The following is a 72,089-nucleotide window of genomic DNA, read 5'->3' as shown; positions in this document are numbered from 1 at the left end:
CAAGGTCTCACTTGAGCATAAATCTTTATCATTTGTGAGTGCATTGGTTATATTGTGGTACATATTTGCTTATTGGAGAAGTACTTATATTGTTCACAAAATCTATATATTTTGATTGTATTCCAAGCTTGGCCTGAGGAGGTGGCAACCTAGCCTGTAAGGATCAGTTGTAAAGGTTGGGCTTAGCCCTATGTAATTTGAGTTGGGGTTTCTCTCGCCCAATAAGGAGAGGGTATTGTAAATGGTGTCGCTCCACCCGTTAAGTGAGCATTAGTGGAATCCTCGAGCTGGTTATCTAGAAGCGGGGACGTAAGCACATTTTCCAAACCTCGATAACATATCGAGTGTCACTGCTCTTTTATTTCTCTTTACATTCCTGTGTTTACTTGCTCTTTGATATTTACTAGATTCATTGCACTAATATTTTGATATGTATTTGTGTTTGCTTGAGAAATACTGAAACTGCTTTATCTATCTAGCTTATTCTAATCATCCTTGTATATGTTGAATTGGAATTGTCTATAAAAAACCTTAGGTTGAGTTATACTAGTTGCGGACAAAATTAGAATAGAAGTGACCTAAATTTTTAAATATCCAATTCACCCCCCTCTTGGAATTACACCAATTACATCAATTGGTATCAAAGCCTCGTTGCATAGATTTAAACTTTTTTGCAAAAGATCGCAATGGCTCATGTTGGTGCTACCCTATTTGCAGAGGGACACTCTCCCACGCGACCTCCTATTTTTTGTTGTGTTAATTACACCTACTAGAAACAAAGAATGCATATTTTTCTTCAAAATGCTAATTGGAGGGTGTGAAGAGTTGTTTCCAAAGGGGATTTTGGCCCTATGAAATCTGTAGAAAAAGTAAATGTACCTGAGACTAAAGAAGAATATACAGACGATGACATGAAAGCAACTCAAGTAAATGCTACTGCCATGAATCATTTATACTGTGCTCTTGGTGTTAATGAATTCAACAGGGTCATGGCATGCACATTAGCTAAAAAAATATGGGATAAATTGGAAGTCACATATGAGGGCACTAGAGATGTAAAGGATAGTAGAATTGACATGTAAACTAGTGAATATGAGACATTTACGATGAACTCTGATGAATCTATTCAAAGCATGTACACTCAATTCATACACATCACTAACTCATTATATGCACTTGGAAAAACTTACCCCACTTATGAAATGAATAGTAAAATACTTAAGGGTCTTCCACCAATTTGGGAAGTGAAGGCCATAGCCATAGTCGAGGGTAGAAATCTCAAGGCAATGACATTAGATGAACTTATAGGATCACTCATCATGTATGAAATGACCATAAATGAAAGGGCGAGTGAGCATAACAGAGCTAAAAAGGTGACAACTTTGAAAGCATCTACTAGTGGCTCTAGTATAGATAGTGACAAGGAGCCAGATGAAGACATGGCTATACTAACAAAAAAAATTAGCACGTTTTTCAAAAAGAATGGGAGGTCCTCTAGAAAATCCAGGAACTCAAAACCAAAAAAGGGTGAGTCAAGCAGGAAAAAGGAAAAATCAAATCCTCCCATCTACTTCAACTATAACAAAGTCGATCACATTAAACCAAACTGCCCACTACTCAAAAAGGAATCGAAAAAGAAGAAAAGGGTGACCAAACTCGGTGCTTCATTGGACAAACACAATACCAGTGGTTCAGACACTAAGTCCAGCAACACTAAAGTCACCAACTTGTGTCTATTGGCATATAGTGACCACAAAGTATTATCATCTTATTCCTTATCATCTTATTACTATAGTGATGATTCTAATGATGATAGCATGCCTACATATAAAGAACTCCAACTTGAGTATATTCGTGGTTGTAAATCGCTTGAAAAAATGACTAAGAAAAATAATGATTTGGAAAATAAATGCAAAAATTGGTCAAAACTCTTTGAAATAGGAAAGTTCGTTCAGTTTACTTGGCAAAAAGAAAAGAATTTGAAAATGGCTGCTCTTGAAAGAAATTTGGAGGATAGCTCTAAAATTATCTATAAATTTACAGAGGGCCAGAACAACTTTGAAAAACTTCTTGTGGCCTAAAGAAACTCACTTGGTAAATAAGCGCTTGGCTTGAATGGAAAAGAAAATAGGAGACAAAAACATCTTTATATGGGATATTTGGTGAAATTCAAAATCATTTATCCCATCCAAAGACTCCTATAGGGATGTCACATGTTTCAAATGCAAAAGAAAAGGCCATATTCAATTTGACTGTCCATTTAAAAATAGAGATATGAAAATAAAGAAAGTTTGGAGAGTCAAAGGTGAGTCATATACTATTTACGCGCTTAAATTGCGTAATTAGGTGCTTTAATTCATGCATTACGAATTATATTTTTAATTAAATGTCTTTACTCTCAATATTTTAACATTGTATCCTATTTATAATATTTGGGTTTTATTGAGTAATTTATGAATTTTTAGTATTTTTTTTATTACAGAGCAACTATTGGAAGCTAAAAACCGATGGTACTTCGTAATCTATGCGTAACTCTCTCATCCGACCTCCGATTCAGATGATTCAGGATGCTATAGAAAGATAAGAAAACACTTCAAAATTTTCATGTTTTGCATTTTAAGAAATATTATTGACCTTATAGGTCACACCTGGTTTTAATAATGACAAATACTCTAGTATTTGATAGCTTTCAAGTTTGTGTGCAGGTTTATAGTAGCAAATCAATTGATGGCACACGAAGTAAAGCCTGAAGACCCTGAAGATTATTTCTTGTTGTAATTTATATTATTTGGGTCTGTAATAATCTCGACATGTCATGCATAGAGGTTTTGTAAGCTCAACATGACCATAGGGCACCCTTCGGTCTACCGACGCCGAATTTTTTTGGGACTATCTCAAAACGGCCCTTGAAATGACCTTAGGTCCCTACACATAGGCACAAAAAAGTCCCCATCATCATTTATAATCTAGGGAGTAAATTGAATTGAATTGAACAATATTAGGGTAAAATAAGAGACCCCGGGCGACCGAACCCCAGGTGAACAACTCATCTCGGGCGCCCGAACTGTTGAGAAGTCAATAGTTTGACCATGCTTCGGGTGACCAAACACATTTTGACCCTATCTCTCCCGTGCGCCCGAACCCTTTGAAAAAGACAGTTCACCAATTCAGGCTGCCGAGCATTTTAGTTCAAATCATGCCCCGAGCGACCGAACTCTTGTGTTCGGGCTACTGACCCCAGACTTGGGCACCCGAACCTTGAAGCAAATGTCTCTGACTTGTTCGGACTACCGAACCAAGACTCGGGCTACCGAACCATTTAAAATGCTTTTCAAAGCTCAGTCTATTCGGGTGACCGAACCTTGGTTCAGCCACTCGAACCTTCTTGGGTTAATTAAATTTTTACCGAGTTTAAATTGATTAAATAGGGATAATATTTCCTTAGTGCTTTTAAACTTTTCTAAGAATTCCCCATGCATCCTAAACGGTTATAATTTCACCTTGGTCTATAAATATGGGTTCATTTGTGAGGATTATGATCTGATTAGCAAAAATCATCTCTATTTTCAAAATCTCATTTTGCCCAAATACTCTCATTTCTTTATTCTCTTGATACATCTTAGCATTGTGAGAGCTTATTGAGTGTGCTAGTGCTTATTAGAGGTTGCTTATACTCTCATTGTTTTTCTTGATTGATTGTTATTGTTTTTGGGGAGTTAAGCAAGAGTTTTCCCACAAATTTTTATTTGATAAATTTAGTGTTGGGAAAAACTCATTAGCTTAAGGATCTTTGCATTGTCATTGCAAAGATTCCTGTAGCTCGATTTTGTTGTGCAAATTATTTTTTTTGAACAAGCTATTATTTTTTCAAACAACTCTTGAGCCTACTTCCTTGAAGAAAATATTTTGAGTTGTTCTGAATATTTGCAGCATCTTTGAAACCCTGATTTATTATTGAGATTTAACATATACTGTTTCAAAGAAATAGCTTGATTAGAATACTCTTGAGCATATTAGTGATAATACTTTGTTGAGTGTTGCTTGCACAAAATCACATCACTGAGTGATGCTTACATTTCCTAAATTGTTGATGTGTATTTGATTGATTATCATTGGTACAAATCTGCTTGTATTAGAAGCATTTTTCATTGTACAAAAAAGTTTTATCTGTTTGTTTTTTCAGGCGTGGCCTGAGGGGGTTTGATCTAGCCCGGAAGAATCAGGTTGGGGTCAGCCCTGTGAATTTGACCTAGGGCCTTCTTCACCCCGCAAGGAGAATTTGTAAAGGTTGAGGTCAACCCTGTGTTAATTGACCTTGTTGTTATCAGTGCCGCTCCACCAGTTAAGTGAGCTTTAGTGGAATCCTCAGACTTGCGAGCTGGAGGCGGGGATGTAGGCACAGTTGGCCGAACCCTAATAACATATCGTGCGTGTTCTTTATATTTTCACAAATTTATTTTTTGCACTTTTATTTTCAGCATATGTATGTGGTATGCTTGATTCATTAAATGTAGTACTTGTGTTGATTGGGTTTATAATTAAATAGAAAGACCTAGGTTTATGTAATGTTGCTGTTATATTGGTTGACCTAGGGATAAATAAAATACCCAATTCACCCCCCTCTTGGGAATACACCAAAGCTAACAAACACTGGCTGCATCAAGGTCGAAATTGGACGTGAAGTTACTATACGCTATTTTATGGACTATTTCGACATTATTTCGTAATCTGGGCGTAACTTTCTTCTCCGAGCTCTGATCAAGACAATTCAAAATTTTGGAGAAAGCTAAGAAAGAGCTCTACAACTTTTATGTTTTAAGCTTTAAGAGATACGGACATTTACTCAGTCAAAATCAACCTTAAAAGTTCAGAACCGATTTTGTGTTAACAAAAGAAAGAAAGAAGAAAAAAATAATAAAAAAAGTTGATTTGACCCGGCATTATTCCTTAAAGCGCTGGGCATTAGGAGACGGAAAAAGGGCAGTAATATGTTTCATATATATAAATATATATAGAAAGATGTTAAAAAGTCAAAAAGCAGGGAAGTAGGGTTGTAGGCTTTTGGGTAATGTTTTTTTTTCTTTTGTATTTTTTTTCTTTTGTATTTTTTTTCTTCTTGCAATAGGCGGGGCAGCAGCAGGGGCTCCTCTTCTCCATTCTTCATCATACACACAGATTGGCTCTCTCTCTCTCTCTCTCTCTCATTGTTGAATTTTTAATTAGTTGTTGGATTAAATTTATTAAAGTTTAGTTTGCTTTTCTTTTAAAATCTTTAAATCTTCTTAGTTTAATTTATTTCTCTCTTTCATTCTCTCTTTTCTTTTTAATGGTTGCTTAAGTTACTAGTGTTTATTGGAATTGTATTTTAATTAAAGTTTGGAATTTTTAATTTATTTTTTGTTATTATTAAAGTTCAGTTTTTAGTTTGCGTTTTGTTAAGTTCTTGAATTTTTAAAGTTTAGTTTTGTTTGAGTTCATGTTTGATTGATGATTTTAGGATTGCATGTTTCAGTTACGTGATAAAATTTTCGTTTTTAGGCTATTGTCCGATATTTCAAACGTAGGTTTTATTCCCTGTCTGAATGGTTAGATGTAGGATTATTTTTCCGCAGTTAATTTTGTTACCACCTATTTTGATTTGCTTATTTCCTATCTCTTATCAATAATTTAGTGCATGTTAGGTTCATAAATTAAATTTCATGTTGTTTTAATTTCGTCACAACATCTTAAAAATCTCAGGAAATTGAATCTGAACTACATTCAATAAATTTTTCTTTTCTTAATTTCTTTTGGAATTACATGAGTTTGGAATTAAAATGCATTCCCTGAGGAGACAATCTAACTCTTGGGGTAAATATTACACGACAGAACTTCTATACTTGGGATAACTTCTAAGTTGTTCATTTTTAGAGTGAGTCAAGTTTTTGGCACCGTTTCCGGGAATGTCAGTTTTAATTTCAAACTAGTGTTTTTTCGATATTTTTATTTTTCTCATGAAAAAAAAATAAAAAAAAAAAAAGGGAAAAAAGAAAAAAAAAAATGTAGGTTTTGAAATATATATATATATGGCTGCACCTGCACCACGCGTGCTTATGAATTTTTTGCAGTTCACACGAACTACACCACTATCTTGCATCATATTGCTTGAGAATGTATAGAACTTTAACATTAAACCTGAAATGATATATGTGATACCTCAATTTTATAGGATGGAGTGTGAAAATCCGTATCAGCATCTAACTGATTTTGAGCTTGCATGTGTTACATTCATAGATGGGACTGCTACTAATCAGGAAATTAGATTGCGTCTATTTCCTTTTTCATTGAAAGACAAGGATAAAATGTGATTTAATTCTCTTAGGCTTAATTCTATCTCTAGTTGGGCTAATATGCAAAACAAATTTTTGCATAAATTTTTTCCCTTACAAAGAACTCAATTTTTGCAGGAACAGATTAGTCGATTCATGCAAGGAGTTGATGAGACATTTCATGAAAGTTGGGAGGGATTTAGAGGTCTGGTTAATATGTGTCCCCACTATGGATTTGAATCATGGCGCTTGGTCAACTATTTCTACAATGCGTTGACTCCTAAATCAAAGCAGTTTGTTCATACTATATGTTCAGGATATTTCTTCGACAAGGAGCCTAATGAGGCATTTGATTTTCTGGATCATTTAGCTGACTATGCTCAGCAATGGAACACGAGGATTGACAGAAGACCGATTGCAGCTCAACCATTGAGTGCAAAACATGATGGAGAGTGGAATAAACAGAAAGATGATTTTTGTGTTGAAGCACGTCTAGCTGAACTCACAAAAAGAGTGGAGGCTATGGAGATGGAAAAGGAGAATAGTACAGAGCAACTTTGGAATCAACTTTCCCAGTCTTATGCACCCCCTTATCAGTCGTCATGTCATCAGGCTGCCTTTTCAATTGTAATCTACATTATATTACTTGGGTCTGTAATAATCATATGGTCTGTAATAATTGCATCTCATACATGGTAAGGATTGACTACTCAAACACGAAAGACCATAGGCTGACCATTAGGTTCCAAAACCCTTAAAATCAAAATGTTACATCTTACACACAAAGGGTCGACAAGTGCTTGAACCAAAAACAGGGCCAAAATCATGTTTTTATCTGACCTCGGTCGACTGAACCTTTAGTGTTCAAATAACCTCAGTCAACCGAACTTATGAATATATTTTAAATTCTTAATGGTCAGTCAACCAGTCCTTTTGTACACTTAAAATACTCCGCCGCCTAACCTTATCTGGCCTGGCATTTAAGCCTCGGTCGACCGGCCTCTAAGCTTTAAAATTGGCTAAACAAACCGGCCCTGCATCTCAGCTAACCGGCCACTTCCCTCACGCAATCGAACCTATGAAGGTTCAGCAAATCACCCTAGCCAGCCGATCAATACTATCCTCAGTCGACTGAACCCTTCTTTAAAATCAAATTTCATGTGACAGGACAGCCGACCAGCCCTAGCATCGGGCGACCAAACCTCTCGGGTTCTCAAGTTTTTACCGCGATAATTAAGGGTCAAATTTTAACTAAACTTTTTATAAAATTCCCTCCGTGTCCCTAATAGTCAAAAAACTTGGGAATTCTATATATACCCTTTCATTTGTCCTGATTGGTAAGAAGATTCATCATTTTAATTAGCAAAATTCTCTCTGAACTTTTTACTCTCATTGCTCACATACTTCCAATTTTCAAAGCATATTATACATTCTCTTGTCAATTCATTCTTGCAAAAATCTTTTTAAAAGAGAAGAGCATCATCTTCATACTCCTCATTTGCAAATCAATTGCAACTTGAAGAGAGTTTGCTTTTATTATTGTTTGGCATATTCATATATCATATCTTTTGGCGTATACTCTCATATAACCATACACATTTAAAAATTCTTCTTGAGAGTTTGCTATTGTGATTGTTCCCATATTATTTCATATAGATAAATATTGATTGGTAAAATCTCCTCTTTGCTTCTGAGTCTTGGCATTCTCATTGCAAGACTTGATAGCTTGCATATAATCTATGATAAAAGTTTTTGCAAGCTTAAACCCTAAATATCAGTTGTGCTTAATATTTGAAAAATATTTTTGAGATATTTTCTTGGGGTTTTAAAGTTCTTTGATTATTCATTTATTGAATATACTATCTTGAATCAAAGGTCTCACTCACTCTCTCTCTCTCTCTCTCTCTCTCTCTCTCTCTCTCTCTCACACACACACACACACACACACATATATATATACACACACATTCTTGAGAGTTGACATACAGAGTTACATGGTCTGACATGAGCATAAATCTTTATCATTTGTGAGTGCATTGGTTATATTGTCGTACATATTTGCTTTTTGGAAAAAGCAATTGTATTGTACACAAAATCTATATTTGTTGATTGTATTCTAGGCGTGGCTTGAGGAGGTGGTGATCTAGCCTTAAGGATCAGTTGTAAAGGTTGGGCTCAGCCCTGTGCAATTTGAGTTGTGGTTTCCCTCGCCCAATAAGAAGAGGGTATTATAAATGGTGTCACTCCACCAATTAAGTGAGCATTAGTGGAATCATCGAGCTAATTAGCTAGAGGCGTAGACATAGGCACAGTTGTCGAACCTCGATAACATATTGGGTTTCGATGCTCTTTTCTTTCTCTTTACATTCCTGTGCTTACTTGCTCTTTGATATTTACTAGATTCATTGCACTAAAATTTTGATACGTATTTGTGTTTTCTTGAGAAATACTAAAACTACTTTATCAGTCTAGCTTATTTTAATCATCTTTGTATCTATTGAATTGGAATTGTCTAGAAAAGACCTTAGGTTGAGTTATACAGGTTGTGGACAGAATTAGAATAGAAGTGACCTAAATTTTTAAATATTCAATTCACACCCCCCCCCTCCCTCTTGGGATTACACCAATTACATCAAAAAATAATATAAATACTAGAAAACAAGAATGAAGAGGGAGGGAGGTGTTTCCTTTCATTTTCACAGAGAGAGAGAGAGAGAGAGAGAGAGAGAGAGAGAGAGAGAGAGAGAGAGAGAGAGAGGGGGGGGGGCTTACTTAAAACCAATATTTAAAGAAAGAAAGAGGTAGGAAAAAAAAAATGAGAGACTATAAAAATTGTGACCTTAGAGATGTTCGCCCCAATACCATAGGATTCACATTTACTTGTGACAACTACTCTCCTTCAAATTTGACATTGATATTACCAAGGGGCTGGCAATGACAATGAGGACATTATAGGATTAAGGAATTAGGAGGGAGTCGAGCAATCAAGGGAGAGATAGAGAGAGCACATCGTGAGAGGGAAGGGATCAAGTGATAGGGTTCTGCGATGGGGATATTAATTTCTTAAAATCCCTAATAGATTATTAGTGACAAAATCTAACCATCACTAATTCTTCTACCATGGAGATATTAGTTCCCTAAAATCCCTAAAAATTTATTAGCGGTGAAAACAAATTGTTGCTAATAAGTCTCTTAGTGAAAGTGTCACTTATACTTGTTTTTAAATTATACTTTTAAAGTGGGGCCTTCTACAAAAGACTACTAATGATGGATGGCAAATTGTTGCTAATAGTGTGACGTTAATGACTAATTTGAAATTCATTACTAAGAAATTGTTTTAGTGATTGTTTCCAAATCTATCCCTAATTATACTAACATTGCGATTTCTAGGTGACGAATTCAAAATTGTCTCTAAGATGTAGGATTATCACTAATATGAAACTATTAATGATGGTTCCATTCATCATTGATAATTGCTCAGCTCTTACTACATAAACACTCAATAGTGGTGACTTTTGAAGGGTCACTAATAATTTTACACATGATTTATTGGCGATGAATGAGCCTTCGCCACTATTAATTAAAAAATTATGGTTACTAAAAATTTGGCACAATAGTTCCTACGAAAAACCTGAGTATTAGTGATAAAGTTATTAGTGACCTAGGAATCACTAATACCTCACTATTAACGATGGAATTGAAATCCACTTAACTAATAGTGAGTTATTAGTAACACTTTTCTAGGAGGTCGCTAAGGATTTTTTCATTAATATGTAGTTTATTTTTTGTTGTTTTATTCTTCAAGACAATGTTTCGTTATGAGCCTTGGTAAAATATCGACTAGTTTTAGTAAAGTGATGCAAATATTCTCTATGATTCAATACGTGAATAATCTATGTCTCCTCAAAAATAGCATCCTTTTTTAAGGGCTTGTTGGTTGTCATGGAGACCAAAAATATGGAAAGTCGTCTACTTTACTTAAAAAAAAATTGTTTGTGGCATTTTGACTTTTTTATGTTCTTAGAGAGAAAAAAAAATGACTCTTTTGTAAGAAGATAATAAGCAAAGAAAAAGCAAACATCTTGAAACTCGTATATCTAATAGTGAATGTTCATACAAAACACCAAGGTGTATTTGATTTCATAAGAATTATACATTATGCTTTTGATTATCGAATGGGAATTTTAGGGCACACTTATTTCCCTCCCCATTCTTTATCAAGATTCCATCACCATACTTCTCCAAAATGAATGCAAAGCTTTTATTCATGTTCTAGTCGTGCACTATTTAGTATGTCAACATCATTTCCTCCCCATATATCCCAAGTGTGATGCATAGAGCACGCTTTGAGTGCCAAGTGAACTAGAATCGAGAGTTCCATATTTGAGTATTATATACTATAAAAAATTAGGTCAATGCAAGAGCTATAAACTAGAGCATGATGATTAGAACCTTATACACTTAGCTAGTTGAATCAAGGTGTTAAAGTTTGATTTGACTAGAATCAAGGCTTTAGAAGCAAAGCCTTTGTGTTGGATGACACAGGAGTGTGCATGATGCTTTCAAGTGAATTTGGGCTACTAGAAGATGACCTAATGATACAAAAAAATTTAGTTGTGGAAGTTGTGGACCAATATGTTTTGGCATAATATTGAGCCCATTTTTTGTAAATGTTCTAAGCCTTAAAGTGTGCATGTAAATTATAGGATTAAGGCTGAAGAAGTGCTCTTTTCAATTGGATTTGTTTGCTAGAGATTATGTTAGTTTGAATTTTGATGTATAATCGACCAATTTAAGCTTTTTATGTGCATGTTTTCTTCTTTATGTGAGCAAATGTGTTAAACTCTACTTTTGAGTCTCTATTTTGTCAAAATCAATTATATTTAGCTGGAAAGTGTGAAGCGGCATTTTCCAAATTTTGGTGCATTGTTCCACGTCTATAAAATCATCTGAAGTCAAGTACTATAAAATTAGAACCTTTGCCTTATTTCTCTTCAATTATGTATCTCCTTTGTGAGTGGTGAAGGTTATCTTTAAACTATGTATCTCTAAAGTGATGACTTATTAGTATCATTAAAGTGGTGAATTTTCTTGCTTTTTTATCTCTTTGATGCAATTCGTTCAGTGGTGAATAGACCTACCTGTTGTGTGCGCGTGTATGTGTATGTGATTTTCTAGGTTGTCATTTCTAGCAACCTAGCATTAGTTGGGGTATTAAAGCACAATTTGAATGGCTTATGGCCATTATATGCATGAACAACATGATAGGGATATTTGTGATCTTGAATCAATGAGAATAGAAGGAAAATCCATGAACTCTAGCATCGAGTTTAATGTCATGAAAATCATGGTGGTGATGAAAATAGTTCTAAATTGGTTTAGGCAATGGTGACGATGATGTTAATCCTTACCATCATGTTCCAGATCATGTCTCAAGTGATGATTCTTCTTATCATTGTCGTAGAAGAAACAATCAAAAGTTTTCTAAATATTCTAATGTTTAAGTGAATATCCTAGAAATTGAAGGAAGAATGGAACCTGACAATTTCATTGATTTGCTTCAAACTATTGACAAGGCCTTCGAGTTCAATAACTACACAGATGAACGCAAAATGAAGTTAGTTTCTACAAAACTCAAAAAAAAAAAATTATGCTTCTTTATGGTTGGACACTCTTAAGAAACATAGATCTTATAAAGGAAGAAGCAAGATCAAGTCATGGGAGAAAACGAAAAGGAAGCTAAAGGGGAGATTCTCGCCAGAACATTATAGCAAGAATTTTTTCTAACTTTTCATAGAGGTAAGGAGATGTATCTATAAAGGAGTGCATAATGGAATTTGAACAGCTAATGTTGAAGTGTTACATAGTTGAACTCAAAGAATAAAAAACAACTCACTAGTTGGATGGGTTGAAAAAGGATATCAGTGAGATGGTTAGTTTACAAACTTATTGGAGTTTTAACAACGTGAAGAAACTTGCATTAAAACTAGAAAAATCACAAACTATATCTTGGAGTGCTTTTAGATATAGAATTAGGGAGAACTCTTTGAATCAGGGGAGTGCATCCATGAAGAAGCCTAATAAAGCAACCAAACCCTTTTTTCTAAGGCACCAGAAAGGGGTACTGTTGGCTATCCCTAAGTCAACTAATTCATCAAATACTAGCTCAAAAAAAAGTTTTAAGTAGTAGGGGCATGGACATATTACTTCTTATTGTCTAAACTGTAAAATTTTCTCTCTTATAAAGGAAGAAATAGAAGATGCAAATGGCTCATGTAACGCCCTAGAAAATGATATATTTAGGAAGGTAAATAAAATAAAATAATAAATAAATTATTTAAGATTTAAAATTAAATTAAATAATAAATTAATTAATAAAATAATAAGAATTATGAAATAAGTAATAATATATATATATATATATATATATAAATATAGGTTAAAAGTTATGATTATTATTATATTATTTAAATGTATATATGTTTACCTGAAGAAGCTTTTGGATTTCAGAATTTTGAAGAAGATGAACGCCCCCCTGGCTTCTCACGCTCTCTCCTTTCGTCTCCTTCATTCTCTCTCCCATTCTCCTCAATTTCTCGGCAAATAGTCACCTTATCAAAAATCAGAAAATACCGCTGGACTCCATTCTCCGCCACCGAAATTTTACCGAAGCGTATTTGTCATAGAAGCAACGTAGGCATATCTCCTAAGGTAAGCTCAATTCTCACTTTTACCTCAATTTCTCGTAAATATTAAGTCTAATTGACGATCAAACGCCACCACGAGAATCTAGAGATGATTCTCTACAAATCTAGCGCAACAGATTTCTCGTGGGGTCGTCGTAGGCATGACCCCAAAATTAGACTAAGGGGGTTATTAAGTGGTTAATTATTATTTAATTATTGTAGATTTAGAAATGTTAAATATTGAGCATTCTTAGGTTGAATTAGGATCATTGAATTCAGGACTCGGGTAAGCGCCACGGGTGAAATTTCGGGACCCTGCGGGCATAGTTCATGAAAACCAAGGTAATTTGATTATTTTGGAGTTAAACAATTTATTTAGGTTATTGGGAGCCTAGGAAATGTTTTATGGAATTATGTTGTAATTCTGTTGAATGTTCTAGGGAAATGAAAATTGTAGATTTTGTGCTAGAAATGCCATGGGCTCAGGATTGAACTGTGGGGGCATCTCAGTAAGTCGGGTAAGGGGATAAACTAATTCAGTATTTTCATAAAATTATTCATTATTTTATAGCATTTGATTTCAAGAAAATATGTATATTACATAGATTATGTTTGGGAAATATTGTTGTGAACGGGAATATGATTTAAATTTCTTTTATCAGGAAATATGATTTTAGAATAAATTTTACACTAGAATGTTATTCATCTTATGTGGCATGAGTATTATTTACCATAAAAATTATGCTTATGGAATATTATGTTATTTCAGAATAAACATGTATTTTCAATTTTCAGGAAAATTATAAAACAGTGCAGAAACTATGATTTCATGAATGTTATGTAAACAGTGCAAGAAATTCATGTTCAGTATATTACGATTTGCCGGCACAAATGCCGAGATTACATGCTATGTTATACCAGCGCAGATGTCATGATTCATATTGGTGCAGATGCCATATTCATGTATGATATTACAGAATTCATGAAATATTATCATGTCAGATATTATTATGAAATATGAAACAGTTATGTTCAGTATATGAAACATTTTATATGTTATAAGAACCTGGATGGTATGGTATAGTTCAGTTTTCAAGAGCACAGTACCGTAGCTATATGTTCATAATTATGATAGTGCTACCACACGACCAGTAGTGTGGGAGATGGCAGTCGATGTGGCTTCAGTGTAGAGTGGTGATGTTCCCTTGGCAATCCGGGACCTATCGTACTTACATACTTATGTTTGATCTAACATGGTTGGCCAGCCATTGCTAGGTCCCACCTTCGGGCTACACAACCCAATCATGTGGGGGTAAGACATAACAGCAGCTAGTTATCCATCTTGGGTATTATTTCAGTATAGTACAATTATATAAGATGTTTTCCATGTACATTATGCTGTACATTATATTATGAATTAACAAATCATGTTTTACTCAGTTTAGTACAATCAGACATTTCCAATTATGTTTTATGTATTATTTATATATACAACATAAAAATACTCATGTTGCCACACACTGATACTAGTTTATTTCTCTTACTAAGAGTTGTCTCACCCCAGCATTAAAACATTTTAGGAAATTCGAGTAGAGGAGCAGATAGAGTTCCACGACAGTAGAGTTGGATCGTGCTATCCTATCAGAAGGGTGAGTTGTTGTGCTAGGGTTAGATTTACTTTGGGAATTAGCCCTAAGATACTTTTCAGTCTTTTGGTGGATGATTGTATATATATAATTAGCGGATTTAATAGAACTCTGGTATTGTGATTGATTGGATGGTTGTATGTAAATTACGTTTCTTGCTGCTTAGGTGTCAAAGTTGATTGACAGGTATGTCCCCAGTACCCACAGGCTGGATGGACCATGTTTATATCAGTATAATAGGGAAACAGGGTAATTATGAATGATGTTATGTTTACATGTTAAAGAAAAAAAAATATATGGTAGAATAGGCGAGTCATTACAGTTTGGTAAGAAAGTCTAGGTTGTTAGGTTCTGTAGACTTTAGAGTGCAGCGGAAACAATACCAAAGTATAGGAATGGATTTTGAGGAAAATAGGAGATGGGTAAGTTGAAATGTGAGTCAGTCATTGTAAATGATGAGATGAGAATTTAGGGTTCTATCTTTCGGCCTAGAGACAAGAGTACAGGAGTTGTTTCTGTGTTTTTCCTGGGGTGACGATTTCAAGAAAACCATGGATCCTATCACTGGGTCTTGTTTTTGAGTGGTAGGACTGAATCTCAAATGGGGATTGAGGATGTGGAGATAAAAGGACATAAAAGAGTAATTTACGAGTTATAGCAGTGTTTTGGTTGTGTGATAATAATTGTATACTGAGACTAGTTGTTCCCCTTTTCAGGATAGACCCCGGGAATAACAACGTAAATACTGAAAGTAGTGGTAACGAGAGGGCTTCCAGCATAGGTGGTAGTGACCTTGAATAGGTGTTGTGTAGTGCAGGCCAACAGGTCATGGTTGGGATTTTGTGGAACTATGGGGGACAAAACTGCCTACTGGCTGACCCAGGCTACACTGTCAAGCAATTTATCCACATGAATCCTGTTGACCTTATAGGTGATACCTAGTTTTAATTATAAAAAATACACTTGGTACAAATGGTTGTACTGAGAATTGCATACAGGATCATCTTGTGCTCGCTTCAGAACTAAAAGACGTATCATGATGGCATGCGGTATTCGTCCCAAAGAATGAAGATCTATGTGTTGTAATTTATATTCACTTGTTTAGTTCTTCATTCTGGGTTGTAATTTATTATGAACTGTGCACGTGTATGGCTTGTAATAATTTGCATCATGCATGGTAGGTAGGTATGCTCAAAACGTCTTTAGTTGGACCTTAGGTACCTACCCTAAGGACACAAAGTTCCCAACATCACTTATCCTAATCAAGGGAATCAAAATAGGGTTAAAATGAACTTAATGAGAAAGTTGAGAGGGTTCGGGCGACTAAACCTACACCATGTAAAGTGGCTCGGGTGACCGAACCAGTCAACATGTTGACTTGGTCTTTGGGCACCCGAACCTCTTTTGAACATACTTTCCTCTAGCACCCGAAAGCTTGTCAGGGCACTTTTCAACTACTAGAGCGACCGAACATTTACGTTCAAATAGAGGCTTAGGCAACCAAACTGCCTGGTTCGGTTAACAGAACTATGAGTCAGGCACCTAAATTGTCGAACATGTGCTACTAACTTTGTTTCAGTCGACCAACTCATCATTCAGGCACCCGAATTGCTAAAAGTTGTACTTTTGGCTGTGTCTATTCGGGCACTCAAACATTTGGTTAGACACCCGAACCTCACGGGTTAAAATATTTTTACCAAATTTTTAAATAGTGTAAAAAGGGTTAATATTCTTAATGGTCTTTTAAACAAATCTAATAATACCCATTATATCCCCAACGGTCAAAAATTCCTCCTTGCCTATATATACTCACTCATTTGTCTAAAATAGTAGGGGATTAGCAAACTTGATTAGGGCGAAAATTCTCTCATCTTTCAAAACCCTTTATTAGAAAAATAATACTTCTGAACACTCACATACTCCTCATTCTTGATTTCTCCAAGCATTGTGAGTATTTTCCAAGGCTGTTGTGTTTAACATCCATTGCTTAAGCTCTCACTTGTATTATTCTTTGATCAATTTTCTGAGAGAGTTTAGCATTAAGGTTCTTCCACCAATTTCATTTGATAAATTTGGTGTGGAACAACCTTAAGGGTTGTGGTTCTTGCATTGTTGTTACAAGGTACCTAAGCCTAGATTTTGAATGCAAAAATCCTTCTCAAAAGCTTGTGCCTCAAACAACTCTTATATGCTTTGAATATTAGAATACACTATTGAGTTTGCTTGTTTAAACTTGCTTAGCATATTCTGAAACCCTGATCTGATATTGTATTATTCTTATAGTGTGTTTCAAATATTGCTTGGGTTTACACTCTAGATCTGAATTGAAATCTTATACGTGATTGAGTGTTTAAGCACACATTAGAGCACCAAGCATATTTACATATCATTTGTGCTTGCATTATTGATTAAGTTATACTGGTGCACACATTTGCTTGTCTAGAAGCGAATTTTCGTGTACAAACATTTTATACACATTGGTTGTATTCCAAGCACAAGCCTAAAGAAGGAGACTAGTCTTGTGGAATAGTCCCAGATTGGCTTAAACCCAATCAGGAAAGCTAGGTGCGTCATCCTATTAAGGCATGTCGGTTGAGGTCAGCCCCTTGAATTGACCTGATTGTATTAGATGCCGCTCCACCTATTTAAGTGAGCATTATAGTGATAATCCTTGTGCTGATGTGGGCAAGGCGGGGACGTAGGCACAATTGGCCGAACCCCAATAACATATCGTGCTTGTTCTTTACATTTCTTCTATTTACCCTTGCTGCACATGTATGTTGTCTGTGGATTGTGTAGACTCATCCTAGGTTGTACTGAACTGCTGATAAAACCTGTTACCTAGGCAATAAATTTTGAATACCCAATTCACCTCCCCTCTTGGGGTTACACCAAAGCTAACAATTGGTATCAGAGCCTCGTAACTTAAACTTAAACGTCACTTAGTAAAAGAGTATGATGGCTAGTATTAGTGGGTCCCCTTCATGTGAGGGAAGACTGGTCACACACCCACCTGTATTCTGTGGTAATGATTATGCTATATGGAAATTTAGAATGACTGTGTATGTGAAAGCTTTGAATTGGAAACTTTGGAAAGTCATTGATCAGGGTGATTGTGTGCCTATGAAATCTATTGGGTGTACTGATGTTCCTAAATCTGAGTGTGAAATGAATGGTTATGATAAGAACTTAGTATAGGTAAATTTTGATGTCATGAATACCTTACTGCATGCTTTAGATTCTAATGTTTTATTTGAGGTTATTTCTTGTAGTAGTGCTAAACAGATCTAGGATGAACTTAAGTGGAGATATGGTGCATCCACGCACAAAGAAGTCATCTCTCTGTGTGACCCAGGCTCCACTGATCTCAAGGGAGGTAACAATTGCTGTGTGACTTTAACTAATGATAAGGTTATCTCAATCCCTTCTATCTTAGTAGATAAATATGAACATGGTTCGTGTTCTGAATTGAATGTTGTATCTGATTATGAATCATATGATAGTAGTGATAGTGAAAGCATGTCTTCTTATGAGGAATTGCAAATTGTATACATGAGGACTCATAAGTTACCTGTAAAATCAAATAAGAAATACTCTGTGCTGAAAAATAAGTATGATGCATGCATTAAGGAATGTGACTCAAAATTTTTTGTTGAAAGAAAAAATAATTTGAAAATTAAAAGACTAGAGAGCAAGAATAAATCATTAGAAAAGAAATTGGCTTGCTTGAAATCTAAAGCTTCTAATGATAATGAAAAGAACCACTTGATTGCAGATCTTGAAAATAAAGCAAACAATTTGTCTAAAGAACTTTTAAAAATTCAAAATGCTTACAAACATTTGGAAAACTCAAAAATTCAAGATCTAGAGAAGAAAGTAGAAGAACAATCTAAGATCATCTACACGATCACTAAAGATAAGGAAAACTTTGAAAATTTGCTAGGTACACGAAAGATGACCTTAGATAAAGAAGGTATAGGTTATAGTGGAATTGAAAATAAGAAAAGAAAAAACTTATACACAGGGTACTTTGTTAAAGAATCAAAATATTATGCTAGTACCTCATCTGCACCATATATTCACACCATATACATTTTATGTAAAAAGAAGGGGCACACAAAATTTGATTGCCCCGTTTAAAAGAAAAGGTGTGAAGCCCAAACAAGTTTGGAAAATTAAGGAATCTCAAACACCTAACCCATCGAAAATAAAAGGAAGAAAAATGGTAGGGTTGTTAAGAAGGAAAACCCCTTGAAAGTCAAGGAAGAACTTGCTCACACAGGAATTACATGATCACATAGCTCTTTCTTGGTAAGCTAGGATTAACTGTAGTGGTAGGATTCTCTAAGGAGTTAGGAAGTGGCTTGCGGCTGATAAATGTAAGATCTTTGTATACCCACCATTCAAAATATTGCAGACTAAGTATTTTGAAGAAACAAGTCAATCTGTGAGTTCTATTACAAAACCAATATGGACTAAATGAATATGCTTGTTGATTAGAATATAAATCATTGGTTGTATGAATAGAAAACCACTTTCAAATGGACACGACATGATTGCCTTGCATTTAAAGTTCAAAGTACTTAACTCTCGCTTAAATATGAACATCTAGCGTTAAGCATACTCTGTCCGTCGCACAACTGTGAGATTTAGAAATTAAAGTCAAAAATCTTGTCCTAAGCTCATCTTGAAGACCTATCAATGCCCTAAAATGTCATAGATAAACCATAGGGTCTTTGGCTTTGAGAATCCAGCCAAATAAAAACAAGTGGACCAAGATCGGGCGATCGAACAAAACAGTGCATTTGCACTTCGACCGACCGAACTTGAAGTTTGACCAAGTCGTTGACCACACTTCGGGCGGCTGAACTTTCAAGTTAAAATAATATCGGGCTGCTGAACTTCTTCAGGTCCTCGAACTTATGATCGGGCAACCGAATAAAGAACTTTGGGCGACCGGTTCAGATAGTTCAAACTTAATTCAGGCGGCCGACCCTCTAAAACACAAAATGGTGCCTGAAATTCAGCCGACCAAACCTATCTTCGGGCTGCAGAAAATACTCAATGGGATCTCATAATTAAAGCTATTAGGGCGACCAAACCAATGCTCAGGTGCCTGAACCGCGTTGATATACATAGTTCTCCGCGAAAAATGGTTCATTTCTTCCAAAAATTTGAGAGCCTTCTTAGCTTTTCCTTTCACGTCCTTGCCCAGTATTCTGTGAGATTTGTTTCCATGGCCAGAGATCAGAGACGTGTTGCCACGGGTGTTCCATTAAAACTGCGATTTTCCACACCCAATCGGCGAATAAAATATGAGAAAGTCTTTCGTCTCAAAGATCCCATTCTGGGAAAAATCCTCGATATTGAGTTCATGCAAACCTACTTCAACAACATTCTTGATATGTTTCAATATCAAGGATGGTATGAGTTTATAACCTTTCAGCCCAGAGGGATGTACCCGCTGCTTATCTGACTCTTTTATGCTAATCTTGCTCAAAATGGGTAGGGCTACTACTCTAGAGTTCTCGAGACGGATCTCCACTTTGACGATGCCTACCTGGCAGAGACCTTTGAGATCCAACGTGGTGACTTCATCTGCCCCGACTCTTCCTCCACTTGGATAACCGAGCAGGACTTCACTGTGAGTACGTTTGTTAATTTAGTCATGACAAATCTAGTGGCTGATCTGTCCCACACTCCTAACTACAAATCCTTGCCCTTATAGGCAAAGGTGGTACACCACCTAATTTCCTACAATATATTGTCTAAGTCAGGTTCGAGGGACCACGTATCCTATTTGGATTGCTTCATGATGTGGTGCTTCTTCACCAAAAAGAAGCTAGACCTTCCTAGATTGATCCTATGGTGGTTGTTCATAAAAACCATTAAAAAGAGGATCATTCTACCCTACAATGGGATTCTGTCTAGGATATTTGTTAGGGAAAGGCTAAATAGGTCACCACAACCCACCATCAAGAAGGTCCGGCCCTCCAACATCTTCAACTCCACCACTTTGAAGTTGATAGGTTACGAGCTCGCCGACAACATGTGGTTGCCCACTGCACACGAGAGAGACCCAGGAGCCCAGGAGGCCCCACAGGAGCTGCCTTACGTACCATCTAGTGTCGAGATCATGGTTGCTATCATCGATCTCTCTTCCTCGTTTTAGGAGTTCTGAGTCTTTATGACTGATCAGGCGTCTTCTTCACAGGCTAGACTTAACTCCCTTTACAACGATTTGACCGAGTTCCAGTATGAGGTACGGGCTAACTTCCATATCCTCGGTGAGCGGCTGCGAAAGATGAATGACGAGGACATTGGGGAGGACGACCAGATGGAGGTGAGTAGTGAGGAGGAGGATGATGATCATGACAACGGGTAGACCTAGGGGTGCTTCATGAGGATCCATTTCATCATGCTCCAGTTCCTTATTTGATCTTCTGTTGTGTTTTATTCAAATAAACTTTTATTTGGTCTGTATGTATTTTGAAATAGCTTCCAAATTTGTCTCTTTTGATGATCACATTCACCACACACATGTAGATACTATGATATGATGATTGTGCTTTTGATTATGATATATATATCTGCAGTACTTTGTTTTGCATGTGTTTGTGCTCAAATTTCTATTCTATTGAAATGCATGCTTAGCATAGAAAGCCTCCTACATGGCGGATGCAGTTGATGAGAATAGTCTGCTGATAGATTATAGGTTCTCGCATGCCTTACTCTTGAAATACTGCTTGTTTGAGAATCGTTATTATGCAGGTAAAATTTTGGGAAATTTCTTATTTACAGCCAGCATGCTGCTGAATTTTATGTAGACATTTGTCCAAATGGTTGAAACGGTCCTTGAATACCTTGTGTGCAAATATAATTTGATCTTAGACTTTACACTTAGCTCATTTGTGTTGAAATTCTAAATTCCTTGGAAATGGTTATGTGTACATATTTGAAGTACTTAGATATTGATAGGTTATTATGGATTGATCATTTTTTCACATAAATTGCTGCCGGATTTTTTTAAATTATCACACACAACCATATATCATTTTCTAAATGCTAAAATTCTTAAAACTTGAGTTTGTTTCTAGAATAACATTTGAATTTTACTCAAGTTGATTTATTAGGAAAATGCATATTCTTAGGGGGAGTCATTCAATATTAAAATCATTAGGCCCTAAGAAATAGAAGTGTATTGTTCTTTCATTCTATACATCATTTGACAAATACATTAACTAGGTAATATCAATGTGCATGTCTTGACAACATCTATATTAGATATCATACTCATGTCAAAATATCATGCTTTTGCAAATATTAGTATTTTTATTAGTTAGCATGATTACAGTTGGTAGGCTCACTATCACAAAAATAAAACACTTGGTATCTTGCCGACACGTTTTCATTTACCCTTGTGGAAATTCGAGTTTTTTTTTTTTTTTTTTTTTTTGACAAACAAAAGATGATTATGATAAAATTTACGTGAAAATATTTTTGAAAGGATGAGTGAAACCCAAATGCAAATTTATTCTTCATCCTTGCATAATCATCCGATGGGAGAGTATAGCACATCAAAATTAACAATTGGTATCATATTCTAAATATTTCTCCTACTTCCTTTATGAACATTCTGTTTGGATTACTTAATTGAAATTTTCTATATACTGTGTATGGGAACTCCAAACAAGTCACTTAGGTAAAGGATTATGATTGGGAATGGTCTATAATCAAATGACATGTTGCCGAATTTTTTTTCCTCCCAACATACCTTCTGTATCTGAATGACATTCCTTTCCTTCGTGTTTTATTTGCTTAACCCTTTTTGTTGTTTCCAAAAGGGGGAGAAGAGGCAAAAGTGGGGTAAGAGTGTGCTTAATTATGCTTAATCCTTTGTTACCCACTACTTTAATTATCTTTATGCATAAAGTCAGGGGGAGCCTTTCTTGGCTGAACCCAATTTTGCATAAAGTAATTGTCATCATCAAAAAGGGGGAGATTGTTGACCTTATAGGTCACACCCAGTTTTGATTATGACAAATACTCTTGGTACTAATGGTTGTACTGAGAATTGCATGCAGGATCACCTTGTGCACACTTCAGGACTAAAAGACATATTATGATGGCATGCGGTATTCATGCCAATGAATGAAGATCTATGTGTTGTAATTTATATTCACTTGTTTAGTTCTTCATTCTGGGTTGTAATTTATTATGAACTATGCATGCGTATGGCTTGTAATAATTTGCATCATGCATGGTAGGTAAGTATGCTCAAAACGAACTTAGTTGGACCTTAGGTACCTACATTAAGGACACAAAGTCCCCTACATCACTTATCCTAATTAGGGGAATCAAAATAGGGTTAAAATGAACTTAATGCGAAAAGTTGAGAGGTTTCAGGCGACCGAACCTACGCCATGTAAAGTGGCTCGGCCAACCGAACCAGTCAACATGTTGACTTGGTCTTCGGGCACTCGAACCTCTTTTGAACGTACCTTCCTCGCGCACCCGAAAGCCTGTCAGGGCACCTTTCAACTACTAGGGGGACCGAACATTTAGGTTCAAATAGAGGCTCGAGTGATCGAACTGCTTGGTTTGCTTAACCGAACTATGAATCAGGCACCCGAATTGTTGAACATTTGCTACTGACTTTGTTTCATCCAATCAACTCATCATTCAGGCACCCAAACTGCTAAAAGTTGTATTTTTTACTGTGTCTGTTCGGGCACCCGAACATTTGGTCAAACACCCGAACCTCACAGGTTAAAATATTTTTATCGAATTTTTAAACGGGGTAAAAAGGGTTAATATTCTTAATGATCTTTTAAACAAATTTAATAATACCCACTATATCCCCAACGGTCAAAAATTCCTCCTTGCCTATATATACTCATTCATTTATCTTAATTAGCAGGGGATTAGCAAGCTTGATTAAGGCAAAAATTCTCTCATCTTTCAAAATCCTTTATTATAAAAATAGTACTTCCAAAAACTCACATACTCCTCATTCTTGATTTCTCCAAGCATTGTGAGTATTTTCCAAGGCTATTGTGTTTAACATCCATTGCTTAAACTCTCACTTGTATTATTCTTTTATCGATTTTCTAAGAGAGTTTAACATTAAGGTTCTTCCACCAATTTCATTTGATAAATTTGGTGTGGAACAACCTTGAGGGTTGTGGTTCTTGCATTGTTGTTGCAAGGTACCTAAACCTATATTTTTTTGTGCAAAAATCCTTCTCAAAAGCTAGTGCCTCAAACAACTCTTATATGCTTTGAATATTAGAATACATTATTGAGTTTGCTAGTTTGAACTTGCTTAGCATATTCTGAAACCCTGATTTGATATTGTATTATTCTTATAGCGTGTTTCAAATATTGCTTGGGTTTACACTCTAGATCTGAATTGAAATCTTATATGTGATTGAGTGTTTAAGCACACATCAGAGCACTAAGCATATTTACATATCATTTGTGCTAGCATTATTGATTGAGCTATACTGGTGCACACATCTGCTTGTCTAGAAGCGAATTTCTGTGTACAAACATTTTATACACATTGGTTGTATTCCAAGCACAGGCCTAAAAAGGGAGACTAGCCCTGTGGAAGAGTCCTGGATTGGCTTAGACCCGATTAGGAAAGTTAGGTGTGTCATCCTGTTAAGGTGTGTCAGTTGAGGTCAAACCCTTGAATTGACCTAGTTGTATTAGGTTCCGCTCCACCCGTTTAAGTGAGCATTATAGTGGTAATCCTTGTGCTGATATGGCCAAGGCGAGGACGTAGGCACAGTTGTCCGAACCCCGATAACATTTCTTGTTCTTTACATTTCTGCTCTTTACCCTTGCTGCACGTGTATATTGTCTGTGGATTGTGTAGACTCATCCTAGGTCGTATTGAACTGCTGATAAAACCTGTTACCTAGGCAATAAATTTTGAATACCCAATTCACCCCCCCTCTTGGGGTTGCACCAAAGCTAACAAATCCCCCGACTTTTATGGGGAGAGCCGATCAAATCATTGCGAAGGAATGGATCCAAGAGATGGAAGATATATTAGCAAGTATCTGCTATGCAGATGAGCAAAAAGTTTTGTATGTTGTTTTGAAAATGACTGGGGGGGCCAAGCGTTGGTGGATGTCAGTAAAGCTACGTGAAGAACAAAGGCTAGAACTAGCAACCCTGACATGGAACTGTTTTAAAGAAATTTTTTATGATCAATACATTCACTCTTCTACTAGAGATGCCCAAGCAGAAGAGTTTATGAACCTAAACCAGAGGAAGAGATCTATGCTTTCTGAATTTCAGGCAGGTAGCAGTTAGGGGACTTGGAGAAGACATGGTGGCAGTATAGGACAGAGCTAGGAAATAGGCTCATGCCTCCCAATTTTAAGGCAGGGTTCAGTCGAGTGTCGTGGAGGAGATATGGTAGCAGAGGGGGACGACAACAAGAAGGAGGAGAATGAGTAGCACAGGGTAGCAGATGCTTCCTCCTTGTGCTAGATGTTATAGGAGACACCCGGGAGAGTGCCGAGTGAGGGAGGTTGTCTGTTATCGGTGCTATCAGCCTGAACATATTGTGAGAAACTATCAGGCACCTCCAGCGATTCCAACCGCTCCTCGACCATATAAAGGTGGCAATCAGGCTCCTTGAGGTGGACAACAGATGAATACTGCTCCAACACAAGTTTATGCACTGACACTAGGAGATACTGAGGCGGCAGGAGACATGGTGACAGGTAGTAAAGTTATAATTTCAGTTAAAGTTATTGTTTTATGTAATTTAGAAGCAATGTGTTCGTTTATTTCTTGGGAATATATCAGACTATGCAAGATAGAAACTTAATTGTTAGACATCAAATTATTTGTAGCCACATCAACAGGAACAATGGTAAAATGTAGAAGGGTGTTTAAGGATTGTCCAGCGGATATTCAGGGAAAAATATTGTCTGCTGGTCTTGTAGTGCTTTATAAGCACTAGTTTATTTTGATCTTGGCAATAGACAGGCTAGCTGTTAGTTAGGTTAGTATTATCTATTATCAAAAAGAGGTAGTGTTCGAACCTCCAAGAGGACAGGAGTACAGATTCGTGAGATCATGTGTGCGTACCCTGCCTCAGTTACTATCCACCATTCAAGCAAGGAGATTGTTGCTAGAAAGCTGTCAGGGATTCTTGGCCTATGTGAAGGCAGTATCAGAAAATGAGCCGAGGGTAGAGGATATCCCAGTGGTGAGGGATTTTCCTTATGTATTCCCCGAGGATTTGCCGGGACTACCTCCTGATCGTGAGGTAGATTTTGTTATTGATATGATTCCGGGGACAGCGCCAATTTCGAAGGTGTCGTACAGAATGGCACCAGCAGAACTGAATGAATTGAAGGAACAGTTGCAGGAACTGTTAGATAAAGGGTTTATCGAGCCCAACGTGTCACCCTAGGAAGCATCGGCATTGTTTGGGGAAAAAGAAAGGTGGGTCGATGAGAATGTGCATCGACTACATATTTTCATATTTCCATAAGTTAGCCAAAATAGTGGGGACAATTTAGTACTGAAATTAAGATATCCATACAAATGTAAGATACTAAATGGGCAACAATTTGACTTCTATGTTCTATGGAAATTCTTTATTCCCTGGGAAGTGATGTTATCATCATAAGCTGAAAACAAACCTGAGAATAAGATGTCATAGGCATCACATTGCCAAGTAACCTGAAGGATCCTGTGAATCAAATAACACCTAATAGAATCATTTTTATCAACTTACTTAGAAGAAAAATCATAATGATACTTGGACCTTTAGCAATATGCTATCCAGAAAGAAACCGTACATGCTAGGACCCGGAGCTTTATATTTTTGCTCTATCCTATGCGAATCTTACTTGGCAATGGAATATCAATTTAACCGCTTAGGCATCAGCTCGATTGGGATTTGATTTGTATACAGCCTAATGTGGAGTCTTTTGTTGTTGTTTATAATTGATTGTGGCTTTTGAGGCCATCCTCGGAATCTGATTTTTCTACCATTAGCAACTCTTTGGTACAAATAAACGTCACCCTTTCCTTCCTAGTCCATTCCACACAAGATTTGTGTTGCCTGACAATATTCGATCACTAATCATAGCTAACTAAACAACTTCATTAGTATTGTTATCTGTACCAAAAACCAAGACACGTGTTTATTACATATTTGGCCAATCACCGAAGCAAGATCAAGATTGGCTTGAGTCAGTATACCAGGATTTAGACTTGCCATAATTGCAATCCTTGTTTTTCATTGAGGATATGTCCAACTATATTTTGATATTCAATGTGTGTCACCATAGGTTAGAAGTTGAGTCTTAAAAACTATTTGAAGTAAGGAAAAAAAATCTAAGAACAAATTTGGTAGGAAAATTATATCTTATCTTGATTTAAAAGTGTAAGTTTGTGCATTAGTTTGGTAATAAAAAGGAATTAAGTGATTAGAATTCCAAGGAATGTTTGGAAGTTCATATAATTTTTACTCAAAAGAATTACAAAGTCATGATGAGAGTTTTGAAGTGCTTTTATACATTTGATCTGATAAACAAATGATTATACATCCTAATCTTAGATGTCCCAGCAGGTATGATCCTTAATGAGTATGAGTTATCATTGCAAGTTCTCTTGAGGCTAACCATTGGTAGTTATCTATTAATCATACACCTAGTTGTTTGTTTCTAATAAAAAAATAGTATTCAGAAATCCAAATAGAGTGAGGGTTTTCTTTCTAACTAAAAAGTTGTCATACTTGACATCTTGAGTGCTTGGGAAAGGATAGAATTTAGGCATATGTTTGGGGTTGTAGCAGTGATGGAAGAAACATATGAGTTAATGAATCCCAAACTTCTTTACCCATAAGTGATGAATTTTTAGATATTCTTCCCAGATGATTTATCGGGGCTACCTCCAAGAGGAGATTGAAGTTAATATTGATTTGATGTTAGGAACGGAGCCTATGTCGATTGCTTCCTATAGAATGACATCAATTGAACTAAGGCAACTTAAGGTGCAACTAGAAGATTTCCTTAACAAGGAATATGTTCGACCTAATATATCATTATAGGTTGCACCTATGTTATTCACTAAGAGTTCAAGTTATGCATTAATCATTGGAAGTTGAATCACATTACAGTAGAAATTAGTATTGCTGAATTAGGTGTAATCCCAAGAGAGGGGTGAATTGGGTATTTTAAAAATTCTTTAAAACTTATTTACCAATCAATCCCTATTTTTGTGTCTAACTAATTAATAGCTGGAATTTGATGCTGATTTGAATTACTAAATCAATGAATTCCTTTTTACCCAATTTAGTGCATGTAAAGTTATTCAACATACACAAGCAATGCAAATAATATAATGTAGTGTGGAAAGTAAAGAGTTAAGGGAAGAGAGAAGACAAATGCAATTTTTACGAGGTTCAGCCAACTCAGCCTACATCCTCACCTTGAGCAAACCACTCAAGGATTTCACTAAAATCCCTGCTCCTTAAATTGGGACGGAGCTTCCCTTACAATCCACTGCTTACAAGAGGTACAGTTCTCTCCTACTCCACTGCTTACAAGAGATACAACTCCCTCCTAATCCGCTGCTTACAAGAGGTACGATTTCCTCCTAATTCGCTGCTTACAAGGGGTACAGCTTCCTCCTCAAACCCGGTTCACAACCCGAATCGTGAATATAATTTAGGCTCAAATCTGCAAACACTCAATGTTGCTTCTAACAAAAGCTGGTGAGTACAATTCAAATTCCTAATACATTAACATATGATATAACTTGAAGTTCAGAATGTATGGAAACGATACAATCATTTATGAATGATAAGCTTCAATACACAATTTCCCTCTTTAACCAAAAACTCCCAAGTAATGATATATTTAAACGCTTTGGAGAATATTAGGGTTCTAGTTCACTTCACGAAAATGCACAATTATATCTTATGTGAACTCATTCAAAAACTTTATCTTGAATATTAGATCAATAAAGATCAAAACACTTTCTTTCAAATATTCAATCATAACACGATCTTTGTAATATGCAAATATATGTGTGATATGTATACCAAAGATCAAAGCCCTAATGTAATATATTTCAGAGAATATCCTTCAATAATATATCGTTATGAACACCTAGAATATTCAAATAAGTAGATTTGTAATATTAAAAATATCAAGTTTTTGAATGAAAACTCACTTGAACCAAAAGTATTTAATCAACAAATAGAGCTCTTCTCAAGTGGTAAATTTCTCAAAAATGATTTACTATATGCACACTCAAGATCAACTTCTTAACAAATATTCCAAAGTAGATTTTGCAATGATAAGCTCTATGAAAAAAATATATATATATATACTCTTGAATCAAAAAACTAGTCAACTAATAACTAAAACTTTCTCAAGTAATGATCTTGTCAAAAGCAATCTTTATATGTATATGCACACTCAAGATCAATCTTTATAGAAATAAAATATTCACAATTGATCAAGGTTATTCACAAGTTATGGAAACAAAATATCAGCATGTTCATTCAAAAATTATGGAAATAAAATATTCACAATTAATAAAGGTTATTCACAAATTATGAAAACAACATATTCACAATTAATTAAGGTTATTTACAAATTATGGAAACAAAATATTCACAATTAATTAAGGTTCTTTGCAAATTAAGGAAATAAAATATTCACAATTAATCAAGGTTATTCACGAATTATGGAAACAAAATATTAACAATTAATATGTTTATTCAAAAATAATTCACAACTAATCAACGTTATTCACAAATTATGTGAAAAATATTCACAATTAACGTGATTATTCAAAAATTATGGAAAGAAAATATTCACAATTAAAATATTCACCAAATAAGGAGTAATTAAAAGATTTATTAAATTTGAATTCGGGATAATTCCTAATTAATTATTGGCTCAACTCTCTATAATCCCCAGCGGAGTCGCCCAATGTAGCGATGTCCTGGGCGGAACGAGGTGAATGAAAAATATAAATGTTTAATTTTCAAGAAAAATGGTGTAATGGAGTCGCCACTAACCTTTTAGTGTGGTTAGAATACTTGATTACTACCCAATTAAGAATAGAATTAGTCTGCGTTATCAAAGTCGTGATCAGGAGTTCGGTTACGCAAGGGAAAGGTATGAGCACCCCCTATGCTTCCATTCTTACAAACGGTATCTAATTAATTATAAAATTATTCCAAAGTAAATTCGAAAAACCTTTTATGTTACTCCTTTTTGTGAATTTACAAAATGCAAATGCACATAAATGCATCACACAAATATTTACATAATATATATATTTCCTCATAATCAGGCCGATACACGAAGCTTGAAAAGCTCGTACCCTTTTATTGCAATCATAGGGATATACACACGAAAGACATAATAATATAATACAAAAATACTTAAAGAAAATAAATGCAGCAATTTATAATATAAAGTATAAACATATAGTACAATCAAATACTGAAAGTACCAAACGGTACCGTAATGAGCTATAGCATGCTAAAATATTAAAAATGTGTAATAGTAATAAATATCTTAATATATGTACATAATAATAGCACATACCGTGATAATAATAGTAACGACACACAACTTACTATATATATAATAATAAGACGTAACTTTTATAATAATAATACTTACCTTGATACACACACATATATATATATATAGTAGTAACTCTTACTATAATTATAATAATTCACATATCATAGTAATATACTATAATTAAAACAATAATATACTTACTATAATAATATAGCACATACATTAATAATACTCTACAATAATAATAGTAAGAATGATAATACTATACATGCATAATAATTATACCCTATCTACAAATACTATGATAAGTAACAAAATACCATAATACTATATATACTAAGATACTAAAAATACTATAACAAGTAATACCATATATAAACATAATGAAATACCATAATACTATATGTATAATATAATAGCATAATACTAAAATACCAATGATATTAACTAAAATACTAAACTTACCATAATAAATATTACCGTGTATATTAACATACTAAAAGTATCATAATAATAATAAATATACAATATGATAATTAACATAAATACCATAATAATATGACAATAACATAACAAAAATACTTACTTCAACATAATAATAAACATAAACAATACAATATAAATATCATAATAACACAACAAGAAATCATAATAATAATATCAACATGATGATAAACATATACCTAAAAATATAATAAATAAAAACATGATAATATAAACATTAGAATAAATATAAACACAAAATCATAATAACATAACAAAAAATATAAAAGAAAACAAACAAAATACAATACACACTCGGGAGACAGCACATACCTGATAAAAGACATGTGAACATAATACTTACAAAAATTTCAGCTTTATCGGAAAAGTAATTGTCATCCAATCATCTACATCACACGGACTGTGCAGGCGCAGATAAACCTGCCACTATTGTGGTGAGTCGGCTGTCCAAGAAATCAAAATAAATCTATAAAGCTCAAAAAATTAATCCGACCATTAAAAATTAAGAAAAAAGGGTTAGAAACAACCTAGTAAAATTTTAGCTCAATCGGATAAGGAATCATTGTTCAATTGACTTCATCAAGTCGGCCGCGCAGCATCGGCGAACCTGCTGCTGCCGCAGTAAGTCGGCTGTCCAAGAAATAAAAATAAAAGTTTCAAAACTCTAAATAAAAATCCAACCGGTGAAAATTAAAATCAGTGAGTCAAGAACAACCTGGTAAAATTTCAATTCGGGCGGATAAGAAGCCACTGTTCGATTGGCCCCATTAAACTGATTGCGTAGGCGGTGATAATGCTGTGTTGCGGCTGCTGCTCTTCTTATTCTTCTTCTTTTTCTTCCTCTTCTTCTTCCTCTTCTTATGGCCGTGTCCCCTTGCTGTGTTCAGCCTCTAACTCACTTTTATAACACTTCAAAACCCCTACAGCTGCTGCATTGGCTGTTCACGGTTGGTCTTGCAGGCTGTGCCGCATGTGTGCCTTCTTTGCTGTCAGCTGCTTGTGCCTTGGTTGCTGCTCACAGCCATGAGGTTGCTATGGTGAAGAGCACGACCTTGAGGATGGTTCCTGTGTGGTTGAATATGTGCGTGAAGGTTTGAAAAAGGGTGAGAGAGAGTTGTTGCTGGTGTTGGTGGTGAGGTGGCCATGAGGGATGGCTGTTGCCGGAGCAAGGGGCTGCTGTGTGTGAACGTGGGTGTGTTTGCAATGTGAGGTTGGAGGGCTTGAGTCTTCGGATGGAGAGGAAAAGAAGCTACTGTGGGCGTGAAGAGAAGAAGGAAGAAGAGAGTGAACAGTGAGTGTGTGCGTGAGAGTGGAGGCCCCCTCTGCGGCTGATGTGTGTGGCCGTGACTGAATGATCACGGCCTGAGATGCTGGTGATAGTGAATGGTGCACCCGTGGTCATGAGAGAAGAGAGGGGGAGAGATGAGGGAGAATGGAGATGCAGCAGCAGCGTTGCATGGGTTAGAGAGAAAGGAGGAGATTTGCACGTGGGTCGTGGATGTGCCCAACGGCTGTGGATCGCACTCCAAGAGAGAGCCCCCTCCCCTTTTTATAAAAATTTTGAAAACCCTAAAGGAGTGCGGAGTAGCCGCCCCCCTTCTTGCATGACTCATGGGCTTTTCTTTTTTTTTTCTTTCTTCTTTTTATCCTTTTATATAATAATAATAATAATAACAACAACAACAACAACAACAACAATAATAATAATAATAATAATAGCTCATGTGTTATATTTGCCCCGGACAAAATAGGGTATCTACATGGTCAAGCCAACAAGTAGTAAAAATTTGTTGAATTTAAAGAAAGTGACATGGTTTGGGTTCACCTTGGAAAAAGGAGATTCCCTAGAGGAAAATTTTGAAAGCTCTAATCAAGGGTAGATAGTGCATTCAAATTTCTAATTGGTTAAAATGCCTAGAAAATTGAACTTCCAACTAATTAAAATTGAACTTCAAGCTGATAACAATATTTCTAACACTTTCAACGTTATTGATTTATCTCCTTATTATGTGAAGATGGAACATATGACTCTAGGATGAGTTTTTTTCAACTAGGGGAATCATGACATAGCAGTGTGCACAACGAGTTCAAGTGAATTTGGGTTGGTACAAGGTGACTTAAAGATGTAAAACATTTTAGTTTTAGAAGTTATGGACCAACAAGTTTTGGCCCAATTTTTTAGCCCATTTTCATAAAGCAGTTCTAAAGCTTAAAAATATGTAAGGTTCTAGAGCTTTGAGTTTTAGTGTACAATCTACGAGTTTAACTTTTTATACGTTTGTTTGCATTCTTTGTGTGAGAAAAAGTGTTAAGCTCTTTTTTTGAGTCTTTATTTTGTCAAAATCAATTATATTTAGCTAGAAATGTGAAGTAACATTTTCCTAAGCTTGGAGGGTTGTTCCAAGTCTATAAAAGCATCTAAGAACATGTACTAGCATATTAGAGAGTGTAATTTTGAATCAAAATCGGAGGTTTTGGCATTTGTGTTGTTTCTCTTCAGAACTATACCTCCTTCTTGATTGGTGAATTATCTTTTGAACTTTGTATCTCTAAAGTGGTAAGTTATATGTATATGAGTTATCTGTATCTTTAAAGTGGTGAGTTTTATTGTTTCTGTATCTCTTTGATGGATTCTACTAAGCGATGAGCAAACCTGTATGTCAGGTGTGTGTGTGTGTGTGTGTGTGTGTGTGTGTGTGAGAGAGAGAGAGAGAGAGAGAGAGAGAGAGAGAGATCTTCCGGTCTGTCATGTCTAGCTACCCAACATCATTAAAGACCAAAGCTTGTGTTACAACAATCACCTCTTTAGAAATCATTAATCCACAAGGGTTTGTTTGGATCAATGATTTTGTTTAGAGAAATGAAAGAAAAGTAAAAAGAAAACTTATTTTCCATCATATTTTTCTCTATAAAAAATATATTTAAAATGAAATTTTTTTCTTCTATGATTTAACAATAAAGATAAACACATGTAATGAGATGTAAAACCAATTCTTTAAGTCTTTGATTTGGCATATTATTATTTTCTTTTTCACTTTCTTTGATAACCAAATATGAAAAAGTAGATTCTTTCATATTTTCCTTCCATTTCCTTAATGTTTTTCAAGCAACAAAAATGCCTTAAGGAATGTAAAAGAGGAAAAACGAAAGGAAAAAAAGCATTTCAAGGAAGCACATCAAGAATAAAATCATAAATGGTTGAAGATTCAAGCTAAAGTAGGGATCACACATATTTGGCTCTTTTCACCCCAACATTCTAGCTTGAAATTAGCACTTTCATCTAGCATTTTTATCTGCATCAAGTTCAATGTAACATTTTCATGTCATCCTCATAAAATCCAATGAAATCAAAAGGGGAAAATGTCATTTCTTTCACGTCTAGCCGTGGATTGCATCCAATTCAATCTAAGACTTGTATTTCATTTGCACCTAGTTTAGCTTAAGAATGGCATTTGCATCTAAAATTTCATTCTCATTAAGCCCACTCAAAGTTGGCACCCTATTGCATCAAGTCTAAAGAAAATTGACAAGTCATTTACAAATCTAAGATTTCATTCATACTAAGTATAATTAAAAGTTGACACTTCATCGATTTCAACCATTATTTTCATTATTTTAACATCAGCACAATAGGTTTCACCTTTACCGACTGTTCTTATGCCTTTCTCTATTGTTGCTAAGTTCTATCAAGCATGTAGATCCTTTACCTTAACCATGGTGTAGTCAATTCAGTCTTTACAAGTTGTCTTTTCCTTACCCTAGTGTAGTGGTTAGCTAGTGGTTTTGTTCTCAACCATAATGTTTTTAACTCAATCTTCACTAGTGACATTTATTTTATTGCTACCCTAATATAGTCAAATCAGTCCCAGACTAGTGGTTTTTATCCCCAATCCTAGCATTATTGGCTCAATATTTACTAGTAGCTTTTATCCTCAATTTTAGTGTTGCCAATAGAGTTCTTACCAGTAGTCTTTATCGTTTCTTTTTTTACCTTGGTGCAGTCAATCCAATTCTCCAATTCCTAATAGTTATACTAACCTTAGTTAATTCAATTCAATCCATACTAATGGCCTTTATCATCAACCCTTGTTAATTCAATTGAACTCTTACCAACATTACTTATCCTTATCACCAACACTAGCATAAGAGGTCTTTATACTCAACCCTAGTTAAGTTGGCTCAATCCCTACCAGCAATCTTTATCCTTAACTCTGGTTAACTCGACTTAATGCTACCAACACTTATCCTCAACCATGGTGAAGTTCGTTTAGTCCCTACCAACGTTCCTTATCTTTAATCCTAGTTAATTTTTTCAATCCCTACCAATAGTCCTTATGTGGTTAAGTCAATTGAGTACCAATGATCTTGTCCTCAACCCTAGTTGAGCCAATTCACTAAGTGCATAATTAATGCTTGCTGCTATCTCATTACATCTTTTCATACTTCATATCTTTCTTTTGCTCCTAATTTAGAATGTTTTAGGTACACATCACATGTATTTATGTTTAGAATTAGTTTTAAAATTTGCTATTTTTGTTTAGTATTAGCTAAATCACTAAACTCGTGGATGAAATTGGTGTAGTACACTTTTAACCCATATGGTTCTTTGGATAACAAGGTACCAAGTATTCAATGAGTTGAATATATGGTGCATAAGGGCACCCCTAAATTCATTTTGTATCCCTAGTTAATGGAATGGTAGGTACATGATCAAGATATCAAATACAACATTGAAGTTGATCTATAGGCTTAAGAAAGTTATCATCAACTGAAAAATCATAGGCTTATTACATTGTTTTTCTGTACTAGTTATGATTTGACATACTTATATTCAACAGCACCAATCTTTAACTAATTACATTTAAGGAGCTTGCATATGAAAAACTATGTAGAAAGGGAACAAACAATTAGTTGTTAATAACATATGATTGCCACATTGCCTAAATTCGCATGAACAATGGAATCTCATGAAGATTAAAAATGAGTCAAGCCATAAAAGACTTTTTAGGCATATTTTGAATGGTGTATTTGATCTCAAGTAGAATAAAAAATGTCATTAACAAAACTTTACACAAAAAGAGCAAATTACTTCTTGTTGTTGTAATGCTTTAGTTTTGGATACACAAACATATGTTCAATATATTACTTTATCTTTCAATCTAGACCTCTATAATGAGTTATGTTAAAGAAAATGATTCGATCTTACCCAATGTTTGGTACGTAAGAATAGAATGGTAATGAAATAGTCCTAATAATTTTACATATTCACTATATAATTTTTCATTCCACTTCATTCTCAACCCATTCCATTTAGAAGTACCAAACTAATCATAAGTTTAATATTGTGAATCCTACCTAATTATTTCATGTAATTGGTGAACTCTAATTGTTCTATTAAATCTCACACAACATAATTGCTTCATTAAATCTATTAACAAAATCATTTGGTAATATCTTATAACCTAGTTCATGCTACTAATCGAAACCTTAACAATGAGAGGTAGAAGAAAGAGAAGGCACGATGACGATAATGATGAATTATCCATGCCTACAATTAAAGCAAAGGGAGATTTAACCTTGTGCTTCAACTTCAAAAATTGAGATAGGATACAAAGCTTTAAGTACGGAGATGCACAAGAGGAGCCTACAGGAGGTTCAATTTCAATTGATCAATTGAGCTTTTGTAGAAAGATAAGAGGTCATGGGGGGTTTTGTGAGGGATTTGTAATCAAATTCATGGGTTGATAGGAGACTTCAAATCCATGTATTCTGCAGTTTTAAAAAACATTGTGCATTTGACCCAAATTCAAATTCAAACTATAAAAATAAAGGCTGGACAGTGTATTTGTATTTGAGCTCTCTAAATACAAACACAAGCTCAAGTTCATGCTCCCAAACAGACAATGAACAAATAAATCGTTGGAGAAAAAAATTCTATCATGTATCAAACCAAGCAAAAACAATTCATTAAGATATAATTGAAATTATAGAGCGGCTTCCATCAAAATTACAATGATAAATGTCACAGCTAATTTTATATGCACACCCAGAAAATAGAAAGAGAAATTATACATCTGAGTGAAATTCCGGTGCAGCTTCTATCAACTATAGTTCAACTATAATTAAAAAGGCAAGCTCCAAGCTCCTTGCTTCAACAAAGCTCAAGCACGTTATGATTTTGCCAGCATGTTGAAATGTTCTGCTTGTCAATGGATCGCACTGAAATCAATGCCAAACTGTACAGGCAAGGAGCCTCTATAAGCATCTGGTATAGCACCAGCAGTTTCTGATAGATCGCAATTCATCCCCGAAATTTTTGTTGCCATGTATTCTTTGTATTTTGAGACTGAATCAACCAAAGCAAAGAGCTCATATGCACAATTCTGAATCTCTTCTTCACTCTGTTTAATAGTTTCCTCCAGCCTCAATTTGGAGGTCTGCCAAAAGATAACAAGGTTATGACAATCTACTGTAATTATATAGTGCCAGGAATTTAAAATTATCCAAGGGAGGAAATCACTTCTCATGGCGCTATTATCTTCACAAAAACATAATACAACCCTGGAAAGTCTATTTGGCCTTGGATTATCAAAATCCTCCTTAATATCATCAGCACTCTTAAGTTGACAGTTCAAAAAAGGCATATAAACAAGCCATACCTTCAAAATCTCTGCCGCTTCTCTTTCAACAACATCCAAGTTATAGGCCTCTGCCTCAATATTATCTTTTACCTTTCTAGCTTCCATTCCACATCTGGATGTGTTATCCTCTATCTCTTTCTTCAACAAGTTCAACTGAGCTTCCACCTGACAAATTTATTATTAATGTGAAAACTCAACCATCAGTCACCTACCAAATACAAATACAGTGCATCCCATATAAAAACTAATCCAGGTAGAATATATAAAACAAAAAGTAAAGCATGCATGTGAATCAACAATATATGTGAAAATCCTAGGGCATAAAGAGCTGACAATTTTCATTGAAGAGCATATTCAGATACAGCTCAACAGAAACTGGAAACAGAGGGGATTATGGGCGATTGAGATTCAAACGCTGAACATAAGAAAGTAGAAAGTGTGTAAGTGCGAGGATTTGAAACAGGGGACAATGGGTGATTGAGATTAAAATGGTGGACATAAGAAAGTGCAAGGATATGAAAGGCAATCAGCTACCAAGGAAGCAAGGAAAAGGGTTTTGAGGTAAAGATGGAGCTTTGCAAAAGGGCAAGAAGGTGCTGGAGGGGTTTTCTGAGTCTTGATTACAATATTATATTATTTGTTATATATAATAGTATCACAATATTATATGATACTAGAATCAATATTCTCATATTTTACAGTAAGAATATCACATTATTAATTTATTACAACATTATGTAATATTACTTAATGTTATGGTAATCTATTATTGATATATCATGAGTGTGTGCTGATAATATATAGTATAAGATAAATTACACTAGTATATTGCTTTATGAATATATAAATATAGTAACAAAAAAATATGTAATTAATAATACAATATATTATAATATAATTTAATATTATATTTTTATAAAATAATAATGTTATTACTTTCACGTTTTATTGCTTACTAGTTTTAATATTATGATAGTTTATTATTATAATAAACATGGGTAATAATACTATATTATAGGGGCTATTGATGCCCAACCAGCCAAAATAGTGGGGACAATTTAGCCCCAAAAAAGGATGCCCATGGGAATGGGATTCAACATTTGATCCCCACAGGTAAGAAAGGGAATGGGACTCCCACTTTTTGTCAATATCCTTCATTCCCAAAGAATTTGAGGTCATAAGCATCCACGGGTTCCTCGGCTGGGGGGGGAGGGGGTATTGTGATAATTTGGGACACCAGATTTGCAAGCAAATTGGATGTTCTCATTGGTTCTTTTCCCGCTTCTGTTCATTTAGATGTCAAAGGTAAGCGCCAATGGTGGTTTACCTCAATCTATGGACCGAATAACCCTCGTTTGAGGGACATCTCATGGGATGAATTAGCTGCAATTTTTGGAATGTGTTCCCTGCACTCGTGTTTGGGGGGAGGTGATTTTAATGCTATTAGGTCCACTGATGAGAATATGGGAGGTTCCAAAATCACCTCAAGCATGAGGGGCTTTGACACTTTGATTAGGAAGTGTGATTTGAGGGATATTCCACTCTCAAATGCCCAATTTACTTGGTTTAATAAGAAGTGGCTTCTAGGATTGATAGATTTTTGTTTACCAGTGAATGGGAAGATACTTTTCCCACCTTACTCAAGAAGTACTCCCTAGTGATTTCTAATCATAGCCCTTTGGTTCTTGAATCTAATCCTGTTAAGTGGGGCCCTACTCCGTGTGGTTGACTCATCCAAATTTTTGGAGCTTGATTAGGAATTGGTGGGCTGAATGCACTATGGAAGGTTGGGAAGGTTTTTATTTTATGAAAAGCTTGAGATATGTGAAAGAGAAGTTAAAAAACTGGAATAAAGAGACTTTTGGTGATGTTCGGTCTAGAGAAAAAAACAATATCTTGAGGAACTGAGTGCGATTGATAGATTGGCTGAGGGACCTCTTACTGAGGACATTGTGGCAGACGAGTCCAATCATCTAATGAGTTTGAACAAGTTGTTTTTAGAGAACAGATGAGTTGGAGACGGAAATCCAAAATGAATTGGGTCAAGAATGAGGATTGTAATTCTAGGCTTTTCCATAGGGTGGCAACTAGTAGGAGAACAAGGAACTTTATTAAAGAACTTGACAAATGTTAGGGAAAAGGTTATTAGGGATCCTAACTGCATTGCTGGCCTGATTACTGAATTTTAGAGGAGGATAAGGGTTGAGTTATGTTTGAGGGGCAGGATTGGTGTCCTATATCAACCAATAAAGCTGCTTCGCTAGAGATCTCTTGAGGAGAGATCAAAAGCTCAATTTTTGAGATGAATAGAGAAAAGGCTCCTCAATCTAAGGAAAATGTTCTTGATCGGGTGAATTAGTGGAAAAGAATTCATGTAACCGACCCCACCTAGTGGGACTTAAGGCTTATTGCTGTTGTTGTTGTAGAGAGAAAAGGCTCCCGGGCCATACAGTTTTACTATGGCTTTCTTTCAAGATAGCTGGGAGACCTTAAAGGGAGACCACCTCAAAGTTTTTCTTGAATTCTTTCACAATGCAGTGGTGGGGAGGAGTTTGAATTCCACTTTTATTACCTTGGTCCCCAACAAAGATGGTGCGATTAAAGTCGAGGACATTAGACCTTTTAGCTTGGTAACTAGTGTCTATAAGATTTTTGCTAAGGTGTTATCTGAGAGGTTGGAAACTGCTCTGGAGCACACTATCTCTCTTAGCCAAAGTGCTTTTATAGGTAACAAACAGATCCTAGATGCTGCCTTGATAGCTAATGAGGTGGTTGAAGATGCTGCTCGTATGAATAAGAGGGGCTTTGTGTTGAAATTGGATTTTTAGAAAGCTTATGATAGGGTGAGCTGGACCTTCGTGGACAAGATTATGGCTAGAAAAGGTCCGCCTGATGTGGAGGAAATGGATACAGGGTGTCTATCTTACGCATAGTAGTCAAAGGTGCAAGGTGCACTGAAGTGCAAAGGGTGACTAGAGCCTAGGCACGAAGCATGAGGCAAAGGTGTGCACCTCATGAAGGTGAGGCGCACGTTTATTAAAATTGTCTGCAAATACCTTACATAATGGATTCTTGATTGTAAACACATTAGGACTAATATTAGAATTTTAAAATATCAAAAATACCCAATATTAGGACATAAAAAAAGAATACTATAACACAAATTATCATTATATGCGATTTTCATGCCATAAGTTCCACAAAATAGAAGCAGCAATAAGCAGCAAGGAAGTTTTTTGAAAAAATAAAAATAATTTTTTAAAAAAAAAAAACAACAACAACAAAAGCAGCAGCAGTGCAGCACTGATTGAAATGCTGGAAATTCCAGATTGCAGAAGCAAAAATGCTTCCAGGAAGAAAAAACAGCTCATTTTCCAAATAAAACTGCAAAAGGGGGTGGGGGGTGAAGAACATTAATGAGGAGGCACAGAGCAGCAGAGCAGTTCAGAAGAAGAAGAAGAAGAAAAAAAACTGAGCAGCAGAGCAGAAATTTCAAAAATAAAAAATAAAAAAAAAGGATTGCAAAAAATAAAATAAAATAAAATAAGGGGTTCACAGCTTTAACTGAGAGCAGCACAGCAGGCCAGAAAGAAGAAATGAAGAAAGAAGACCGTGAGCAGCTGAGTACATATGTCAGGAAAAAGTGGCAACAATTCCATAATAACAGCAAAAAATAAAGAAAAAAAGAAAGAAAACAGATGGCTGAGATTAAAAGATAAGAAAAAAAAACAAAGTATAATCTGAACATTTGTGAGGCCCCTCAGTGCGTCTCTTAAAGGTTGGTTTGCCTCAACCCCTATGAGGCGCAAGCCTCATCGCCTAAGTGCACCTCATGCCTAGGGCCACCTCAATGCACCTCGCACCTCAGGCGCGCCTTTGACTACTATGATCTTCAGTGGTTTTTTCTGTCTTAGAAAACGATGAGGCCAAGTCCTGGTTCCATGCATCCAGGTGTCTAAGACAGGGAGATCCTCTTTCTCCCTTTCTCTTTAATATCGTGGTTGATCTCTTGAGTAGGACGATTGAGAAAGGGGTTGATAAAGGGTTGGTGGAGGGGATGTAGGTTATAAGAATTGCATCATTTCTCATCTTCAGTTCACAGATGATACTATTCTCTTCCTATCAGATAACATAAGCTACTTCTCTAATTTGTTGACTATCTTAAAGGTGTTTAAGAAAGTGTTCGGACGGAAAATTAATTTCTCTAAGAGTAGTCCGGTGGGTCTGGGTATTAATGTGGATTCTTTAGCTAGGGTAGCTGGTTGTGGTGTTGTGCTGTTTTGACTTGGCCTATTACTTATTTAGGCGTCCCCCTTGGTGGTAATCCCAATGTGGACTCTTTCTAGGATGCTGTTTTTAAGAGAGTGGCTAGGAGACTGGACGGGTGGAAAGGAGCATTCTTCACTTCAGGGGGTCATATTACCCTGATTCGTGCTTGTCTATCTTCTATCCCTTTGTATTACCTTTCTCTTTTTACAATCTCTGTGAGATTGGCGAGGAGGCTTGAGAAATTAATAAGGGATTGCTTATGGTCTAGTGGGGGAGAGGGTAGTAGAGATCCTCTTGAAGGTTGGAAAACAGTTTGTAGGCCTAAAAGGGAGGGAGGCTTGGGTATTGGTAATTTGGTGTCCAAAAACATCTCTTTGGTGGGGAAATGGTTATTGCACTTTCCTTCAGATCCTAATTCTCTTCAGTATAAGGCAATTCGCAGTAAATTTGGAATGCCACGAAATGGATTAGATGCTAAAGTGGGAATTAACATTACTTGAATGAAGTCCTTGAAAGTTTGAATCTCAGATTTATGATTATTTCCTTCCTAAAGTGCATTATACAGTGGTAATGGAGAGCATATTCGCTTTTGGGAGGATCATTGGGTGGGGGAGATACCTATGGCTACTACTTTCCCTCATTTTTTCGTTTATCAAATCTTTATGACACCCCAATTTCTGCTTTTCTTCTTATGCAAGAAAATGAGCATTATTGGAACTTCCATATTTGGGATATATCCAAATAAGAGAGAGATTAATGAGATGGTTCTTTTGACTGGGTTGTTTGATTCTTTTCAAGTTCATTTGGGGAGTGATAATAGGGTGTGGAGTATAGATCCTTTTTGGGAGTTCTCTTGTAAATCTTTTTTCACCTCCTTGACTTGTGATTCAACTGCGAATCCTTTTGCCTTTTATCCTTTGATTTGGAAAGCTACAGCTCCCTAAAAAATAAAAGCTTTCATTTGGGCTGCAATACTTGAAGAATGAATACCAATGATCTGCTTCAGAAGAGAAGATCTAATAAGGCCCTATCCCCCAACATTTGTGCCATTGCATTAGGAGTGAAGAGACTTGTGCACATCTCTTTCTTCATTGCCCTTTCATATTGGCTATTTGGAATGAGTATGGTATATTTGGTGAAAATTGGGTCTGTCCATAAACTTTGAAGGCCTTTTATACTACAACTTTTAGGGATTCTGGCAAAGGAGAGGATAGCAAAGCTCTATGGCATTGCACCGTTATGGCTATTATTTGGTGCATTTGGTTGGAAAGGAACACTAGAATATTCAAAGGTGTGACTACTACTAACAATTTGCTTTGGAGTAGAGTGGTATATCTTGCGTCGGTGTGTGTGTAAGCAAATGGTTCTTTTTTTGTCAAGTTTCTCAGGAAGACTTGCAGCGGGATTGGTTGGCCCTGTTACATTGAGGTTAGTTCTCTATTTAGGTTGTATTCTTTGTAACTAGTTTCTATTGATGTAAAGGGAGGATTTCTTATTCTCCGTCTTTTCTTTTTTCTTTTCCTTTCTCTTTCTCATTTTCTTTTAATACAATTCTGTATTTATAGAAAAAATCAAGACATCAATTTCTAGCCACAAAACAAACATGGGAATATAATGCCAGGAATGTTAAAAGATCCTGTCAACCAATGCCCCTAGAAGAACCTAACTCAAAATCAAACCTGAGCCCAAGAATGTTCCCCATAAAAGACAAGTCTTCAGTTGTTGAATTTTTATTTTGCTGTTAGTCATCATAAGGAAGAGCCTTGAGTAGATCGTAAAAGTGTTACGTCCAAACCTAAAGGTTAGACATTCAAATCATGGAAATAGTCTCTCCAAACATGAAGATAAGACTGTATCATGCCCTCCTCGAACCCCCATTGGAGTGGGAGCCTTGTGCGTTGGGTCATGGGTTTTACATATACATCTTACATTTTTAACCACCATGATATGTTGAACTGATGCTAAAACAATCAAAAATTCAAGCTAAACAATGATTAAGAAAAAAAAAAGGGAGAGAAGGACACCATAAAATATTACACAATAGCAGTATCATGCAATTTGAGCATCTCTACCAATATTGCCACAAATAAAGAAGAATTATAAAATTTTCTAATATTAATGTAAAGAACTTCTGGAAACTCCCGAGGATTTGAATAAAGAACAGCAATTATTTTCTTAGATGGACCTTCAGCAATGAGCAGTTCTCAATGGTTCACTCTGTTATACTTGTCTGCCAACTAACAAGGGCAATTCACAATTTATATTCACTCTAATGAGTCCAATTTTTAATCAATCTTTTTACAAGAAACTTAACACACATATTCTGTAGGATAATGCAAAGCCCTTGCAATTAGCAACTCACTAATTCCCTTTCAATATCTGGTAAATATAGGATGCCTTTGGATGAGAAGTTCAGAATTCCACAAAGGACTTAAAAAGAAGGGGGCAGGGGGGTGGGGGCGGGGAGAGAATTCATTCTGAGTTTATTTATAGTAGATGCAAATAAGTTAGCAGTATGTGTAATGATGGTGCTACAACAGCAACAATAATAGCAGCAATGCTAGTGAAGTCATGGGAGCTGCCAATAGGAGCCATGTGGTGGCAGCAATGATGATGGAAACAGGAATATCTCAACTGCAGGAACAGTAGTTAGTGGGAATATGATGTAGGCCAAGCATCCAACAAATTTTCAATTACAATCAACTTTAACAACACTAGTACATAAAGGCCTCATATAGGCTGACAATACTTGGATAAGAAGAAAGTAATTTTAGAATCCTAAATAAGCCAAAATACTGCTCTAAAAAAAATACCCTACAATTTAAAAGATACACCCCCATAAAAATACCCTAGATAAGAAAAACGAAAATACAATTAACCCCTTAGAAATATACTAATTTATATCCAGGAAACAAGGAAATCAAAATTAGGGGACCTAATTATACTTCGATACAGCTTTTATGAAAGACAAGACCATAGAATCTGCAAATCTACAACCTGATAAAATACTATGACAAAAATATCATGAAAAATAGAAATAAAATTTTTAAAAAAATCCCAAAATTCTCAAATGTTCAATTTTGAGTCTTTAGCCTCCTCTTTTCATACAGTATCATTCTCCCACTGTTGGGAAAAATTTGAGCTCAATTTTTAAGAATTTAAAAGATTACAAACCAAGAACTAGTCCAGTCTTGGAGAATAGGGCATGGAGAGCATCAGCGCAATTCGCAAGCTTCTAAACAGAAGAAAAAAAAAATTGGTGCTGGATCAGTTGCAAAAGGTGCAGTTGACAAATTCATTACGAATAATAAATTCAAAATCTGCAATCTCACTCATGGACATGACTTCAAGTTTACATCTGGCAGATTTGTTTTCAAGGGATTGTTGACCTTGCGATTTCCATAATCTCGGTGATCTCACACACTTTTTTGGGGTCAACTTATTTTCGTTGGAGTTCCGACTTCAGCACTTTGTCATCTTCTTGGTCTTTTCCTCTTCTTTTTTTATATCATCAATAATTTCCTTTTGTTTCCCATCAATTGAACTTAGCTTGGAATCAAACTGATTTTGCAAGCAAGACCTTTTAGAATTGAGAAGCTACCTAAAAGGTTAATTCATCCATTGACTTCTCAGTTCTTCTAAGACACTCTCTGAGTAACATGATCAAATTGGTTCTTTGTCAACAGTTTTTTTTACGGCATAATGGTGGAGGAAGGCAGTGGGGGTGGACGGGGAGTTGCAGACTCTTTGAGTAACATGATCAAATTGGTTCTTTGTCAACAGTTCCTTTTATGGCATAATGGTGGAGGAAGGCGGTGGTGGTGTATGGGAAGTTGCAGGAACTAGAAGTATGGTTGATAAATTTTGAGCGTATCAACTCCACAAATTGGCAATGAAGGTGATTTGAATTAAAATAATAAAACCTGAGAGTTTAAGTTAAAATCTGCATACAACTTAGCCCTTTGTTAGGGCATTATATACACTGTTGGCCCACAACCTAATAGCTTAAGCTTTTAGGTAAAGTGGCAATTTAACATCGTGTCAGAGCTGGTTACCAGGAGGTCTTGGGTTCCTGTCCTTTCGCCTGCGTTTAATGTAAGTTTGTTTAAAAAAAATATTGCGTCCCCAGTGTGCGTGTTACTCATTGTTTGTTTATCTCTCCACGTGCTGTCAGGATGCACATGTGGGGCACGGTTAAGCCTTGAGGGCTTGATACACATTATTGGCCAACAACCTAACAGCTTAAGTTTTTAGGTAAAATAGTATCTAACAGCCTTGATAACCAAGGAGACTTAAGCTGAACTGACAAATCCTAACAAGACACTAATAGTAATACTGGATGAAAGTGAGCTCAGATACAAGTCAATTCCAATAAGCTCTAACGACAGTAGCACAAAAAGGTATTTTATAGGCTGACAATGCTTGAAGAACAACAAAAATAATTTTCAGAATCCAAAATAAGCTAAAATGGATACTTTCCATCACAATAATACACTAAAGTCTGAAAGAAATGAGCCCAAAAAAATACTTTAATTTAAAAACAAAAATATGATTAATACTTCAAAATCTACTAATTTATGACTAGGAAAAAGGCAAAAAAAAAATGAGGAAACCTAGTAATACTAGGGCACTACTAATAAAAGATAAAATCTTATAATCTACTAAATTTTTTCAATAAAATCTACAATCTATAATCTAGTAAACTATTATCACAAAAGTACCACAACAATACAGGAATAAAATAATAAATATACATATAGACACGCATACCAACAATCCCAATTTTCTTCAGCCTCCTTTTTCATATGCCAGAATAGCTGTAACATGCTAGTGCCATGTACTGGAAGTCTTAGCAACAATGTCAACAACAAATTGATGGCAATAATGATGATGATACAGTGGAGGGGCAGAAGGTGATGGTGATGGCAAGGCCAAGTTGATACCATTATGAGGATGGGGATAAACTGGATTACCAACTCTCCATGGTTACAGATTTACGAAATGACACCTCTTGGGTGGACTCAACGAAAAAAGTTCAAATGATTTTTTCTTCTTGTCTGCTTCTTCCGTAAAGCTTTCAATGGGGGTTTTTGAATCTGGGTTTTTGAATCTCATGGCAGGCAAGCTGATCTTACACAAAACTGACTTTAACAAATGCTCTCTTGACTGGAGGTACTGAGATCTTCATGGCTTGTGAAGAGGTCGTTAGCTGCGCATGGTGAGCATGACTTGGAAAGCTTCCCATAATCTATCGAGTTTGTCAAACTTCAACTATAGTTTGGAAGTTTGAAACCCAGCTTGGAAACCATTGTGCCAACATACACTCTTGGTATACAAGAAGTAAGCATTTGGTTACCAATGTCCAACTGCGCTTCCTAAGAATGACAAGCAAACATGTATGCAGCCTGGTTCCTCCATCCTGTTACAAAAGCGGCCACAGTTTCCTCAGACTTATGTTTTGTGGATTCCAAATCTCTGATAGTAACCTTAAGCTCCACATTATGTTGATCCTAAGTAATGAATTCACAACATAGATCACTCCACTACCTCACACAGAAGTCACTGAGGGAGAAGAACCATAGCTTGGCAGGCTCAATTACTGATAGATGAAAAGCCTGAGTCATGGCGCCTTCTTTGGCTCCTCGGAGCTGCATGGCTTGGATTTCTCTTCAAGTGAATCAAAGGGACCCTGTGCCATCAAACTTGTCTACATTGATCATCACAAACTTATTGCGCACTTGGGATTTAGGAAACAAAGAGAATGATTCAGTCTCCTTCCTGCTAACCATTCACCCTACCTATTCCTTAGTTCATTCAACCCAGTATTTTCCTTAAGCTTAATGCATTTGTCCCCATACTAAAACTATTATTCTTCAAATTCATACACAGTTTGCTCTTTGGCAAGGATTAGACCCTCAAGCCATCGCTCGGGAAGTAAATTCTTCAAAAAGCTTCTTTATTTGCCCACGGGTGGCAGGAGCATTGCCCATCAATGTTATTACAGATCTATTTAGGTGGCCTTGGTTGCTATGCTTCCAGTAAGCATAAATCTACCCTCTGCCATCATGCTGCCAACTCCATTTTGTTAAAGTTTTTTTCTTTTCTTCTCTCTCTCTCTCTCTCTCTCTCTCTCTCTCTCTCTCTCTTTTCCCAAAATAACCCTCCAACATTGCCATGCAAGCTTAGGTGAAAGATGCAATCATAAATGTCTCAATGTGAAGATTTGTCTCTTTTCCACCCTCTTGAGTCTATGTTTAAATTAATCCTTCAAGAAGAAAACGAAGGGCCAGGTTACAGCCCATTCCATCATTAGAGTATTGTCATTGGACCTTAAAAATTTTGAGGAAAATGAATGATTTTTGTGTGACCCCAATGTCATAACCAAACAACCTTAGATCTCAGAACAAGGATTTAATCGTCTTCCTAAAATGAGAATGCCCCTACTCACTTTATTTGATGGGCATGCATACCATTAGACTAATTTAAAACAAGCTCAACCATTAGGACATAGTTATTGGGCTTGCTTTGAAAATCATGCTTTTATTATTAAAATATCCCAATACCATAACCTAACAATATTCTTAATTGGTCCTATGGTCCACACATCCATTGCACAATGGACATTACCCTTATTTTCAATCATTTGGGCTGGTGCACAAACTTTTGGACCCTTTTTTGTAAATGATATAGCCTATTAGAGAAGACACATAAGCTGTCACAGCATAATCATTGGGTGTTGATTGCTTATCAATGATGTTTTTTTACAACCTCATGTCATAGCTCAAACAAGGTAGATGCATGTCCACAAGTTCGACACAAAATCTTGATGCAATTTATCGCTTTTCATGTTGACCTTCACTTTTTTTTTTTTTTTGAATATTTTATTTTCAACCCTAAAAGCTTGTGGGGAAGGCACATAACCTTGTCGAGTGAATTTTCATAAAATAAATTTTTTTCCTTGGAAGCTACCCAATATCATAGTTCTAGCTTCTAACCTTCATGCCATAGTCCACCAAGGCAGGTCATTTAAGGACATTTTTGAGACTAGAGTCATGATTTTGAGGCCTTTATTTAATAAAATATTTTTGAGACATCCCAAAGTTATAAACCTAACAACCCCGTAAGGGCTTAAAAGTTTGCCCTAACTCTAAGATAGTGCCACTCGAGACTATAGGGACATGTTTACAGACAAGGCATATACAAGATCAACCAAGCAAATTACAACAAATCCAAGGACATTCAAACACAACTACACAAGGACATAATACAATCATATACATACAACATAATATGGTGCCTCTACTCAAAAGTAAACCTAAGGGTGAGTACTAGGGTTTGCTAAATGCAAATGTGATGGGTAGGCTTCCTAAAGGTTCCCCTTTAGCTAGGGCACGCAATATACCGATGACATACAAGTATATGACCACAAGAGAGTCATATCAATCCAAGGGTATGTCTTTACCCATATGATACACCAATTATAAGTTAGTACTAGGATTTTTTTGGGGTTGATTCCCTCATAAAGAACAGCAGGTCCTAACCTCCCAAGAGGACCAAAAAGCCGCACAAGAAAATCAAGGGTTTGAGGCATCTTCCTAACTAACATTCCCACACATAATACATATGCAAGGCACATAATCATACGAATGATAGGGTAGTGAATACACAAAGAATGATTCTATAATTACCAATTTACCATATTTGAAGTATAATTCTTGACTTCCCCAAAGGAGTTGCCAAGTCTAGTTTTGGAAAGAATTTCCTTTTGTTATAGGAAAAATAAAATTTCTAAAGAGTGTGGACTTTTAGGCAAAAAATGATTTCAAATTCCTTTCCAAGCTTTTTAAGGCAAAGGTAAGGCCATTATTCCTAAACTAGTCATGTGAACGTGATAGAAACCTTCGGCCACAACCCCTAACTTGAATAATATTGAATAATAGGAACTCACTTACCCTAATACAAGGACCACCACCCTTATTCTAAGTAATAAGAATCCTACTGGACCAATATTCATAGATGGCACACCTTAGTCGTAGGAACACCCGCCGCCCCACAAGGGCTATCACTCTACGTTAGCCACTTTTCAATAATAGGCATCCGAATTTATTATGGAGTTGCCATCCCATTATTTTTAGGAAAAATAAGCAATAAACCTATTCATTCCAAAACTTGGAAAGGCATTCTAAAAAGAAGAGTAGGATTCAATTAGTAAGTTACAAATTGGGAAGGTTAATGGATGATAGACCCATTAAGGGGCCCAAGGTGCGTGCTCTCTTCGCCTCTCCCAGGTATAAATAGTATACACTATGCAAGTTCGTCGCTAAGTTAGATCCTTGCTCTTTTACCCTTTTTTTTCATTTTTGGTGACAGATATTCACTTGTTTATTGTGGTTTGAATAGGAGAATAATGTAAAAAGTAACTATTTGAAACTATATAGGCTTCATTAAAAGAAACAAAGAAAAGATGAAATAGAAACAAAAGAGCATGTCAGCAAAAGTTTGAACAAAAGATAATAAAATACAACAGAAAAAGAAAAAGTTCGAACAAAGACAGTGACAACACATTAGCATTTTTGTGTCATTGTTTACTCCCTTTTAAGGAAATGCATGCAGTGTCAAGGAGTGCAACTAATTTTGAGTTATTTCTTGCACAAGCTTTGTCATACATTGCACATAATAGATGGTTATTTGTAATAAAAACAGTTACTTTTCAACAAGAAAAAGAAAAGGGTATGCACACAACAATGCAAAAGATCTACTTGCGAAGGTCATCATGGAAGAGAGCTAGTTGTATCAAACTTACCTCACCAATATAGGACTGAACCACTGCAATACGATTCCTCTTTGCCTCAATCTTGGCACCATTTTCAACCAACTGTTGCCGAAGAGAAATCATCTCCTCCAACTTTGCCATAGTGCTCCTCTTTATGTCATCAATAAAGGATTCAAGAGCAGGAGTAAGTGTTGATTTATAATCAAATCCCAAAATTTCAGCAGGTGTCGACCCTTTTGCACTTAGCGAATACTGGATATTTCCAAGCTTTAACCTAAAGAGCCCCGAGAAGAGATTAGTTTCATTGAAATCGTCAATATGGTATCATACTTACGGCTTGTTTGATTCTTCAAGAATAGTTATTCATCGAAATAAGATGAAATATAGTTTAAATTTTGAGAATCAAGGGAATAGTCATTCCTTATATATTCTTAATTATTTCATTCAACATGTAATAAGAAAGAAATAGATATCCCCATGATGAAATTGGGGAATAGTTATTCCTTTTCTATTCCTTATTCTGGACTCATAAAATGTTTCACATTGTTAGTTGTTTTATAATAACAACATAACTTCTTGTATAATTAATTGTAACTAGCCTACTAAAACTAATCTATTACTAGGAATAGGCATTCCGCAAATCAATCGTAACCTTAAATATTTACAAGAAATGATTGGCTAGCAAATAAACAGAAATTCAAAGTAAGAATTCATTCATAAACACACACACAAATTTAGTGATTGAGGTAGGTATCATTAATTTCCATTTAATTTTCAAAAAAAATAATTAAATGCATGTGTCAACACCGGATTCTAGTCCGTGCCGACGGATGAAAATGTGTATGCATGGCGATCCCCCAAACAAGATAGTGAAATCAGGAGCGGATAAGACTAGAGAAAATAAAAAGATTGAAAATGTAGAGTCATCACCTTTGTTATTTTTTTATAAGGAAAAAACCCTAAAAGGGTCTACGGTGCAAAGAGCAAGGGTCCAGGAGTACATATGTGTGTAGGGAAGGTGGTAGACTAACCATTCTAAGGGGATTAGTCCACTAGCACCCTACCAACACCCGTTCTAAGAACGGTTAGCGTTGTGTGTATGTCCTAACTAAGAATAAAAGGAAGAAAAGAAGAAAAGTTCCCCTTTTCGGTCATTGGTGAAGTACCACTATCCAAGAGTCTAAACAACAAGGTTAAAAAACCATGACACACTCTTGTTTGAAAAGAGGAATTGACCTCAGATAATCCTAAATTTTGAAAACATGATACAAAGTGGAAGAAATTTATGGAAAAGATTTTGATTGATTGCCTTTAAATTCAAAGATGACTCTTTCCTTTGAAATTAAGGTTTGGGAAAACTCAACATCAAAATATCTAGTTTCAATCATGGACTGGATGAGATGGGAGGTTTTTTATTGAATTTTGAATAAATGGGAATTGTGGTCCCAAACCCATGATTGAAATTAGAGAATTCAATGCTAACAAAGTTGAAAATCTCCTAATAGACATCAGGTCTTAATGGAGAGTTAAAATAAATCGGTCATTGATGAAGTTTGCAAAGTTCTCTAATTGGCAATCGAGATTTGAATGTGGGTGAGGTCAGTCATTACAAAAGGTTTGAAAATCTCTTTATTAACAATCAAGATTTTGATAGTCTGATTGAATCAACTATTAATTGAAATCTAAAAAATCTTTGATTGCCAATTAGGTTTTAATGTCCTAATTGGGTCAACTCTTAATTGAAGGCTTCAAAAAAAATCTTGATAACCTTAATGCTTTGATTGAGTCAACTCTTAATTGAAGATCTAAAAATATCTAATTGTCAATTAGGTTTTAATGTTCTGATTGAGTCAACTCTTAATTGAAGACTTGCAAACCTTTGATTGTCAATCAGGTTTTGATTCTTTGATTAGGTCAACCCTTTATTGAAGACTTTGGAAAATCTCTGATTGACAATTAGAGTTTAATTGATTAGATAGGGTCAACTCTTAATTACAACTTTGAAAATCTTTAACTGACAATTATAGTTTAATGCTTTGGATAGAGTCAAAGCTCTAATTTGACAATTAGAATTTAATTGATTGGATGGAGTCAACTCTTAATGGAGGACTATGAAGATCTCTGATTGTCAATCAAGTTGCAATGCTTTAAATGGAATATCTTTAACTAAGGCAATCACCATTTATGAAAGAAATTTTGGAATTTTTGAAAAAGGAGAGTTTCCATTTTAGGGAAAGATGCTCTGACAAAGAATGAAGATTTTTAAAAAATTACCAAACTTATCATCGACCATGAAAGGAGAAACAATTTGAACAAACTTTTGAAAAATGAGAGTTTTGAAAAGTGGAATTCCAAGTTTGCCCCTAGCTTCTCAATCCTGTGGTGCAAGCACCGACTCCCGTTCGCCCATATAGGCTTAAGAGAGAGTGTTTGTCCCTCGCCTAGGGTTAAGAAGGGAGAGGATACCATACAGTGAAAACTCCCCTATCATCCCATCATTAGTCAAGTTAAGAGGCCTTGAACAAAGCTCGGTGACACAATGAAGGACACATTAGGGACCAAAGGCCAAAGAGGATGTTTAACAAACATGCATTAGTAATATGACCATTAAAATAACAAACATGCATACATAAGTAAGGACTTATTATCTAGCATTAGGGATTGTGAACATGAGAATGATCAATTTGAGCACACCTCCAACATTTGCAACAATCCTCATATAATTAATGGAACTACATGCTTTATATTTCATGGCAACAACAAACTTCAAAAGAGATACTTCAGCTACCATGGCATATTGAGCAAATTCAAACCATATTATTCACCCAAAAAAGGTTACTAGCCACATTTCATTGAAGGGAACCAAGTTAACCATTCAAAAGAACCAAGATAAATGAAATGGCTTCTAATACAAGGGCATGAATCAATGGGGCAAACAAGTACATGCTAGAGAACTAATCCCCAAAGTTTTCTACCATTGAAGCAAGCATCTTTTTCTTTCTTTTTCTTTTTTTTTGGCTCTAATCACACTATCGTTTATTGATGCAAGATATGGACTGCTCACATTTAAAAAAAATACCAACCATTCTCATGAGAAGGGACCAAACTTGCCATGTCCAAATGAGCAAAAACAACACTCAAATCAGATTTCAAATAACTTAACAAATTGCCGCAAAAATCGCAAATTTCAGAAGCAATGACATCGTATGCACAGTAATCAATATGGAATGTTGCGAACTGGGGTGACCTGCTGCTACTGTGAGCACCAACTGCGCCCATGACCCTCAACGCAGAGGAAGAAGAAGGCCTCGAACATCTTCTCTCAATACCAACTCTCGAATGCCCCTTTGCAACCGCTGCCACCCACAGCTGGAAAAGAAACCCACGGCCGTTTCAAAATCGATATGGGATGTTGCGAACTGGGGTAACCTGCTGCTACTGTGAGCAGCAACTGCGCTCATGACCCTCAACGCAGAGGAAGAAGAAGGCCTCGAACGTCTTCTCTCAATACCAATTCTCGGCTGCCCCTATACAACTGCTGGCGCCCACAGCTGCAAAAGAAACCTACGGCTGTTTCTACACATTGAAACAGCCTGCCATCATACCTCTCCTCTTCTCCATCGCATGCTAGGGTTCTCATGCGAACCCTAGCCGCTGCACACACAGCAGAATGGACACAACTTCTGTTGCTGTCCCAACCAGCCCCTGCCACCACGAGCTACCTATGGAACCCTAGTATAGGGTGAGCTCCCCAGCCCAAACTGCTGCACCCTGAAACACTTCTCCCTTGTGACTTTGCCCTGGGGTTTCGTGGACACCCTAACTATCATGCAACCCCCACACCAGAAGGCTGAGTTCTCGTTCGACCACCTGCTCCAAAACCTTGGGCCATAACCCTACACCCTCTCCTTTTCCCCAACCTAGCACATCACTAGGTTGCTATTCATGGAGTGGCAAACCAGCTACGAACCAACAACATATTCCTGCTAGTATGCAAGGGATAATCAACATAAAATCAAAGAAAAAAAAAAAAGGAAGAGAGGATAGCCTACCTGAAGGCATGCAAGGAGACCTGCTGAGGCTGTTTCCAAGTGTTGCAGAGGCTCTCAGTGCTCCTCCTTTCGGCTGTTGGTGCTCAAACACTGTTGCTCACGGCTGGGGTCCCTTCTCCTCTCTCTTTCTCTCTTGAATCCCTGCCTCTCCTCTCTCCCTACTCTTTCCGTGAGTTCACCCCCTTTCCCTCACCCTATGCTCTCTTCCCTTTTCATGCTTATGGCCGCCCCCTTGCTTCCACCCTCTCTTTCTTTTTTGTATTCTCTAGATTTTTTTCTCTAGTCCTCTTCTTACATGAACCCCCACCCTTTTTTTATTTATTCCTTTTTTTTCTGTCATGGACCCTCCTTTTCCCTTCCTTTTTGTTTCTTTTTCTCTCTCTAGCTCTTCCCCTTTCTCCCTAACTCTCTGTTTCCCTCTAGCTCACTCCCTTCTCTCCCTATCTCTTCTAGCTCACTCTCTTCTCTCAACAAGTGATTCCCCCCGCCCCCCCGGCCCATCTAGCTCTCTCTCCCTCCTATTTATAGGCAAAAGAAATGAGCTAGGGCTTCCTCTAAATAAGGACAAGAGCATCCCCAAGAGCAAGATTAATTACAACCCTGCCTCTACGGCCCAAAAAGGGTGCTCTTGGGCCCCTTAGGGACCCAACTAGACTGATTGAAGCAGCGAGGAGTCTTCTCCTAACACTCAACAAGGCCCAGAGAGACCCAAAGAAGCCCAAAATAAGCCCTATTGGCCCAACTAGGCCTAATAAAGCTGCAAAGAGTCTTACAAAAGACGTAGAGGGACCCTGAGAGGCCCCAAAAATCCTAAGAGAAATCTTTAAGATTTTCAAAACACCAATAAAACTCTAAGAGGTCCATGAGGGGCCCTGAATTGCAATTAAAGCCCATAGAAGGGCTTAGACCTCTATTAAGCCTACTAACTAAAGTAAGAGAGCCCTACGTCAAAATGGACATCCCCATGATGAAATTTGGGAATAGTTATTCCTTATCTATTCCTTATTATAAACTCATAAAATGTTTCACATCATTATTTGCTTTATAGTAACAACATAATTTCTTATATAATTAATTGTAACTAGCCTATTAAAACTAACCTATTGTTGGGAATAGGCATTTTGCAAACCAAACATAACCTTAAAGATTACAAGAAATGACTAGCTAGCAAATAAACAAAAATTCAAAGTAAAAATTCATTCAAAAACACAGACATAAATTTAGTGATTGAGGTAGGTATCATGAATTTCCATTTAATTTTCAAAAATATAACTAAATATATGAAATGGAGAGCCAAGAGAATTAGTGAAGAAACAGAGTCATTCAATCACCAAATGTAATCAAGCAGCTAATGAATGAGAAAGTACATTTTGCATTAGTTAATATTTTATCCTTTAGTATTTCAAAAAAAAGTGTATTTGAATTAAAAATGACCCTGAATTAGAAGACTACAGAAGATAAAGAGAGAGAACTAAAGCAGTATCAACAGCAGAATATTAGCTGCTCCTAAATATATATAGATATATTTATTTACATGCCAATTTTTTGGTTTTTCAACCACGCTCAAATAAAGAAATATGAGCAAATCATCACTCACTACTTCTTAAGCAAAGATGTCAAATGAAAACCTAATGGAAACTATAAACTTTGAATCAAGCTATCAACCTAGAAGCACCTGGCCTGACTGGAAGGAAAATCACATTTGCCATCTATGCAAACCTAATATAAATCAAAGAAGCTGGTATAAATTCAGCAGCACTACAGCATAATTGCTTCACAAAGACAAAGAATGACTCAGTCCACACAATAAATTGAGTGATGAAAAACAACCAGACTTGGCAGCGTTACTGTTCAAACATTAGAAATCAGATACTTTATATTTGTTACGAACAAAGGTACTAAAAATTCAAATATCAAAACAGCACAAAAAAGAAGAGAAAAAAATTTGTACGCCCAGCCAAAGGTTTTACGAATAAAAATAAAATACCTCCTGATAGCCTGGTTGCATTCAATTGAAAGTGTCTCAAGCTCCTTAAACTTGTGGCCGAGCGTCGTGTCATGATCCCAAGACTTCTCCTCCCATGTGTTCCTGGCACCATCAGCATCCCCAATATCCCTCTCCACAGCCTGCAACTCCCTTTTCATCCTTTCCGCGTCCCTTGTGTTCACCGTTTGCTCCTCCACCCTCTTCTTCAACTCTTCATTCTCCCCACAAATCCTCTTCCTCTCTTCCTCCTTTGCTCCCAGCTCCCTCTCTTTTTCCTGAAAAACCTTGTCCAATGCTGCAATCTTTGACGAGAACTGGTCTATGACCGCATGGAACTTCTTCACGTCCTCCTCCAACACCACCCTCTCCTTCTCCATCACCTCGATCGCACTTGGACCAGATTTCAACCCATCCACCTTTGACTCAAGCTCCGCTATGTCCTTCTCCAAATCTTTCACATTCTCCACCACGCCATCCCTCTCCTGCTCCAATTTCCCCAAAAATTCCCTATCGAGCGTGTCAACTGAATCATCATCTCCCCTAATATAATGTAAGTAACTATCAAGCGCGTAGATGAACATAGTGTTATCCTGAAAGAACACGGAGGCAGCGGACGAATTCAGCAGGTGATCATTGTACATTACGATTTGAACCAACCAGTGGATGACAGCGAGCAAGGAAGGCCAAGAGTGAGGCGTGCCTGGAGCGCGAAGAGCGGACTTGTTGAGCTTAATTGGGCAACAAAGATGTTTGAGGATGATGGGGAGGTCTTCGTCGAGCTTGACGGAGGAGTAATCGAGGCGACTGAGGACGAAGCGGAGGGTTTCGGTGATGTCTTTGGCAGAGGGTAGTGGGGGTTTGAGGGATAAAGATTGGGAGTTGGAGGAGAGGTATGCGTTGATGGTGCGGATGGCAGACAGTTGGTAACCCCGATCGGAGATGGGGATGGAAGAACGGCCGAGGCCGACGGAGGAGGGGCGGCTGCTGCAGAAACTGGCATCGGAGTCGCGGGCGGTAGTCGTGGTGGCGGCGCCGGTGAAGAGAGGAGGTGGAGGCGGTTGTGAAGCATGGTGCGCTGTGAATGAGTCTTTCTGACGTCGTCTTCCTGCGCCTCTCATCTCAGGCGATGGGCAGTCTTCCTGCTGCGCGCTCTCTCTCTCTCTCTCTCTCTCGGGCTTTCCCGCTCGGCCCACACCTTTCCGAAGGATTTTTGTTTTTTTCGTTTTAAAATGCCTTCGCTGCCAGCCTGTGAATCGCAAGGAGGGGAGCCGCAGGGGTGGGAAATTTTGAAAATTCCAACCAAATCGAAAATTTGAACCCAGGATTTGGTAAAATTCAGAATTTTTAAATTTTTTAATTATTGGTTTGATTTTATTTCAATTCTTTCAATAATCGCAATTAATCAAACTAAATCATTATGTTATATAATATATAACATTGTATAACATTTTAATAATTTAAATTAAAAAAAATGTCTTGTAATAAATATTTTAAATTTATATGTTAATCGTTATTAAAGAAAAAAATATTATTTCTAGTGATTTTAAAATTTTAAATTATATTTAACTATTTGTTCGGTTAACCATTAGATATTAGTCTAAAAATTGATCAACAAAATTACTATTTTAAACGGTTCGATTCAATTCATATTTTCTAACAAATCAAAACTTTGGTTCAATTCACAATTCAGGATATATGGCTCAATTAACAAAACCAAAACCATGCCACCCTTGGGGAGCCATGGGCATGGATTGTGTTCAAATGAGGTGAGTCATGGATCCTTTTGATTCTTCATGTCACTTTGTAAATCATAGATCATGATCATGGGTTAGTGACAACTTACAACTATGAGCCTATGGGTGTCGAAAAACTATGAAGTGAAAGGTCTATTTGCCACATATAGATGATTTACAGAGTGCTAAAGCCCAAAAGGAAGGGCAAAGAACCAAAAACTAAAGGCTTAAGAGCCAACTATAGTGTTCACACTTTTTGCTTCTAGCCTGCATTGATTAAGGTTCAAATGAAATGAAGACCCCAAAATCAAATATAAGAGAAAATATTAAAATGTAATAATTTATTGGGAAAATATATACTTAGACACCCCTAGTCTATACCATCCATTATAAATGTATCGCTGAACTTCTTATAGTAACACTACCACCCCCTAAACTATATTTATATTTGTAAACGGTCCCTCCATTTAGCAAACGACTATTTCAATCTAATAGATTAATGCAACATACATGGTACATGAATGATTACTATTTCTTTTAAACAAAATTGCCCTTAATAATTAAGAAATATTATCATTAATAAATTTCTTAAGATTGGCATCATTATCTATTCTTTCGAGTAATTGAACTAATGACTCATTCTTAATATCAGTAAAGGATATTTTTTCTATGGCTTTAGTTTTGTAAACCTATATTGATGGAATAATGTTAATCACTGACATAAGAAAAATATAATAAATAAGAGTGAAGGTAATTAATTAATTAAAAATATATAAAAAAATATCTTATGTAACGCCCCGAATCCAAAAACTTGGTCCCGTGCGTTATACCTGATTAATCGTGTCTTGTGGCGCCTCGAACCCGCCTTGTGGGACCCAGGTGCCACATCATTCATTTTCTTGTACCTATTATTCCATTTATAATTACACAGTGGAAAACATAACTACAGTCCTCAATTAGTACAGTACCAGAGTTTTCTACATCTATCTACATTCTAGTATAAATCATACATCCACCTGTATCCACATATATACATAACTCCAAAAACATAATCCACAACTTCCAATATTCACACTCATCCATTTCTCAGAAGACTCAAAACATAAAACATAAATTTATACAACCCAAAATATCATTAAATTTATACTCTTTTTCTTCCTTTCTCTAACTCAAAAATTATTATAATAACCTTGAGCTCTCTAAGCTCGATCCCGAGAAAGTTCTAAAAAGAATAATTTGCATTCAAGTGAGACGCATCTGTTGACCTTATTGGTCACGCCCGATTTTGATTCTAACAAATACTTATAGTATCTAATAGGTGTTTGAGGTGTTGTGTAGGAACTAAGATTGTTAAGATAAAGATGGGTACAAAGCAAGTAAAGTTTGAAGACCGATTATCAATCTTATTTGTAATATATTTCATTTGAGAAAATTGGTCTGTAGTAATTAGGACATTTGGTTTGTAATAAGCTCACACACATCACATGCATGGTTTATTTTGTAAGCTCAAACCAAAAAGTGACCGTAAAATGACCTTAGGGCTCCAGTCGACCGACACCGGACTTTTTCGGTGTATTCATAATTGGACATAAATGACCTTAGGACACACACATTTGCACCTATGTTTGATAAGCACTTGAATAGGGTTTGTATGTTTCAAAAATGGACCAAAATGCATACATGGTACACTTTTGGTTAATCGAACCAGGCAGTTCATTTTGCCCTGGTCGACCAAACTAGGCATAGGTCAACGGTTGACCAAGGCCCTAGTCGACCGAACCAGGTGGTTCAAAAAGACTCGATCGACCGAAACCCCCTCGGGTCAAATGTTTGACCATCTGGTCGACCGAGCCAGTTTTGTACTCTAACTACCTGGTCAATTGAGGGTCCTTGGGAAAAATCCCAACGGTCTGGTCGACCGAACCAGCCAGTTCAAATGGCCCGATCGAACGAACCTCTATAAAAATGGAAAATCGCCTTTGGAAAGGCACTTTCGGTCGACCGACCATTCAATTTAAAATTCTCCTAGTCGACCGAATAATTGGAGTCTTGGTCGACCAGACCTCTCAGGTTGCCCTGATTTTTACGGCAATTAAATATTTTTTAAATAGGGTTAAAATATTTGAAACATCATTAAACTTTCTTAATAATACCTAATAGGTCCCCAGCGGTCATATTTCATCCTATGTCTATATATATGAGATCATTTGTGAAAAATCAGTATGGATTAGCTACTTTGATTAGGGGAAAATTCTCTGAAAATCAAAAAGCTTATACTACTCATTTTTTAGCCTCATTCACTCATGCTTGTTATCTATTAGTGCCTACATCATCTGTAAGTTGATTGAGTGTTTGTTTTAAAATGGTTTGCTCTCCCTGTTCTATTTGTTTGACACTATTTTCTTGAGAGTCAAACTTAAGGATTCTTAGGGGACTTTGTTGATAAGTCTATCCTAAAAAGACTTTGATAGATCTTCTAAACTTGCACCTTTATTGCAATATCTTGAGAAGATTGTATTTGTTTTTGGTTGCAAAATATTTTCAAAATACTTTCAAATATCTAGTGTGCTTTATCTCGAAAAATATTTGAAGAGATATTTGGTTGTGTGACTGTGATCTTTGTTGCAATATTCACTCACTCATATATTACTTGCTGAATACAAAGATTACATATCTTGCGCAAACCAAGCATATACTTCATTTGATACTTACATGCTTGAGACATCCCGCTAATTGAAATACTTGAGACTTGACATCTTTGTGTGAGCTTATTGGCAGAATATACTGTGAAACAAAGATTGCTTGTTTGACACTCTCACGTACGCATTACACTGATAGAAAATACCTTTGAGAGTTGAACTATCTAGACCACATTGACCTTACATATTGAATCATATTGTGGTGTATGTTATTGCGCGTATTTGGGTACATATCTGCTTTACACGAAAGCACAATCACTGTAGCATTTGATTATATACACATTTGTTGTATTTTCAGGCATGGGCCTGAAGAGGGACACTAGCCCTGGAATAGTCCTGGATTGGCTTAGACCCGGTTAGGAAAACTAGGTGCGTCATCCTGTTAAGGCGTGTAGGTTGAGGTCAGCCTCGCTAATTGACCTGGTTAAGGTTGAGGCCAGCCCTGTGTTAATTTGACCTGATTGTAATCGGTGTCGCTCCACCCTTAAGTGAGCTATTAGTGGAATCCTCGGGCTTACAAGCTAGAGGCGGGGACGTAGGCACAGTTGGCCGAACCCCAATAACATATCATGTGTTTGTTTATATTTCTGCATTTTATATTTACCGCACATGTATGTTATAGGTGAATGATGCGTATGACTTAATTTCCACATTATATTTATCTACGCATTTGGAAATTGCATAGACTGACCCTAGGTTATGTATATACTGTAGTTGGATAGATTAACCTAGGAGAAAAAGTTTTAAATTCCAATTCACCCCCCCTTTTGGATATACACCAATTCTAACAGCATCTCAGTAAAGGAAGAAACAATATATTAAAATAACATGTGACTAACATGAAGTTATAATCAACATAATATTTAACAGATGCAAATTTTAACATGATTTTTGAAATCATTTTCGGAACCTAATCAATCGTATGCAAGATATTTTACCCACGAGAAAAACCAAAGGATAGGGGCGATTACTCGCCCATACAAGTAGCACCCCTCTACTCTAATACTTTAGGCAACCAAAGGTCACAACTAAAGCATACCAGGGTACTCACCTTACTCAGTAAGCCTTCAAGTGAAGAAGTAATCTTGTACTCACACAATTCATACAAAAATTTACCAGTGAAGGCTCCCGAGAATAGGGAAATCTACCCGCCCATATAAGTAGTTTCCCTTTGCCCTAGTATGTTATGCAGCTTACTACTATACCTGATACTAACCAGGGCACTCATCTTTCTTAGCAAGCCCTCGAGGAGCGAAGAGCATGCTTCGCCAAAACGTAACATGTTCTACTAGCATAAATAATGATACTACCATAATATATTATTTTGTCTGCCATTATTCTGCATTTCTCAACTGTTCATTTTTTCATCTTTTACATTTCATTTTATTTCACTTTACGTGGCTTTTCCCCATTTCTCATTGTTCACATTTCACATTTCATTTCCATTTCATTATTATTTTCACTTCATTTCATAGCCAACATCTTTCAGTTGTTTTTGTGTTAGTCCCAGCATCTTTTAGCTGTTTTTGTGTTAGTCCCAGCATCTTTCAGCTATTTTTGTGTTAGTCCCAGCATATTTCAGCTGTCTTTGTGTTAGTCCCAGCATCTTTAAGCTGTCTTTGTGTTAGTTCCAGCATCTTTCAGCTGTTTTTGTGTTAGTTCACATAGAAATGTACTAGTCTGCTACCCAGCATCTTTCAACTATTTTTGTGTTAGTTTCAGCATCTTTTAGTTGTCTTTGGTTCCATGGTTGCATTAACACTCACATGCAACATATTTCATATAACATTTTCGTTTCAATTCATTTCCTGTATATCCTATATCTCATACATATAGCATACTTCCACATAGAATTCTATTTTACTTATGTCACACTATTTAGTAGTAAAATTCATACATATATATATATATATATATATATTTCTTGTAAAATATACCAACCAACATTTAACATTCATATACTGAAAATATACCTTTCATTTCTTACATAATTATACTGAAAATATCGTTTACTTTTATCAGTCCATTTTCACACATACAAATCTAATATAACAGTCATAGGCTCAAAAAACGTAATTTAAACGGTTGGCATTTTAAACCCATACAAATACATATACACATATTTATTCATAACATCTTTCATTTTCCAATTAATTCATAAAAATATGGTTTAATGTATATTTCCCCTTACTTGGTTTCTTAAACTTCGCCGATAGGAATCCCCAAAAGGTGCATGTGATGCTCACTCAGACCCTGGTTCAAAAACCCTAATTTAATTAAATAAACTACTATTTATACATCTTCTCAACTTATAAACCTTAAATAAACCTTTTAAAAATCCAAAAATGAGAATTTTAACCCTTTCCTCAACTTAGGAGTGTTTCCCGAAAAGCCCAGTTTAGAAAACTACTCCGCTAAATGTATAGAGAATTTTCCCTAAAACACCGTAGCGGTCTCCAATCATTGATTTGGGCTGAATTTGGGTCATAAAGTTAGAGTGAAGGCAAAGGGACTTTTAAAGGGAGAAAGAAACAGAGGAAATGTGATTTCTTTGAGTGAAAGCTTCCCTAAACCCTCTTATACTCGCTTTGCCACGTGGCCTCGTCAATGAGTCACAAAAGGGACTTCGTCGATGAAGAAATTGATTCGTCGACGAGTCTTAAAACCTGAAATTTGGTCATCCGGGATCTTCTCATCGACAAAGAACTGAACTTCGTCGACGAGGACATATAACTCGTCGATGAGGTTTGTTGTTCCCTTTTTCTTCCAAAATTTTCTCCCCCCCCCCCCCCCGCCCCCTTTTCCTTTATTCCTTATTTATCTTTTTCATCTATTATTTTTCTAATTATTTAATCTTAAAAAATTTTCGGGTAATTACATCTTATACATATTTATTTAGAGCAGTCTAGGAAATCAGTGAAGGACTCTCCATCTTGTGAATTAGTTAAGCCTCAAAATAAGCCTAGTGATACCATTGATTATGAAAAGCACTACACAAAATACCTTTTTTGATGTTGTAACTCAATGAAAAGTTAGACTCATATGTAGTGCATGTAAATGATGTTGAACATTTAGCAAAATAAAAAATCCATTCTTTTATTAAATCACATTTATTACAAAGTGTGAACATCATGGAAACTTAGATCATATTTAGAAGGCTATTGTTTTAATAGTAAGGTCCTAGTGAACTTGGTTATGCAGTGTTACGATACCAAGGAAGTGAGCACACTTGAGCTGACAAATAAGAGGTACTATGGTTGCTTAGTTCTTAGGGCTAAGGGGTGGGTGTAAAGATTGAAATTAAAATAAAAACTTAACTTTCTATTTGCAAAGGAAAATTAATTAAATATAAAAGGGTATTAAAGTCTTTTAACTATCTTAGTTAATAGATAGTTAACCTAGTTAGCTCTATCACCCTTCTTCAATAGTTTATGGGTGTAAGCGACACATTGAGAAGTTTAAGTATGCATTTGTAATGGATATCATACTTTAGAGAATGTAAATGTATTTTCCCTTAATTTTTCTAAAACTTAAATAGGTAAATCAGTGAGTACTTGACCAAATTCGTCTAACCCATTTATTAATCGGGTTGGGTTTGGGTTGAAATTTTTATAAACAGGTCACCTCCTCCTAAACCTGAACTCAATTTAAACGAACAAGTAATGGGTCATTTGTTGAGTTTTGACCCACTTTGTCACCCTTAATATTCACTATTTTTAAATACACCCAGGTAGCAAGACACCATTGTTGTGCAAAGATTGCCAATGCGCAGCAAAAACACAAATCGAATCGGATTGTGCAATGTAGCAACCAATGATGAATAATATACGGAAACACAATCACACACAGATAATAAAGGAAGGCAAATAATCAATGACACAAGAATTTGCGTGGTTGGCAATGTGCCTACGTCAACGGGAACAAGCGGCTAAATTTGTACTATATTGCCAAACAAGGGTTACAATATTGTTTATATGCTAACCCTATGCATATAGAAGGCTTAAAAAGTTCCTAAAGTACTCTTGTAGCAATCTCCAAAGGAAAATCCTCCGAAATTCCCAATCTACTGATCTTCCCAATTCAAAATCCGTAATCAACACCGAACAATACCATCGATGGTTTGCTGAAACCGTTGACGGTTTAATACAGAGACTAAACTGCGAAGGCTAAAATTGTCGATGGTTTTCCTAAGGGTAAACCGTTGACCAAACTATTGACGGTTTCCTCCTGCAAATCAACTTCCTTGTTCTTGCTTCACTATGCTTTCTCCGTGCGTGTAGTCCACTCAATATGAGCCACACACTTCAGTAATCTCCACCTTGGCGAATATTCATCACTTAGGAAAAATACGAAAGCATAACCTGTAGCTCCACCTGGGATAGTAGATTGGGACACCTCCCATATAGCACTTGGAGACGTTAATCAAGTACAAACAATACTTGAACTTGTCCATTATAACAAGTTTCATCAACATATCAGTTGCATCCTATGACCTGTGAACTTTCTCAAGTAGTAGTTCACCAGAAGCAACCAGTTCCCTGATCCTGTGAAACTGCACATCTATGTGCTTTGTTCTCACATGAAACACATGGTTCTTTACTAAATAGATGACACTATGAATATCACATTGCAATTGAACTCCACCTTGCTGGATACCTAGCTCCTTAACTAATCCTGTAAGGCATAACGCTTCCTTGGCAGCCTCAGCAACTGTCATGTACTCAGTAGTAGATAAAGCAACGAGTGACTGCACCTTAGACCTTCAACAAATAGGCCCTCTCACAAGTATGAACACGTACCCTATGATAGACCTCCTGTCATCTAAGTCTCCTGCATAGTCAGCATCCACATATCCTACCATTGAAGGATCACCCTGTTGTCTACTGAACATAATGCCACATCTTGTTGTACCTCTCAAGTATCTGAGAATCCACTTCACTGCATCCTAATGTTGTCGACCCAAATTTAAAAAGAACTTGCTTATCACACTGACAACTTGTGTCAGGTCTGGCCTTGTACATACAATGGCATACATTAGGCATCCCACTGCACTGCATAGGGGACCTTTGACATGTCACGAATGTCATCATCCATCTTTGGGCACTAGGCGATAGACAGCCTAAAATGACTTGCTAACGATGTACTCACCAGTTTAGTATTAACCATGGTAAACCTCTTAAACACCTTCTCTACATAACTGCCTTGAGATAACCCCAATCTCCCTACAACTTTGTCCCTACGAATATCCATCCCAAGATTCTTCTTGGTTGCACCGAAGTATTTCATGTCAAACTCTTTACTCAACAGAGTCTTCAATTGATTTACCTCAGTCATATTCCTTGCAGCAATCAGCATGTCATCAACATAAAGTAAATGAAATATGAGTGAACCATCCTCAAGACTCCTCGTATAGATGCAACAATCGTACTCACACCTCCTATAACCAATACGGATCATGTAGGAGTCAAACTGTTTGTACCACTACCTCGGTGACTACTTCAGCTTGTAAAGTGATTTCTTTAGTTTACAAACCAATTGCTCATATCCAGGTTGACTGAACCCTTCTGACTGTACTATGTAAATCAGCTCATCCAAATCACTATGGAGGAACACTTTATTTACGTCCATCTACTCCAACTGCATATCGTAATGCGCCACCAATCCCAATACTAACCTGATGGAAGTGTGTCTGATCATAGGGGGGAATATCTCATCATAACCAACCCCTTTCCTCTATGAGTAACCCTTTGCTACTAACCGAGCCTTGAACTTCTCTCTTTCTTTTTTTGAAACCGCTTCTTTCTTTCTATACACTCACTTGCGTCCTATCGCCCTCTTCTATGCTGGAAGTTCTACCAACTCCCACGTTTGGTTCTTATGCAATGACTCCATCTCCTCCACTATAACGCCTATCCATCTACCTTTCTTTTGGTTGTGCACCGCCTCCTGAAAGGTAGTAGGATCCCTGCTATTAGTGATAAGTACATAAGACACCAGATCATCAAATTCATACCTGGGTGGCGGCCTAATAGTGCATCTGGGTCTATCTACGACTATACTGCGATGTTGTTGGTCTCCCAAGTTAGAACTCCCTGCACTTTGATCATTATCATCTCCACCTTGAGTCTCTAACTCCACCTGCACCACATGCTCATCATTGTTGCAACTTTCTAGCACCTATTTCTCTTCTTCTTGTCAAGTACTCCGCAACATGGTACTAATCACCACTTTGTTTGCCTGAGGATCCCATTGCTTGAATCTTTTCACCCATTTTTTATAACCCAGAAAGATGCACCGTCTATACTTTGCTTCAAGCTTTGTTCTCTCCTTATTGGGAACGTGCACATAGGTTGGACACCCATAAACTCTCAAATCAGAGTAGTCTACCTCGATTCTTGTCCATGCCTCCTTTGCAACTTTCTCATCCAGTGCTACCCTTGGTGATCTATTAATCAGGAAACACGCCATATTTACTGCCTCTGCCCAGAAGTTCTTCGTGAGCCCTGCATTCAACCCGAGACACTAAGTCCATTCAGTTATGGTTGGGTTCATCCTTTTCACCACACCATTTTTTTGTGGTGTCTTGTGTACTGTGAAATGTCTCATAATGTCATGCTACTCACACAACTTCATGAATCTTGAATTAGTGTACTCAGTTCCATTGTCTGACTTGAGGCACTTAATCTTTCTCCCGGATTGATTTTCCACCTCAACTCTCCACAATTTAAACTTGGCAAACATCTCTTACTTGTGCCGCATGAAGTACACCCACACCTTTCGTGAGTAATCATCAATGAAATTCACGAAGGACATATGCCACCCTCATGATGCTACTCTCACTGGCCCCCAAACATCTGAATGAACGTAGTCAAGGTTTCCCTTCGTTTTGTGCGTGGTTGCCATGAATTGTACTCTGTTATGTTTCCCAAGCCCACAATACCTGCAAAAATCTAGTTTGCATTATTTGACCCCCTTCAAAAGATTTATCTTATGAAGCTCCATCATTCCATGCTCACCCATATGCCCTAACCGCATATGCCACAAGACAATACTATTCAACTTATACTTTGCAGTTGTAGCTCCACCTACAACTGTGGTGCTTAGTAGGGTATAAATATTTCCTGGTACTTTCTGCTCCTTCATCACGGTTAGAACTCTCTTACTCACCTTCATTACCCCACTTTCAGACTTGTAACTAAAATTCGTTATAATCTAAAGTGCCCAATGAAATCAAATTATTTCTTAACTCTGGTATATGCCTAACGTCGCATAAAGTCCTCACCACATGATCATGCATTTTGATTTTGATATTCCCCATTCCAATAATTTTGCATGAAGCATCGTTCCCTATCAAAACAGAACTAGAATTTACCAATTTTTAAGTGGTGAACCAGTCATTGTTAGGCGTCATGTGATAAGAGCACCACGAATATAAGATCCAAGAATCCGAGAGACCATTTGAACCGGATAAGACCAAAAGCATATCACCATCACCACTCCCTGAGTCTCCTTCTTTCACTACATTCGCCAAGTTTAATGAACCTTTTTTATTTTCTGCGTTCCCCCTTTTCCTCTTTGAACAATCCTGTTTTATGTGCCTATTTTTCCTACACTTAAAACACCATACATCCTTCCTCTTCCTAGAATTGGACTGATCCTTATTGTCACTCGGTTCACCCCAGAACTTGCTTCTCCCACGATCCTGAGTACCTTTCACCATAAGCCATTCACCTTGATAATTATCATCGTTGGCTTTCTTCCTCTAATGAAAACCCAATAGGGCACTCGTGATATCCTCAAACTCTAGAGTTTCTTTTCCCCATGTCAAAGTCGTAACCAAATTCTCGTACGTAAGAGACGTAGGTAGGGAATTCGGCAGCATCAACGCCTTGTCTTTATCCTTGAACTTCATATCAACCCGCTTTAGATCACTGATACTCAATCTAGCATGTCACCCTTCATGCTCAATCTGTAAAACTCCTTCAACCCATGATCTCTCTTTTGAGCATTTATCTCTCCTTCCTTAATATATGAGCTTGCATCCATCTATATTAGACCTACGAGCATCTATCTCTTATACCCAACTTGGGCACTCATTAGTGTTGACATTATGCAATAAAGTTATTGATTTGCGATACAATCTTGAAAATTTGTCTATTCAACAATATAGTAAAGAACCTTTAAATATTATTATTATTATTATTATTATTATTATTATTATTATTATTACTACTACTACTACTACTACTACTATTTATTATTACTATTCTTGTTTTATTTGCACTAAATTGCTAAAAAAAAAAAACACACACACAAATAATGCAAATAATTCTTTAAAAATTCCAAAAGAAAGTAAAAAATGTTATGATTGTCTTTGAAATCAAAAGAAAGCTCCTCTTTTACCTACAAACCAACCCTAATCTTTGATAGTTTTTGCCCTCTATAAAAACGTTTTGTTGGTTTGTAATCATACAATATTTTTTATCTTTTCCTTATTTTGTTTGGACTCCCTATTCAGTTTTTGCTTATGATAAAAGGGGGAGAAGTGATATGTGTATATTTGCTATATATTGCTGCACCTATACACATTTATTGTTGTATATATATGTGACAATGTTATAATGCTTATGTTGATGGTCATGATTTATATCACTACTACAAACATATGAAAAAATTGGAAAAAAAAATGTCATTCCTACTGTATATATGTATGTTAATGTTTTTTATTTTGGATCCTTACTAAATTTGTGTATAAATTTCTTTAAGCATGTAGTAAGTGGGAGCTAGGCACATAATAAGGGGGAGTGGACAGATGATGTTTTGTCATCAATCAAAAAGGGAGGGAATGTTAATGTAAGGTTTTTATGATTAATAGAAGTGATAATTATGAATGTGTTCAATGTTCACAAACAAATAAACTCTATCATAGGCTCACGCACAAGCTTTTTCATCATGCAAAGACTTATTCGCATACTCTGTTATAGACTCCTTCGTCGTCACATTTACAAATGCACTATAAATTATCGCCCAAATTAGTGTGCATTCTCAATCAACTTGCTAAGCTAATAAGTTTTGAATTATTTCCTTTTTCATTGATTGATATCTTAAATAGATTGCTAACTCTCCATATCAAAGCTTTAACATTAAAATTTTAAATTGAAGAATCGAGAAAGATCAATCAAACGGTTAGGGGTTTCCTTTTTTGGATAATACAACAATGTTCATTGCCATGTGTGATGATCCTCAAGCTTGATTGTGCATTTACTATAGAATCGAGAAGAAACAAGTTGCGAACTCAACTAACATTCTATATATACTAGTTGAAAGAAGCAAAAAAAGAGGGGACAACACACGAAGAGAATGGAATTACACATACTCAAGTTTCATGTTGTTATCTATTCAATTTTGGTTATGTACTCTTGTAATTCTTATTGTATGGTTTTATTGTCTTATTCTACCTAATAGGTTGAGTCCTTCATAAAGGTTATGTAGATTCATAGATTTTGAATAGTCAAACTGCATGCATGAGCTAGAAAAGGACCTTAGAGGTTTGTTATATTGTAGTTATTCTTTTGGGTGTAATCCCGCTTAGGACTTGTGTCTTAGACTACTTTGACGTTGTCTATTTTTGCGTGTACTCTTGATTGGGATGTGTATAGACCTCACATGGCTTAGTTATCCTTGGTGATATGGCACGGGTTGTTGGTAAGTGACCAACAACATAAGACTGCTGTCATGGAATTGTAATACCAAGAGTATTCAAGAAAAACTCAAAACTTGTTGGTTTGGGGAGTGGATGTAGGTCAAAAAACTAAACAACTATAAAATTTGTGTGACTTTTATCCTTCTTTTACTCTACATTTTGATTGTGCACCATATATCAAGCATCCTTAATCAATCAACTTAATGATTGGATTGTGGTTATGAATTTCATATTAAAGCATCATTGATCAATCAACTTAATGATTGATTGTGGTTGATCAATCATCTTAGTTATTAAGAACATTATATTATTTATTGTGTATTTCATATTAATCATTCTTAATCAACCATATTAATTAATGGGTTAGTAATATTGTGCTTGTGTATATCATATCAAGTTTTCTAGATCAACCAACTTAGTCTTTGGATGAGTTAAATTTTTCTTTGAGTCATCGCATCAAGAAGGTAAGTTAAGTTTTGAACACAATTTGTTTTTAAAAATATGCAAGTTTAATATCACCCAATTTGCCCCTTCTTGGGTGCCTAACCGAACCAACACAATCCAACATTCAAAGTTTAAATTGAAGAATCAAAAATATTAGATAATGGCTAGACTTTTCTATTTATACTAAATTACAACATTCATTCAATATCCATGGATTCTCATGGGCGATTGAACATTAACTATTGTGTCTTGAATAGTTGAATAAGGCAAACCACTCAATCACATTTATAAATATTAGACACTAGTAAAAGAGTGAAGAAGACGAGGAATCAAATTACACATTTTGAAGTTTATCATGCTGCAATCCTTTTAGTTTGTTGTCCATTGTATTTATATTTTTTATACAAAGGTGATTAACATTCATTTTGCCTAATAGGTTAAATTCTTATTCTAAGACTCTCTAGGCTAAAAAATTCTAATATTCAGATTGGACTACAAACACCTTAGGGGCTTGTGTTCCTAGTAACATGTATTAGATGTAATCTTAGTGGGACTACTGTGTCCTACGTGCTAAGGCACTGTGATTTTGGGTGTTATCTCGATGGTACTAGTGTGTTCTAAGTGCTATGACACTAAGGCTGGCCAAAGGGCCATTTGTGATTGTGATTGTGTTAACTTCAAAGGGTTGTGTTGTCCCTAGTGCGACAACATAGGTTGTTGGTGGTTGTTCAACAATAGCATGATGGGTATGTCTTGGTACATGTGGTATTGAACATATTAATGAAAAAACTCAAATTAGTTTGTTTGAGGTGTGAACATAGGTCAAATGACCGAACCACTCTTATCCCTTCTCTACTTCATGTTTTGTTCATATGCTTCACTCTTATCATTTTAGAAATTGATTTTTGTGGCTGCTTAGCTTAAATTTTGAATTGATTATAACAAATCTAAATGGTCAAGTTAAGTTTTGACATATCATTTATATCTTGTGAAATTCTTTAAATAAATTTTGATATTTTAAACTCACCCAATTCGCACGCTCTATTGGGTGTCTAAC

At 36.2% G+C, this 72,089-nt stretch overlaps 1 protein-coding gene across 2 annotated transcripts; it reads right to left on the bottom strand.

The window, feature by feature from the left end:
- Positions 1–36,673: 36,673 nt before the first annotated feature.
- Positions 36,674–57,673, bottom strand: LOC131164462 (kinetochore protein NDC80 homolog). Of its 2 annotated transcripts, XM_058121664.1 has the most exons (4): positions 56,454–57,673; positions 50,445–50,688; positions 37,391–37,537; positions 36,674–37,168 (listed from the first exon to the last, which is right to left on the bottom strand). In XM_058121664.1, the coding sequence occupies exons 1-4, from the start codon at positions 57,569–57,571 to the stop codon at positions 36,938–36,940; spliced, it is 1,740 nt and encodes a 579-aa protein (XP_057977647.1). In that variant the 5' UTR covers positions 57,572–57,673; the 3' UTR covers positions 36,674–36,937. The 2 variants fall into 2 exon arrangements, with proteins under 2 accessions (XP_057977647.1, XP_057977646.1); XM_058121663.1 differs by having other exon boundaries at positions 36,674–37,537; positions 56,454–57,660.
- Positions 57,674–72,089: the final 14,416 nt, after the last annotated feature.

This window comes from Malania oleifera, chromosome 9, assembly GCF_029873635.1.
Source record: "Malania oleifera isolate guangnan ecotype guangnan chromosome 9, ASM2987363v1, whole genome shotgun sequence".
Taxonomy (NCBI): domain Eukaryota; kingdom Viridiplantae; phylum Streptophyta; class Magnoliopsida; order Santalales; family Ximeniaceae; genus Malania; species Malania oleifera.
Note: the sequence above shows the minus strand (reverse complement) of the source record. Positions and strands in the feature narration are given on the sequence as shown.

Coding starts and splice junctions, on each gene's coding strand:
- LOC131164462 (XM_058121663.1), bottom strand. CDS start 57,571: ATGAGAGGCGCAGGAAGACGACGTCAGAAAGACTCATTCACAGCGCAC. Junction 50,689..56,453: donor TGCAACCAGGCTATCAGGAG/GTATTTTATTTT, acceptor GGGGCTCTTTAG/GTTAAAGCTTGGAAATATCC. Junction 37,538..50,444: donor TTCAGTCCTATATTGGTGAG/GTAAGTTTGATA, acceptor TAAATTTGTCAG/GTGGAAGCTCAGTTGAACTT.